We start from the raw sequence: 72,089 nt of genomic DNA on the forward strand, positions 1-72,089 counted from the left end.
CTGAGATCGGTACTGTCCGTTTTGTTCCGTCTCAATTTTCCGTTCTAAATTGGTTTTGTGATCTTTGTTTGGTCGGTCTAGTTCTTTTGTTGACAGCACGATTAATTTCTGATTTCATTTTGTTTGTTTAGCCCTGTTAGTTTAATTAGGATTATATGACAATTTAGTCCCTTAGCTTAGGTTTTAAGTTTTCTGAAAGTTGTTTTAGTCATTTTCCTGCTGTTTGCCATAGTCTGCTCAACATGGGTTCATTTCATTTGGGTTCTGAATTCATTTCATAAACCATTCTAAAGAAATTTGAATGGATTTCTTTCGAGCCCAGGTCTGATTTGATCATTAGATCAATTGACCCATGACCCATTTGAGGTCCCAAGGGTAATAAACAGGGTTGTTAAGGGTAATATGGGTAATATAGGTAGGAGAATCTTATATAACTCAACTAGGAAGCTTCCTAGAAGCTGGGGTGGGGGCTATTTTGAAATTTTGAGGTTTACACTAGGGATTTCTAAGCTAAAATGAAATTTTCAGAAGGTTTTAAGTGCAAATTTTGAACTCTTTGAGGCTGCCCTAGTAGCTTGCCTATAAAGGCATTGTTACTTGAGGCTCAATTCAGATTTTAAGGGGATAAAAAATACAAAAAATACAAACGACTGAGCTCTTTTTATTGCTTCATTGAACTTCTTCAGAAATCTTTGATTTGGTTCAATTTTTGAAATAACCTGGACTTATCTGAGTGTGGAATGGGAGGAATTTGGTCTTTGGAAGTTGGTTTTTGAAATTAGCCTTAGTGTTGTTCGATTAGGAGCTGTTTTGGACTACTTCATTCATTTTTGGTTAAACTGGGCTGTTGGTATTGATTCCTGCCATATTGTTGCTGCCATACTGATGCGCCAAAGGAAAAGAGTATATGTACGCGTAACTCAACTCTTTAACTATGAATATTCAAGTGATTTAAAAGCGGTAAAGGGTAAATGCGCATAGGATCCAAAATCAGTAATTAAATAATTTTAATAAGACAAGTATGATCAAAGCGACCGTGCTAGAACCACGAAACTCGGGAATGCCTAATACCTTCCACCGGGTTAACAGAATTCCTTACCCGGATTTCTGTGTTCGCAGGCTGTAGAACAGAGTCAACTTCCTCGATTCGGGATCCTAAACCGGTGACTTGGGCACCCTAAATTATCCCAAGTAGCGACTCTGATATTTAATAAATAAACGATCCCGTTTCGATTGTCCTTTAATTGAAAAAACTCCCTTGTATTTATGCTCTTTACGGGATGTAGTAAAAAGGAGGTGTGACAATTATATAGCCTATAGAATTTTAGATGTTCTTACTCACCTATAAAAATCCTTAAAAACATACCTCCCTGCCATTGTTCTCGTAGGGTTACTTCTAAACTCAATTTTTTTTGTATCCCCCTTGGCACTCTCTTTTATTTTCGTAAAATTTTATGGCAACTATAACTACCTCAACTCTTATCTGAATATTTTTCAAGGGTTACGATGTTGTATCTGCGAGACTAAATTCCCTATGCTGGGTTCACTATGTTTATCTTGCACGATATGCGGATTTATCTGTATCCTCTTGTCTAGCCATAACTTGGCTCTTCCTGAATCAACTACTAACTACTCGTTGGTCCATTCTCAAATTTATATTTCGCGTAATCTCTATTGGGTTGTTTCCTTTGTCTTAACTTACCTCTCATACTAGCTCCTTATGTATCAAGTGTTTATTCGCACTTATTTATGTAACGATCTGATCAGTTATTTTGAGCAATTGCACTTTGCTCTGTTTTTTGAGGGCATGAGTAGCTCCGAAGGAAGTATTATGACTTATGTGAATCGTCGGTTTTAGTTTTCAGGTTATTCAGAATTGATTTGGAAGAATGATTCTCAGCTAGAAGCTTTAAATTTGAAAGGTTTGACTAAGTTTAAACTTTTTAGAATTTGACCTCGGATTGGATTTCTGATGATTCTGTTAGCTCCGTTGGGTGATTTTGGACTTAGGAGTGTGTCTGTATTGTAATTTGGAGGTCCGTAGTAGAATTTGACTTGAAATAGCGAAAGTTGGAATTTTTGGAAAGTTTGACCGGTAGTGGACTTTTTAATATCGGGGTCAAATTCCGATTTCGGAAGTTGGAGCAGATCCATAATGTCAAATGTGACTTGTATGCAAAATTTAAGGTCAATCGGACATGGTTTGATAGGTTTCGGCATCGGTTGTGGAAGTTTGAAGTTTCAAGTTCATTGATTTCGAATTAAGGTGTGATTCGTCGTTTCAATGTTGTTATGTGTGTTTTGAGGACTCAAGTGGGTTCGTGTTATGATATGATACTTGTTGGTATGATTGAACAGGGTTCCGAGAGGCTCGAGTGAGTTTCGGATAGATTTGGGTTGTGTTGCGCTCGTTTTTTATGTTTCGACGTCGTTTTTCAAGCATAAATGGTACTACATTAAGCAAATGAGCTCTGATTTCTATTTTTATTGAATCATTAGATCCGTATCGTAATTACGGAGCCATAGCAAAAAGAATCGTCAAATTTGGACATCATATGAGGATTTTATGGTCATTTTACTAAGAACTGTGTTGCCATATTTTCAGATTAATTACGAAATTGCCATTGAAGTAGTATTTAAAAACCTGCACTATTTTCAAATATTGAAACCAAGATATCTCCTTCAATATAAGGTCAAATGGAGTGATTTAAGAGCCTAACTTGACTAAAATTTCACAACCAATCCATTGAAGGAATCAAAAGCCAGGTTCAGGATCTTTTAGCACGAGAATCGAGGCAAAATAGCTTGTAAAAATATATAAAACAAGGATTTATTTATTTGGTCATATTTTGAGTTGGGGAGCTTGGATTTGGGCGATTTTTGAGGCGATTTTCACCATATGTATTGGGATAAGTATTCTCTACTCTTTTTGATTATATTTCATGAATCCATCTTCATTTTTGCTATTTGATTGATGATTTCAAAGTGAAATTTGGGAGTTTTCGCCTAAAATTTCATGAAGTGAATTTTTAAGTTTTGAACATCGATTCGGAGTCAGAATTGGATGAAACTAGTATAGTTGGACTCATAATTGAATGGGTTATCTAATTTTATGAGTTTTGTTGGGTTCCGAGATGCGGGCCCGGGTTGGGCTTTTTGTTCAATTTTAGGCTTTTGATTAAAGATTCGACCTTTTTCGATTGGGATTGGTTTCTTTAGCATTGTTTGATGTATTTGAGTTGTTTTTGGTTAGTTTCGAGCCGTTCGGAGGTTGGAACGCACGGGATGACATTTTTGGAGCATCGCTTGGCTTGCTCGGTATTGTAATTGGCTTGTTTGAGGTAAGTAATGATTGTAAATCTTGTCTTGAGGGTATGAAACCCCGGATTTCATATTATTGTGAGGTGACGCACATGCTAGGTGACGAACGTGTTGGCGTGCACCGTTGGGGATTGTGACTTGGTCCGTCCCGTAGCAACTATTAAGTTTCGTATTTGACTGAAACTATATGATATTCCTGTGTTTTAGAAAGAATTCCTATAGATTTGGGTTGAATGTCATATTTGGGTCTCGTGCCAAAGCTGTTTGGACCCTTAGGGCCTTTTCTTATTATCCTCTCATTGTTTTGATTTAAAAATCTATACTCAGTCACGCTATATTTACTGATTTCATAACTCAGTCTTTGTTACTCCGTTTTGATGCATAAAAATGTTATTTTGGCTGAGTACCTTGTTTTACTGATAGCCCGAGTGGCTTGAGAGTTTTATGACTGAGTGAGCCGAGGGCCTATTTTTGTGAGGATATTTATGGGATCGGGCTGCACGCCGTAGTATGTTATTACTGATTCATGATTTTGTGAGGCCGAGTGCCTGGTTGATTTATGCTACGAGGTGGTTTGTTATGAGGCCGAGGGCCTGATTGATTTATGCCACGAGGTGACTTGTTATAGCGCTTGGGCTGTAGGAGCCCCTCCGAAGTCTGTACACGCCCAGTGAGTGCGGGTACCCTGAGTGAGTGATATGATGTTTTACCCGAGGGGCTATTCTTGATTCATGTTATGCACGAGGGGCTGTTTACGAGCGATTGTGAGGTAATGCCCGAGGGGCTGTATATGAGTGACTGTGAGGTTTAACCGAGGGGTTGTTTATGATTCATGTTTTCCCGAGGGGCTGTTCACGAATGTTCGCCGAGGGAGTGCTCTTGATTTATGTTGCCTGAGGGGCTGTATACAAGTGAGATTTGCCTGAGGGGTTGTTTATGTTTTCATCATTTTTACTTACTGTTTCATCACTTCGTTGAAAACTGTTGAAAGATGTTTTAAATGGTTTTACTAAAACTGGATTTAAATGAGCTGAGTTGATTCAAAACCCTATTTTTAAAAGCCTGTTGTATTTTAGTGAGATTTCATGATATGAACTGTATATGTTTTATTGCTCGTCACTACTGCTCAATATCTATTTACTTTTATTACTTACTAAGTTGGCATACTCACATTACTCCCTGCACCTTGTGTGCAGATCCAGGTATTTCTGAACCCGATAGCAGGTGTTGATTACTCAGTGGCAGGTCTATTGGAGTTAGTAAGGTAGTTGTCTGACGACCGTAGCCCTGTTTTTCTCCCTCCTTATCCTTTCTTAGTTGTATTTAGTTATTTAAAGGCTATGTTAGTCTTGATGTTGTCAGACAATTGTAGTAGATGCTCATGACTAGTGACACCTCGATGTCGGATTTTCTTTCCGCATTGTTGTTTTGATTTAAAATCCTTATACAGGTTTATTGTTAGATAGCTTTGGTTTTGTCTTAAAATGAAAATATTGATTGGTTTTGGTAGTGTGTCGGCTTGCCTAATACCACGTTAGGCGCCATCACGATAGGCACTACAACAAAAACGGGCTTTAAGGCCAATAAAAAAAGGGCATTAACGGCAATAACAATAGTCGCTATATCATTTACCGGCCATTGATGATTAGCTGCTGAAACCAGGGTCGGCAAAGCCTTTAGCGACGATTATCCCAAAAGCTGGTAAAAGGTATGACTTATTACCGCTAAATATCATTTGTTTTAACGACAATTGTTTGCGACAATTATAATGGCTGCTAAATCCAATCTAAAATGGCTACTAATGATCTTTTAGTGTCCATTTTTATAGCCGCTAAATTTAAACAGATTATCGGTAAAAGTGGATACCTTTAGCGGTAATTCTATTGTGGCAATTAAAATGGCTATAATATCCCTTCTGAAAAATAGTATTCCCTTTTAGCATCCATTTTAATGGCCAGTAAATTTAATTAAATTGCTGTTAAAAGTCATCTTTAACAACAATTATAATGGCTACAATATCCTCTATGGAAACATCATAATTTGCCCTTCTATCGTCCATTTTTATAAAAGGTAAATCCTGTTAAACGGCCGCTAGTTATAACGACAATTGTTTACTCATCAGTAATAATACTACATTCGTTAAAAAAATGATCCAAATAACTACACATATTTATATTAATTCATAAAAACATAATGTATCTCATTAAATCTTAACAAATAAAAGAAAGTACTAATACAAATATTAATATCACTGTAACTTAAAAATAAATTTATATTGTTTGAAGTAAATAGCTAATGTCATTATATGACTAATCCTATGTGACGATTCATCCCGTCATCTCATGAGTTACCGCTCCGTTTTCCCTATTTCTGCTTCGTTATGCTTTGTTTATCAGTGTTATGTGGTATCGGGTTGGTCGGATCGAGCTCGGAAAGGATTTGGTAAGGTTTGAGACACTTAGTCTCTTTAGAGTGAATTTAAGTTGGAAAAGTCAACTGGATATTAACTTATGTGTTAGAGGGCGCGGATGTGAGTTCTGATGGTTCAGTTAGCTGAAGGTGATTTGTGACTTAGGGGCATGAACGGAATGGGTTTTGGAGGTTTAGAGAAGATTCAGGCTTGAATTGGTGAAGTTGTTATTTTGGCGATTTCCGATTGGTAGGCGAGATTTTGATATAGGGGTCGGAATGGAATTCCTAGAGTTGTAGTAGTTCCGTTATGTCAATTGGGATGTGTGTGCAAAATTTCAGGTCATTCGGATGTGGTTTGGTTGGGTTTTTTATCAAAAGCGTAATTTTGAAGATTTTGGAATTCTTAGGCTTGAATCCGATGCAATTTGGTATTTTGATGTTGTTTTGAGCGTTCCGAAGGTTGGAACAAGTTTGAATGAGGTTTTAGGATATGTTGGTGCCTTTGGTTGAGGTCCCGGGGGCCTCGGGTGAGTTTCGGATGGTCAATCGGACCATTTTATGCCTTGGAGAAGTTGCAGAATTGCAGGTTCAGCTGTTGCAGAGATTCATTCTCTGCGATCACGTAAGGGTTCCTTCGATCGCATAGAAGCTTTAAAGGTGCATTCTAGTTGCTTCTTCGCGATCACGAAGGTTGGGTTGCGATCGCATAGAGGTGAGAAAGTTGTTAAACGCGTGGAGTGGGTCGCGTTCGCGAAGAGTTAATTGAACCTGAGGTCTGGGCTTGAACTTGTTCATTGCGAACGTGGTAGGCAGTCCGCGATCGCGTAGAGTTAGTTGCTTGAGCATCGCATTCGCAGGTGATTGTACGCGTTCGCATAGAGTAATTTTTGGGAGCTGAGAATTTGTGCTTCGTGATCGCAAAGGATTTCCCGAGATCGCGATGAAGGAAAATAGGCCTGGGCAGAAGGTTTAAAAAGTCGTCTTGTCCGCGAATGTGAGGCTTATTTCTTCCATTGTTGGTCATTTTTGGAGCTTTTTGAAGGAGATTAAAGAGGGATTCAAGGGGAATCACTTGGAAGTAAAATTCTTAGACTTAAAACTCGATTCTAACATGAATTCCACCTAAATAATCATGGAAATTAAGCCAAAAATTGAAGAACTAGGGTTTGAAATTAGAGACCTAAAATTTGGGAATTGAAGGGTCATTTGTGGATGGATTTTGATGTTTTTAATATGTATGAACTCGTGGGGAGATAAGTAATCCATTGATGTGAAAATTTTGGAATTCCGAGTCGTGGGCCTGGGGGTCGGGTTTTGGTAATTTTGAGATTTGTGTCATATATTGATTGTTTTTGCTTGGGCTTCGTTCCCTTAGCATATTTTGACGTCCTCGTTCTGATTTTGGATAGATTCAATGCGAGTAGAGGCCGATTCGAGGGGCAAAGACGTCGTGAGCTAGAGATTTGATCGGTTTGATATGAGTAATGATTGTAAATGATGTTTTGAGGGTTCGAAACCCCAGATTTGCACATCATAGTGCTATATTGAGGTGACACACACGCTTAATGACGAGCGTGGGTCGTGCACTGTTGGGGATTGTGACTTAGTCCGTCCCTATTGATGGTTTCACCGCGTATTTGATTGGAATCTATATGTTATCATCATTATTTGGGCTGAATGTCATATTTGGGCTGAATGCCAACTATTTGAACCCTTCGGAGATTTTTATTAATATTTCCTCACTGTTTTGACTTTATACTTGAACTCAGTCATGTTATTTTCCACTGTTTTCGTACTCAGCCATGTTTACTCAGTTTTAATACTTAAATGATATTTTTAAATGATGTTTGTGCTGAAAAATATTGTTTTATTATTACCCAAGTGGCTTGTGAGGATTTTTGACTGAGTCAGGCCGAGGGCCTATGTTGTGAGGAAACATTTGATACTGATTATGAGGTCGAGAGCCTGAGATATGCACGCCACGAGGTGGCTTGATTGATATGAGGACGAGGGCATAGTGATGATGCCACGAGGTGGCTTGATATTGCCTGAGATATGAGTACACCCCCAGTGAGCGTGAGTACCCATTGTGATGTAAGATTGAGCCCGAGGGGCAAGTCTTTATGTGTTTACTTTTCATAATTGACTGTCAATTACCTGTTTAATCATTGAAAAAGGCTTTTCATGAAACTACTTAAAGAATTTTACCTATCTCTCACTGATTTTACTGTTTTTAAATGGTTTTACTGCTTCATTATAGAATGTTTTGTGCCTTATGTGATTTCTTGCTTTCAGTCTTTATTTACATATGTTACTCACTGAGTTAGAGTACTCACTTTACTCCTTGTACCCCTGTGTGCAGATTCATGCGTTGCGGATCCTGCTAGTGCGAGTTGAGAGCTCCCGGTAGATATCAGAGTCCATGAAGTAGTTGCTTGACGTCCGCAGTCCTGTGTTTCTCCTCCGTTGTTATTTCTATCTCTTTTCAGACATTTGTACTAGCTTATATACTTAGAAGACTTGTATTATGACTTATAGATGTTCATGACTAGTGATACCTCGATTTCGGGCTGTGTTGGGTATTTTCTACGATTTATGCTATTAACCGCTTAAAGTTTGGTTTATTTATATTCATGTTTAGATTGTTTTCTTAATGCTTAACTGTTAATAATTGAAAATGGGAAGTGTCGGCTTGCCTTGTCTTCACGAGAAGTGTCATCACGACCGGGTCTGGATTTGGGTCGTGACAAATTGGTATCAGAGCCTAGGTTACACAGGTCTCACGAGTCATGAGTAGGTTTAGTAGAGTCTCTCGGATCGATATGGAGACGTCTGTATTTATCCTCGAGAGGTTGCGAAACCTTTAGGAAAAACTCCATATTCTTGAAATTATTGTCGTGCGAATTGGTTGATCCGAGTACTAAACTTCTTTTGTTCTATTTTCTCACAGATGGTGAGGACACGCGCTACCGGTCAGGATGGACGACCAGTAGTGCCACAAGCTGTGGCCACTAGAGGCCGATGATGCGGTCGTGGTCATGGTAGGGGCAGGGCAGCACCTGCAGATCCACCAGCTGCCCCAGTTCAGGATCAGGTCCCAGTTATGGACGCTCCTGCAGCACCAACTCAGACACCAGTTGTGCCCATTGTGATTCTGGGTCTTCAAGAGGCCTTGGCTCAGATCTTATCAATTTGCACTGGCCTAGCTTAGGCGGTTTCAGCCACTACAGCTGCAACTACTTCTCAAGCGGGGGGAGGCAATCAGATTCCCACCGTTCACACACCTGAGCAGGTCGTGAAGGGACTTCAGACACCGGGGCACATCCAGCCCAGCCAGTTGCAGCTGCTCAGGACTATGTAGTTCCTGCTATGTCGGAGGATAAGCAGCGTAGGTTAGAGAGGTTTGGTAGACTGCAGCCTCCGACCTTCAATAGTGCAGAGGGCGAGGATGCCCAGGGTTTCTTAGATAAGTGCCTGAGGATGCTTCGTATAGCGGGTATTCTGGAGACCAATGGGGTCGCTTTCACTACTTATGAGTTTTCTGGAGCTGCCTTCACTTGGTGGGAGGCTTTTGAAAGGCGTAGACCTGTTGGTGTAGCACCCCTTACCTGGCAGCAATTCTCCATTCTCTTTCTGGAGAAGTATGTGTCGTAATCCAGTAGAGAGGAGCTGCGTAGGGAGTTTGAGTGATTACGTAGGAAGAGATAACGGTGACGCAGTATGAGATGAGGTTATCCGAGTTAACTCGTCATGCTATTTGGATGGTTCCAACAGATAGAGAGAGGATTAGGAGGTTTGTTGATGGTCTCACTTATCAGCTTTGTATTCTCATGACTATGGACAGGGTGATTGGTGCTACTTTCGAGGAGGTTGTGGATATTGCCCGTGATATTGAGTCAGTTTCAGCACGACAGAGGTCGTCCATTCAGGCATGCTCAGCCAGCTCTCCCAAGTTATCATGGAGCGTCATCGGGTCATGGTTTTTACAGTTCTCATCAGGGCCAGTCATCACTTAGTGCCCTTCCAGCTCAAAGTTCATCTCGTGCTCCATCAGTTCAGGGCTCTTCTATGTCGAGCGCATCTGCTAGTCACCCCGATGCGAGGGTTTCCCTTTAGTCCCCTTCTCCAGCACTTGACAGTTGTTATGAGTGTGGTGAGATGGGTCATATATGGAGGTAGTGCCTTCGTCGTCTTGGGAGTTCATCTCAGCAGAGGGGTTAGTCATCGGTTTCAGCGCCAGTTACTTCACCACCACCTGCCCAGCCAGCTAGGGGTGGAGGTCAGTCAACTAGGGGTCTCCCCAGAGGGGGAGGTCGATCAGATGACAGTCAGGCCCGTTTCTATGCACTTCCAAGCAGACCCGATGTTATTGCTTCAAATGTTGTTATTACAGGTATTGTTTCAGTCTGCCACATAGATGCATCTGTATTATTTGATCAGGTTCCACCTTTTCTTATGTGTCATCATACTTTGCTCGTTATTTGGGTACGTCTCGTGAGTTTCTTGTTTCACCTGTTCATGTATCTACCCCGGTAGGCGATACTGTTGTTGTAGACCATGTGTATCGATCATGTGTGGTGAATATTGGGGGTCTGGAGACCCATGTGGATCTTTTATTATTGTGTATGGTGGATTTCGATGTCATTTTGGGCATGGATTGGCTATCTTTGTGTCGTGCTATTCTGGACTGTCATGCTAAGACAGTCATATTGGCTATACCGGTGTGTTACGGATCGAGTGGCGATGTGTGATTGATTATGTTCCCAGTAGAGTGATCTCATTCTTAAAAACTCAGCATATGGTTGGGAAGAGTTGTCTTTTGTATCTAGCCTTTGTGAGGGATGTCGGTACTGAGACTTGATTCTGTTCCAGTTGTAAGGGATTTTTCCGATATGTTTCCTGCAGACCTATGGGGCATGCCACTGGATAGGGATATTAATTTTGGTATTGACCCAATGCCGGGCACTCAGCCCATTTCTATTCTGCCGTATCGTATGGCACCAACAGAGTTGAAGGAATTAAAGAAGCAACTTTAAGAACTCCTTGATAAAGGGTTCATTCAGCCTGGTGTGTCACCTTAGGATGCGCCGGTTCTATTTGTGAAGAATAAGGATAGCACTATGAGAATGTGCATTGATTATAGGCAATTGAACAAAGTAACAATTAAGAACAAGTATCTTTTGCCTCGCATTGATGATTTATTCGACCAGCGTCAGGGAGCGAGAGTGTTCTCCCAGATTGATCTCCGTTCAGGTTATCACCAGTTGAAGATCAAGGACTCGAATATTCATAAGACAGTTTTCAGGACCCGATATGGTCATTATGAGTTCTTGGTGATATCTTTTGGGCTGACCAATGCCCGAGCAGCGTTCATGCATTTGATGAACAATGTTTTCTGGCCTTATCTTGACTCGTTTGTCATAGTCTTCATTGATGATATTCTGGTGTATTCGCGTAGTTATGAGGAGCACGCGAAACATTTGAGAGTTTTGTTGCAGAGATTGAGAGAGGAAAAGCTTTATGCAAAATTCTCCAAGTGTAATTTTTGGCTCAGTTCAGTGGCTTTCTTGGGGCACCTGGTGTCCAGCGAGGGTATTCAAGTTGATCCGAAGAAGATAGAGGCGGTTCAGAGTTGGCCCAGACCGTCCTCAGCCACAGAGATTCGCAGCTTTCTTGGTTTGGCGGGTTATTATCGCCGATTTGTTTAAGGATTCTCATCTATCGCATCGCCCTTGACCAAGTTGACTCAGAAGGGTATTTCATTTGTATGGTCGGACAAGTGTAAGGAGAGCTTTCGGAAGCTCAAGACAGCTTTGACCACAACTCCAGTGTTAGTTTTGCCATTAACTTCAGGTTCATATACCGTGTATTGTGATGCTTCGAGAGTTAGCATTGGTTGTGTATTGATGCAGGAGGGTAGAGTTATTGCTTATGCTTCTCGTCAGTTGAAGCCCCATAAGAAGAACTATCCCGTTCATGATTTGGAATTGGCTGCCATGGTTCACGCATTGAAAATTTGGAGGCATTACTTGTATGGTATGTCTTGTGAGGTGTTTACTTATCATCGTAGTCTTCAACACTTGTTCAAGCAGAAGGATCTCAATTTGAGGCAGCAGAGGTGGTTGGAGTTGCTTAAGGATTATGATATCACTATATTGTACCATCAGAGAAAGGCCAATGTGGTGGCCGATGCCTTGAGCCAAATGGCGGTGAGTATGGGGAGTTTGACATATATTCCAATTGGGGAGAGATCTCTTGTAGTTGATGTTCAGGCTTTGGCCAATCGATTTGTGAGATTAGATGTTTTAGAGCCCAATCGGGTATTGGCTTGTGTGATTTCTCGATCTTCCTTATATGATCTCATTAGAGAGCGCCAGTATGATGATCCGCATTTGCTTGTCGTCAAGGACAGAGTTCAGCATAATGATTCTAGAGATATGACCATTGGTGATGATGGTTTGTTGAGGATGCAGGGCCGGATTTGTGTGCCCAATGTGGATGGGCTTCGGGAGTTGATTCTGGAGGAGACCCATAGCTCGCGGTATTCCATTCATCTGGGTGCCACGAAGATGTATCAGGATCTGAGGCAGCACTATTGGTGGCAGAGAATGAAGAAAGACATTGTGGGATTGGTAGCTCGGTGTCTCAATTATCAGCAGGTGAAATACGAGCATCAAAGATCGGGTGGCTTGCTTCAGCGGATGGATATTCCCGAGTGGAAGTGGGAGAGGATCACTATGGACTTTGTAGTTGGACTTCCACGGACTTTGAGGAAGTTCGATGCTATTTAGGTGATTGTGGATCGGCTGACCAAGTCCGCACACTTCATTCCTTTGTGTACTACCTATTCTTCAGAGCGGTTGACAGAGATCTATATCCGGGAGATTGTTCGGTTGCATGGTGTCCCAGTTTCCATCATTTCAGATAGGGGCACTCAGTTTACTTCGTAGTTTTGGAGGTCTATGCAGTGAGAGCTGGGTACTCAGGTCGAGTTGAGCACAACTTTTCACCCTCAGACGGACGAGCAGTCCGAGCGCACTATTCAGATATTGGAGGACATGTTGCGTGCTTGTGTCATTGATTTCGGAGGGTCATAGGATCAGTTTCTACCATTTGCAAAGTTTGTTTATAACAATAGCTACCAGTCAAGTATTCAGATGGCTCCATATGAGGCTTTGTATGAGAGCCGATGTAGATCTCCAGTTGGTTGGTTCGAGCCCGGTGAGGGTAGGCTATTGGGGACGGATTTGGTGCAGGATGCTTTAGAAAAGGTGAAGGTATTCAGGAGAGGCTTTCGTACAGCGCAGTCGAGGCAAAAGAGTTATGCTGATAGGAAGGTTCTAGATGTGTCCTACATGGTTGGTAAGAAGGTTCTGTTGAAGGTTTCGCCCATGAAGGGTGTTATGAGATTTGGAAAGAAAGGTAAATTGAGTCCTCGGTTCATTGGGCCTTTTGAGGTAATTCGGAGGATTGGGGAGGTGGCTTACGAGCTTGCTTTGCCACCCAACTTGTCGAGTGTGCGTCCAGTATTTCGTTTTTCTATGCTCTGGAAGTATTTTGGGGATCCGTCTCATGTTTTGGATTTCAGCACGGTTCAATTGGATGATGATTTGACTTATGATGTGGAGCCAATAGCTATTTTGGGTTGTCAGGTTCGAAAGTTGAGGTCAAAGCATATAGCTTCAGTAAAAGTGCAATGGAGAGGTCGGCCCGTGGAGGAGGCTACCTAGGAGACCGAGCGGGAGATACGGAGCAGATATCCTCACATGTTTGAGGCTTCAGGTATGTTTCTTGATTCGTTCGCGGACGAATGTTTGTTTAAGTTGGGGAAGATGTGATGACCCGGCACGTCGTCTCATGAGTTACCACTCTGTTTTCCCTATTTCTGCTTTGTTATGGTTTGTTTATCCGTGTTAGGTGGTATCGGGTTGGTCAGATCGAGCTCGAAAAGGATTTGGTAAGGTTTGAGACACTTAGTCTCTTTAGAGTGAGTTTAAGTTAGAAAAGTCAACCGGATGTTAACTTATGTGTTAGAGGGCTCGGATGTGAGTTCCGATAGTTCGGTTAGCTTCGGGAGGTGATTTGTGACTTAGGAGCGTGATCGGAATGAGTTTTGGAGGTTTAGAGAAGATTTAGGCTTGAATTGACGAAGTTGTTATTTTGGCAATTTCCGGTTGGTAGGCGAGATTTTAATATTCGGGTCGGAATGGAATTTCGAGAGTTGCAGTAGTTCTGTTGTGTCATTTGGGATGTGTGCAAAATTTCAGGTCATTCGGACGTGGTTTGGTTGGGTTTTGATCAAAAGCGTAATTTTGAAGATTTTGGAATTCTTAGACTTGAATCTGATGCGATTTGGTGTTTTAATGTTGTTTTGAGCGTTCCGAAGGTTGGAACAAGTTTGAATGAGGTTTTAGAATATGTTGGTGCCTTTGGTTGAGGTCCTGGGGGTCTCGGGTGAGTTTCGGATGGTCAATCAGACCATTTTATGCCTTGGAGAAGTTGCAGAATTGCAGGTTCAGCTGTTGCAAAGATTCCTTCTCTGCGATCGCGTAAGGGTTCCTGCGATCGCATAGAAGCTTTTGAGGTGCAGTCCAGTTTGTTTTTCGCAATTGCAAAGGTTGGGTTGTGATCGCATAGAGGTAAGGAAGTTGTTGATCGCGAACGCGTGGAGTGGGTTGCGTTCGCGTAGAGTTAAGTGAACCTGGGGTCTGGGCTTGAATTTGTTCATTGCGAACGCGGTAGGCAGTCCGCGATCGCGTAGAGTTAGTTACCTGAGCATCGCGTTCGGAGGTGATTGTACGCATTCGCAAGTAATTTTTGGGAGTTGAGAATTTGTGTTTCGCGATCGCGATGAAGGAAATAGGCATGGGCAGAAGGTTTAAAAGGTTGTCTTATCTGCGAATATGTGGCTTATTTCTTCCATTGTTGGTCATTTTTGGAGCTTTTGAAGGAGATTGAAGAGGGATTCAAAGGAAATCACTTGGAGATAAGATTCTTTGACTTAAAACTCGATTCTAACGTGAATTCCACCTAAATAATCATGAAAATTAAGCTAAAAATTGAAGAACTAGGGCTTGAAATTGGAGACCTAAAATTTGGGATTTGAAGGGTCATTTGTGGATGGATTTTGATGTTTTTGATATGTATGAACTGGTGGGGAGATAAGGAATCCATTGATGTGAAAATTTTGGAATTCCGAGTCGTGGGCCTGGGGGTCGGGTTTTGGTAATTTCGGGATTTGTGTCATATATTGATTGTTTTCGCTTGGGCTTCGTTCCCTTAGCATATTTTGACGTCCTCGTTCTGATTTTGGATAGATTCGACGCAAGTGTAGGCAGATTCGAGGGGCAAAGGCGTCGCGAGCTAGAGATTTGACCGGTTCAAGGTGAGTAATGATTGTAAATGATGTTCTGAGGGTTCGAAACCCCGGATTTGCACATCCTAGTGCTATATTCAGGTGACGCACACACTTGATGACGAGCGTGGAGTAGTGCACTGTTGGGGATTGTGACTTAGTCCGTCCCAATTGATGGTTTCACCGCGTATTTGACTGGAATCTATTTGCTATCATCATTATTTGGGCTTCGTGCCAACTATTTGAACCCTTCGGAGATTTTTATTGATATTTCCTCACTGTTTTGATTTTATACTTGAACTCAGTCACGTTATTTTCCACTATTTTCGTACTCAGCCATGTTTACTCAGTTTTAATACTTAAATGATATTTTTAAATGATGTTTTGGCTAAGAAACACTGTTTTACTATTGCCCGAGTGGCTTGTGAGGATTTTTGACTGAGTGAGGCCGAGAGCCTATGTTGTGAGGAAACATTTGATACTGATTATGAGGTCGAGGGCCTAAGATATATACGTCATGAGGTGGCTTAATTGATATAAGGCCGAGGGCCTAGTGATGATGCCACGAGGTAGCTTGATATTGCACTTGGGCCATAAGGGGCCACTCTAGGAGTTTGTACACCCCCAGTGAACGCGCTTACCCATTGTGATGTGAGATTGAGTCCGAAGGGCGGATTTATTGATACTGTGCCCGAGGGGCGAGCCTTTATATGTTTACTTTTCATAATTTACTGTTAATTACCTGCTTAATCATTGAAAGACTTTTCGTGAAACTACATTTGAGTTAAAGAATTTTACCTCTCTCTCACTGATTTTATTGTTTTTAAATAGTTTTACTACTTCATTATAGAATGCTTTGTGCCTTACATGATTTCTTACTTTCAGTTTTTATTTACATTTGTTACTCACTGAGTTTGAGTACTCACTTTACTCCATGCACCCCTGTGTGCAGATTCAGGCATTGCGGATCCTGCTAGTGCAAGTTAAGAGCTCCCGGCAAATATCAGAGTCCACAAGGTAGTTGTTTGGCGTCCGCAATCCCATTTTTCTCCTCCTTTGTCATTTCTATCTCTTTTCAGACATTTGTACTAGCTTATAGGCTTAGCAAACTTGTATTATGACTTATAGATGCTCATGATTAGTGACACCCCGGTTCCGGGCTATATTGGGTATTTTCCGCAATTTATGCTATTAACCGCTTAAACTTTGGTTTATTTATCCATGTTTAGACTGTTTTCTTAATGCTTAACTATTAATAATTGGAAAATGGGAAGGGTTGGTTGGTCTTGTCTTCACGAGAGGCGCCATCACGACTGGGTCTGGGTTAGGGTCATAACATCCTAACAAATAATAGTCTTCAAATAATTTCTGTAAGTCTTCATCATATCAAAATCTTTGACCTGCTAAATTATCGATCATCAGGCTGTATGACCTGAAATTATAAAATAACTATGTCAATAGATAAAATATATGAGCACTGTGCATGTACACATAAGCAAGCAAATTTTTTTTTCTACTAGTTATCACTAAATATAAGAGGAATGCATGACAGAGATAATCAAACTAATGTAGACAACAAAAACATATAAACTTTATGCAAGATTTGGAGGGATTTCACTTAAGAAGTTGTAGTTCTGCACTAAATATTCTACTCATCTGAAGAGCTCCATCTACTCCAAATTAGATGAATTACCAATAGAAGTATGATGCTTATATTTCCTTCTACTTCCTAATAATTGTATATGGATTTACCAAATGAGTGCTTATATACCAACTGTGCACTTTCAGTGAACAATTAGATTTTCACTTCAAAATGTGGGCATATATACCAATTGTATATGGATTTACCAAATATGTGTGTATATACCAATTGTGCACATAGCAATCAAAATCATTTCAAAGTGGGATTCTTGTTCTTTTGACCCATATCCATATTAACAACTTGCACAAATCTTCTCCACTCGTGCTGGTATCCTATTTTCTATTTTCTACTTGTACATTTTGCTACAAAATGGACCAAACTGAGTGGCAGCCTTACCTATCTATATGGAACCAAATTCTAGTGATAACTATGCGAGTAATGGAGCAGCAGCAATGAGAACAACAACCAGTAGCAAAAAGCGGTTAAGGCAAAAGCATTTGGGTATATGGAACCAAATGCTAGTGATAAAATAAATTGGAGGGGGAAAATTCAAACAGTAAAAAACTCAAACAATGGCGCGCTAAAGGATAAAGATAAGTAGTACGGTGAGAAAGTGAAGTATTTTCGGCAACACTAGGTATCCTTGAAGTTTGTGGTACTCGTCCATGGCGGTTGTTGGTGTTAGGGACCTGATAAATATTAACACATTAGCTAACAATACTTTTATATGATTAAAATTTTATTAAGAAATATTTTCTCTCCCAAACATATCCAATTAACGATTTATGTGAGGCAGAAGATGGGGAACACAGATTTAAGTTTACCCATGCATCCAACTGCCACAAGAAAAACCCACAGAAAGTTTGGTGCAGAAAATGAGTCACTTAGATGGAGGATTCTCATTTCCCCTTCCTAGAGATGGACAGTTAGTTCAAACAAGCTCGGAGTAAATCTTTATGGTCAACCAAGTGCAACACTGTTGTCAGTGATGAAGTTGATGATTCTCTAATGGCAAATGTAGGGACATCACTGGAGGATGAGGAAGCTACTGCAGTGCAGGAGCAAGTGAGGCAGATCAAGGCACAAGAGGAGGAATTTGAAAAGGTTTTAATACTTTCTTAAGCAATATGCTGGTTTTACATCTATAAACTTAAGTTATAATAAGGCTGAGACTGTTAACTATAATACATTTGAAATAAGCACTGTGTCGCAAATTGAATTTCTACCAAGTAAACATTTTTATAACAGAAGAACAAAAAAGAACATCATATGTTGCTCTGAAGATGTAGCTTATATGCTTTAAAGATGTGCCTACTAAAATAGCTTCAATCACAATACAATTCTAAGAGCTCCAATTTGGAATGTGAAACAGCTTCAATCATAATACCTCAACACAGCCGCAACAACTTTTCTTTCCCCTCCCAGATACACTAAAATAAAGCAGTTTTGTGTTGAAAACATAATAAATATAAGCAAACAACAATTTCATTTTTGTTGCTAGTTACACTATATAAACTAGTTAGATAGCACAATAAAAATTACTTTTATTGCAGAAAAGCCCAGTTGCTAATTACACAATATAAACTAGTTAGATTGACCAAATTTTTCACACAATTAAGATCTGGAAAAAAATTCCAGAGAAAGGTGTGCCAGTTTCATCATCATTAGGTTGAACCTTAGTGCCGCCAGCAGAACTACACAATATAAACTAGTTAGATTGACCAAATTTTTCACACAATTAAGATCTGGAAAAAAATTCCAGAGAAAGGTGTGCCAGTTTCATCATCATTAGGTTGAACCTTAGTGCCGCCAGCAGAACTATTCAACTCATTAGATCAATCATCATGTGCTTGATCTTTAGAGTAGTTCTGATTATCCATCAACCGCTCAATATAAGGTAGGGTTGCAGAGTAGTTTTGACCATCCATCATTTCCTTAATATAAGGTTGCACATCTTCATCATCATCTTGTTCAATTATCAGTCAGTTAATTTGCATAGTTCCTTCTCCAAAATGAAGAAATTATCTAGTTGTATTAAGTTATACTAGTACCAATTAACTCCAACATATCAGCAAATCATATGCAAAATAGGACGAAGCATCATATAACTCTCAACATATCAGTCTTGCGACAAAGATTATTCTAGAGATAAGAGTTTTTTTTTGATAACCGTGGTGTCCGGGTCAGTTTGCGCGCACCTCGATTAATTCCACAGGATACCTGCCACCTCCCACCAGCAACAAGTACCAGGTAACTCTATCCACCAAGGCTTAGGATAGATGGGAAGAAATCACCTAGCGTTTTTTGTCTCCGCTGGGATTTGAACCTGAGACCTCATAGTTCTCACCCACTTCATTGACCACTAAGCCACACCCTTGGGTGCGAGATAAGAGTTATTAATGCTCTATAAAAAGTAATTATCCACTGATAATACCACCTTAGAATATCACCATTAAATTGATAAAGCAAAATATAAGTAAAAAAGTGCAACGAATTTACTCAAACATCGAATACAAATTTCTAAAGTAAAAAAATAACAAAACCTTAGAAGTTCTTAAATAACACTTACAATAAAATTATTCTATAACTTCCATCTGTTGGGCAGGTTGATTTCAACAGAAATATGGACTTTTGGCAGCCTGATAAGTGGAGGGGGTTCTTCCCAATGAAGTGGCACATTGTTAAAGATGTCCGTAACACACAGTTTAGGCACATTATACTAAAAAAATAATGATAATACACCTGTAACCTACAGCAGAGATACTCAGGAGATTGGGCTGAAGGAAAGTATGGAAATGCTTAACATATTTAAGAGCTACTCAGAGAAACATCTCTATTGGATGAATTCAATTTCTATGAAAAGCGTGAGAAATTGCTCAAGACTAAAAGAACTACAAACCAGCTTGTCAAGCTGATGCATTAAAGAAAATTGATTCTCTTAAGCAATTCAAAGGAGGAGATAAGGTACTTGAGGAGGAGCTGAAGGCCGACTCATCTGATCCTACTTGCCGATTTTCATATAATTAAGAATATGGTCAGCAGGAAAATTTTTTGCAGCAACTAAATGCTGAAAACAGAGGTGCTACAGCTATTTCAAAAACTTGTTGGCTTCAAAAGGTCTATTGAACTCAGACCAACTTATTACTAAGAATCAAGAATTATTAAACTTAGTGAAACAGTATGCAGAGAACAATGAGATTTTCTTTGAGAAATTTGCTAAGTCTATATTTAAGATGGGAAATATTTCACCTTTGACGGGTTCCAGGGGGGAATCAGGAAGAACTGCATGAATATCAACTCCTAAAATGCACAACTTACGTGGCAGCACGAGAAAACTAATAATATGGGGCAAGATGAAGCAGAAATAAGATTTAAGAGAATGTAGAATGATTCAATAAATTTTATCGTAAGTAAATTATTGTACAACAAAGAACAAAGTTCTAAATATACTCGTTTATCTCATTCTTCTCTTCTAGCTCTTCTCATTTATTGGATTTTCCAGAATTCACTTTGAATAGATTCTTTTATTGTTTAAATATTAATAAAAGATTATTCTGGTCCTTTCAAACAGGAGGACTGTGAATGATGATAAATCTCAATTTTCATACTTTAGAATAAGAGTTGTAGGAGGTTAGGAGGGGAGAAAGAAAGAAGCACGATGGACAGGAGGACTACTGGAAGCTACAGAATCGATCACCTTGATCAAATCCTTAGGGAGGAGGTCATGGGGATCGGGTTTTATACTAACTTTGTGTTCTTTTTTGCAGGGGAAGCTACTGTAGCCATGCCTTACTATTTGATACAAGCTCAATGGATGGTATTAGCACCTAGTGCTCATTCCTTTGAGAGTGTATCAGTGGCAAGCACAAGCATGGAATCAATTAGCTTGGAGATAGTTTTTCAAAAGGAATTTCTGCAAATGGACAGTTTCAATTTAGCTGTCATTTACATGAAACATTTGCTGAATATCCAATTTGTTATAGAGAAGTATTGTGGCATACAATCAACAGGTAGCTCAACTATAATATTGAGGTGGAAATGCATGACATGGCTGCCCAGATTTATGGAAAAGGAACCTTCAGATCATGTACTTTGGAACCAAATCATGGGATCGATAGATGTGTTACAGAGTATGATCTCAATACTCCTTATAAATTTAACATCCCTAATTTGCATATATGGAAAAGGTTTAGTGATCTATAGTTGGAGCTCACACGTAAATGCAACCAAAAAGTGCAACATCATCAGTTCACACAGAAGCTCGACAGTGAGTTTTCTTATATTTGCGAGGACTTATGGCATGTGCAAAAACATTACAGGTACACATAGGATATTGCAACAATGTATGAGCAGGTTTGGCCATTGGGAATTATTGGAACATTGGAGCAGGATGACAAGATTAACGATCAAAGGACAAATATGGACAATGGACATCAGCAGGGACAAGGACCTATATGAGTATATTCTGCATTGTCCCTTTGCAGAATTGACATCGATCTTAGGGTGCAACACTGGATAAGAATGCTCAGCTGCAAATCTTCTTGATTTCATCTTTTTATGGCTAGTTTATATAAGTAATTTTTTCATAGTCAAATGTGTAGTAGCATGGTTGAGTTCATTATTCAATGATGGTAATAGGTGTGATGTAATTACAAAGTCTAATACGCTACATTTTGTAAGACTTCATGGTATTTTGTTTTTTTTTTTGGATTTAGATATATATAAACTAGCCCTAGGCACTTGCCTAGTGAATTACTAAAAAAAAACCTTCATGCGGACAAACTAACCAGCTGCAAAATATTTCGCAAACTTTTTAGCCACTTAAACCATCAACTAACAATAGAATAAAAAAAGTATATATATCATACTCAGGCAAAAAGTTTGAACATGATTGAATTCATGTCTCGCCTAGTGTATTCAACTAAAACATCAATATGCATCAACGACACATAGAAAATTTCTGAACAATCACAAAAATTATAGTAGCCTTAAAAAATATACAGAGGAATCAATTCATAAAACAATAGAGGAACAAAGGAGAAATTAATTCAATCAATCGACTGCCAATCTAACAGTAGCCAGATATCACAAACGATTTAGAAAGCACAGAAAAATCTTTACTTTTCACAAATCCCAAAATGCCATAGTTGAATATCAAGAATCATAAATTGGTACCTGGTAAGCAAAAAAAAATTGCCGATAAAGACAAGAAAGTGAAGGACATGAATGATTTCTGCAGCAATTTTTAAACCTACACGAAAATAGAAATTGAAGATGGATGAGAGGAAGAAGATTGACAACAATGATTGAGCATAATCGAGCAGGAAAGTTCGCAAAATCAACTGTAAATTGATTGCTAGCAACCTGCTGGGTAAGAAAGGAAGTTATCTAGGGAAGAAGAAAAAGTTACCTGGGAATTGAGAAGAAGATAGCGGAGCAGAGGCAAATCGGAGACTATGCAGCCGCAACTTTGTATGTCCGAGAATAGGGTTTCCTTTTGTTTTTTCATTGGAGCGAACAATTAATTGTTGTCCAAAATAATTGGAGCGAAAGATTTGACGTATTGTTTTCTATGGAGGGAAAGTTAAAATAATAAAAACGCACAATAGCCTAAATGGCATATATATATACTGATACGCAACGACTTCCTGATGTTCTTTGGAAGGGCAACGTAAGGCTAAGCAATCGATGTCAGTGCGGTTGTTGTCCGTCAATGAGGTTCCCTCCGCACGCTAGACTAGATTGTCAGTGCCGTGCGGGAAAACCAATGTCACGAGCAATTGCGGAAGCTGAGAGAGAATTGGGTTTTGAATGATGATGATTTTATTGATAAGTGAAATGCTGATTACAAAAGATGCGGTGTCGAGGGGTAGAGACACCAGTACAGAAAATTGATTGCTGAAAATGTTTGATTGCTTGATCCCCCCTAATAATGCTTAAAAACAATAAACCAACATTACAGGACTAGTCCTAATAAAGCTGTAGAAGCACACTGAATGAAAATGATGCAAACTAGCCTATAATTACAATGAAAAGGACTTAGTTTATTACAAGGTAGAACTAAGTCCGATGGCAACAACTTTGTCTTGCGGGTCAGGGTATGCGCGCGCGTTGCTGTGGGCGCGCGCGACACTTGCTATGTTGGCCTGAGGCTGGGCGCTGATGCTTGGCATCAGGGTCTGCGCGCGAGGCGCTGCTGGAATGGGCCTGCAGCTGGGCGCTGGCGAGGCATCAAGATCTGCGCGCGTGGCATTGTTAGGGCGCGCGGCGCTGTTGTCATTGGCCAGCCACTGGGCGCTGGCGAGAGGCATCGGTGGGGCGACAGAGGCGCATGCGCGCTTGTCACTTGGCGCAGCCAAGACCACGGGGCCGACCATGGCGCTAGGCATTGTGAGGCTTGCTAGGCCGCCATGGGGCGCGGCCAAGGGGTCATGGGGCGTGTCTGGAAAATAGCCCATGACATTCTCCCCCACCTGAGTTGGCACCATCCTCAGAGCCTTATGATGATGATGATGATGCTTCTGGTGGTTGTTGGATGGGAGGTCTGCGCCCCTCTGTTTTGTGAGCTTGCTGTTGTAGCGACGCAATGATTTCATGCTGCTGACATGGAAGACTGGATGGATCTTCCACCAGGATGGAGTTTTCACCTGGTGTGTGGACTTCCCAATGCGTTTTTCGATGGGCAGGGGCCCGATGTATTTTTGTTGCAGGCGAGGGTCATGGGTCCTCTCTGCAAACAAGTATCACTTTGGGATGCATAGCATTACTCTGTCCTCTGTTTGATGTTGGGCAAAGCAAAGATTTTATTCGGTGAATCTTTTGCCCGCTCTTGGGCTTTGACGATTCGCTCGAGAAGTTGGCAGCTCGAGGAGATTTCGGCATGGTTGATGCATTCACCATTTGCGGGAGAAGCGGTTGTTGTCCAGTAACAATTTCAAAAGGGCTTTTGTTTGTATAATGGCTCTTTTGAGAATTGAAACACAGTTGAGCAGCATCCAGGAGCTTCACCCAATGCTTCTGTGATCCGGTTGCAAAGTTGCGGAGATATTCCTCCAGCATGTCATCGAACCGGTCTGTCTGGCCATCCGATGGTGGATGGATGTCTGAGTTGTGACTCAATGTTGACCCAAAGCACCTGAAGAGATGGGTCCAAAAGTTGCTAGTGAAGCGTGAGTCGCACCTACTAACAATGTCTTTGGGCAGGCCCCAATGTTTGACAATGTGCGAGAAGAAGAGTCGAGATGTATCTTCTGCTGAGATGTTATGCGGGGCTGCTATGAAGGTTGCATAGTTTGAAAACTGATCTATGACAACCATGATGGATGCAAGATTACCGACTTGGGGCAATCCCGTGATGAATATGAGGGAAACACTTTCCCATGGTCTCTGTGGGACATGTAATGGCTGCAAGGGTCCCGTCTGTGATGAGTGATCCGACTTGTCCTTGTGGCATGGCTGACAAGTCTTCACACACTGAGGAGCGCCACCAGTCTTTTGAGGTCGATGACATGATGGCTGATTGTTGCAGCGAAGGGTAGCCGGAACCAGGGGTTCATGTCTGTTGACTACCTTCTCCAACTGCATAGCCGAGATATTTTCAGCGGTCATCTTTATGGGAAAGCATGGTATGGTGCAGGGCTTGGCCCCATTTCCTCCCATTATCAGGAGCATGTTAGCATATGGTACCGGTATGGTGTTGGTTTGCCTCATGAACTCCAAACCCACTATGATGTCGAAGTCATCTATGATTGCGATGCGCAGGTCGATGCTTCTTTGTATGGGCCAAGTTTCACTGGGACATTTGTAGTTGTTCCACCCAATGTCTGGGGTGGTAAGTTGATAGCCTTGATGCGGCCTTTGCTCTTTTGCACAACAAGACCCAGGCGCTCTACTTGAGTTGACGACAAGTAGTTGTGGGTGGCACCCGTGTCTATCAATGCGTGAAGGGGCTTGCAGTTCACTTTCAATTCGATGAACATTAGGGTCCTCGCTTGTTTAGGAGGTCTCTCGTCCATCTTTTCCTTCCCTTTCTTGGTGATTGGGACTGAGATTTTCTTAGGAGGACATGCACCGGTCCCCGCTAAGGCATGCGGGATAGAGCCAACAATTGCATTGAAGGCGCCTACCTGGTCTTCTTCTGATGTGTCTGATGCGTCTGACTCATCCTCGACAGTCTGATGAGCATTGAACTTTATGTTTGGGCATTCATTGTTCCAATGTGCCCCGCCGTAATGATGGCATTCTGAGGGAGGCTTTCTCCCATGATTGTTGTTGATGGATGCAGCACTGTTGCTGATGGAGGGAGGAGTCTTAGTTTTGGATGCACTCCGATCTCCCCCACTTTTGCTTGGGCCACCATTGCTGGGATGGTTCCCGTTGAATCCCCCTCGGACAGACGGCTGGGGCCTGTCGTTCTGAGTTCCCAAATGATAATCGCCAAGGCATTCTGCAGCTTGAATGGCCTTGGGCAGGGTGTCTACCCGTTGTCTCTGTAGTTCCATACGGGCATGAGGTTTCAAACCTTCTATGAATGCGAAGAGTTTGTCTTTGTCCCCCATGTCGCGTATGTTTAGCATGAGTGCGGAGAATTCGCGCACGTACTCCCGTACTGATTTGGTGTGGCGGAGTTCCCGTAGCTTTCTCCTTGCATTGTATTCCACATTTTCGAGGAAGAACTGCAAGCGTATGGCTACCTTCAATTCATCCCATGCCTGGAGAGTATCTTCACCGGCCTTGATGGCTTCGTATTTGACCCGCCACCAAAGTTTGGCATCGCCCTGAAGATACATGGCAGCAGTCACTACCTTTTTGGATTCTTTCAAATGGCCCACGGCATCGAAGTATTGTTCGATGTCGAAGATGAAGTTTTCCACTTCTTTAGTATCCCGGGATCCGTCGTATGGCTTTAGCTCTGGTATCTTAAGCTTTTGTGGAATGGGGGTGAGGTTTGTTGCACCCCTGATGTGGTTGTCGTCTCCTCGAAGTAGGCTCTGTAGGGCAGCATTGACAACATTGAGCTTGCCTGTCAAGTCGTCTATGGTTTACTGCATGGTAGCTAGTCTGTCTGCCTCTTGTTGCCGATGGGCTAAATCGTCGGCACGCTCCTGTTGGAGGTCCTCAAATTTGCCATTAATATTGACAGTTTCGATGGCTGTCGTTTGTCGGTCATCGTCAGAGTCACGACTGATGTTTGCAATGTCATTTTCTGCCTGCCTCATTCGGCGGTCCAGGTCGTCCAACCTTTGCACTAGGTTGTTGTTTTGATCAGGCACCGTATCTACGATGGGTCGTAATCGGTCAACCATCTCTTCTAGGGATGTTAGACGCTCCCCATGATTCACCATGGTCAGAAATGGTGATGATGGCAAATGTGTTCCCTCGTACGATGTCGAGCCTAGGCTTTGATACCAACTATTACGCAACGCCTTCCTGATATTTTTTGGAAGGGCAACGTAAGTCTAAGCAACCGATGTCAGTGCGGTTGTTGTCCGCCAATGAGGTCCCCTCCGCACGCTAGACTAGATTGTCAGTGCCGTGCGGTAAAACCAATGTCACGAGCAATTGCGGAAGTTGAGAGAGAATTGGGTTTTGAATAATGATGATTTTATTGATAAGTGAAATGTTGATTACAAAAGATGCGGTGTCGAGGGGGAGAGACACCAGTACAGAAAATTGATTGCTGAAAATGTTTGATTGCTTGATCCCCCTAATAATGCTTAAAAAAAATAAACCAACATTACATGACTAGTCCTAATAAAGCTGTAGAAGCACACTGAATGAAAATGATGCAAACTAGCCTATAATTACAATGAAAAGGACTTAGTTTATTACAAGGTAGAACTAAGTCCGATGACAACAACTTTGTCTTGCGGGTCATGGTCTGCGCACGCGTTGCTGTGGGCACGCGCGACACTTGCTGTGTTGGCCTGAGGCTGGGCGCTGGTGTTTGGCATCAGGGTCTGTGCGTGAGGCGCTGCTGGAATGGGCCTGCAGCTGGGCGCTGGCGAGGCATCAGGATCTGCGCGTGCGGCATTGTCAGGGCGCGCGGCGCTGTTGTCATTGGCCAGCCCTTGGGCGCTGGCGAGAGGCATCGGTGGGGCGACAGAGGCGCATGCGCGCTTGTCACTTGGCGCAACCAAGACCACGGGGCCGACCATGGCGCTAGGCATTGTGAGGTTTGCTAGGCCGCCGTGGGGCGCGGCCAAGGGGTCATGGGGCGTGTCTGGAAAGCAGCCCATGACAATACTTGTGTCACTTTGTCATGTCGGTTCCAAACTTAATTTATCAGTTGAACACTTACACTCCTTCAAATCGTATATAATAAATATTTATGACAAGAGGTTGCAGTGCGTGTTATACAATCTCTTCCACGTTAGCTGCCATGTCAAAAATAACAATGTGTAGATTCCATGTCACATGGTAGATTAAAAATAATTAAAATCAAAAAATAAAAATAAAATTCAAACATTAATCCCCTAACCCCCTCCCTCGTTGATTTCTCTCTCTCCCCTCATGTTCTTCCTCCTGCCCATCTCATTCTCTCTTGTTCGACCTTTTATCCCCTTCCAATTCTTCCCTTGTTATATTATAGAAATAAAATTAAAATGTATAAGGAAAAAAAAACGAGGTAAACTTAATTTTTTTCCTAGATCGAAAAGTGGGAGAAGAAGTTCGGTGGTCCATTTCCATGGCTGAAGGTGTTAGATGGCAGAGAAGAAGTTCGGTTGACCATTTTTCGTCCAGCTCGAAAATTAATACCCGATGTCCCTTTAGTATATTGATACCCGCGGTCCTTTTTAGTATATTTTTGACTTGTTCATGATACCATGGGTAAACAGAGATGGTTAAGGGAACTTCAGGGATCGAGTTATTTTTCTTTTTTTGAAGGGGGAGGGGGAGAGTGGGGAAGAAGAAGAAGAAGAAGAAGAAGAAGCAGTATAAAAGAAAAAGAAAACGAAAAGGGAATAGGCAGGGGTGGTTGGGGGGATGGGGAAGAAGAAGCGTACATTGAGAAAAAAGAGAGGGGTGGGGGGTTTGCTGAAGAAGAAGCGTACGAGTTTTTTTTTTCATTTTTGACTTATTTTATGTTTATCTTTTTAATTTATTTTTCATTTTTATTTTAATAATTTTTTTCTTCTTATTTTAATTATTTCTTATTCAAAATATCATATTCACGCTCATTGTCCGCGTGAACTACACTCGTATTGTCCAGCTCAACTATTTTTTTGCCACATGTGCTTGGTCAATGGTCAGAAGGGTTTAAAATATAAGTTTTAATCAAGTTAAAGTGTTTGGATGAAACTTTGTAGATTATAGGGACCGGGATGACAAAGTGACACAAGTACAAGTGTCCAAGAGGCTATTCTGCCTAATAAAAATTTGATTTCAATTAGTGATTTTGAGTTTCAATTTTTTTTATTGTTGCTAAATAATATCTTTTACTGGCTAATGCTCATGTGTTGCTAATATTTCAACTTAAATAAGCCATTAGAAACAATTGCCTTATTGCCGCTAAATAATTGCCGCCAAAGGCCTTTTTTGTACTAGTGAAGGTTAGTTTTGGGTCGTGACAATTTATCAATAACATCTTGGGAGGGAACCCTTACTGCATCTCCCGACCATCGTGTTTATATAATGTTCTGGAGTTATAACATATATGTAGGATCTGAATAAATGCAATCTCACCCCATTCTCCTTTTTAGCGCATTCTTCATTTACTAGTCCATAGTTACCTTTTCATCTTTGGCATCTTTTCACATCTTCACTGACTCATACTCACCTTACGGTAACCCTTCTATACCAGGGATAACTGAATTTCTTACTGATAACTAGGGATTATGGTTCATTATACACTCCTTCTTACTTGAGTTTTGATTAAAAATTTGTACAAAATAGTCTCAAAGGCTTACAAGTTGTACTTGTTTGCAAGGTTTTGTCAAAAAGGTGACAACTAGTCAAAACCAGCTCAAAAAGGAGTGAAACATGTACAAGTACCAAGAACAAGTCCAAGCACAGTGCAACAGGTCCACTGCGGCCGCACTCCATTTAGTGCGGTCCGCAGTGAGGAGATTTAGAGAGGTGCTTATTTCAGAAACTCAAGCAATACGGCCACAAAGCAATTTGTGCGGACCGCAATGGACTCACCGCGGCCGCACTCGATATTGTGCGGTCTGCAAAGACGGAGTTCAGAGAGTTGCCACTTTGGAAAATCAATGCCAATGCGGTCCGTGGTTCTTTTGTGCGGACTGCAATAGAAGCCACCGCGGCCGCTGTGCATTTTATGCACCCCGCGGTGGCCAAGTTCAGAGAGCAAACATTTGAAGCCAAAAGCCTCACCGCGGCCGCACTCGATTTTGTGCGGACCACACTACCCCCGCAGGGGTATTTTTGTCCAGAAAATTCGGCCTAGTATAAATAGTTTCTTTTCCTATTTTTAGGTCATCTGTTGTATTCTAACGTTGAGATGTGCTCGTGAACGGTGTTTCTTACCCATTTTGAATAATTTTAGAGTAGTTTTATCATTGAATCTTCAAGTATTAGCTTGTAATTAAATGTTATGGGTTTTTCTTCATCTATTTATCAGTTTTTTTCTATTATCATGAGTAGCTAGACCCATTAGCTAGAGTTGTGGCTCAACCCTAGTGTGGGTAGTTGATGAGTTTTGAGTTTTAAGGCTTGAATGTCTATGGGTGTTTGACATTTTGGATTAATTTGTGTTTTTCATGTTGAATTAGTGGTTGCAAACACTAATTTGTGCCTATTTGACTTGGGTTCTTCTTAAGAAAGAGAACTTGAGTCTAGGAAAATAAGTCCAACAAGGAATTGGGGCGTATTCAAGAGATTGATAGCCCCAATTAAAGGGTTAAACCTAGAGATAGTAATACCCGAGTTGAACCTAAATTGCTTGCACAAATTATCATACCCAATTGATTTTGAGAAAGTCAATTAGGGTAAAATCACTCAAACTACTGAGAGGTATAGAGTGAGAAGTTTAGTGCATTGATTATATCGTAATACCCAACATGACAACCTTGCCTTAGACTCAAGAACCTGTCAAGTATCCACCTAGGAGAAAGTCACTTCCCTAGTGCCTTCGTAACTATTTAGACAACCTTTCAAGTATCTTACTCTTAGCTTAATTTAGCATCTTATTAGCATAAAATTAGAAGTAATATCAAAACCAATGATGTTTGGAAGAGTAATTAAGAGCAATTACATATCTCTAATTTAGATAGGAACCCAATTCCCATTTCTGGCTCCCTGTGAAAATTGATCCCGACCATCTCGGGTAAAAGCTGTTGCGACCACTCTCACGAGGCTGGCACCTAGTGTAACTAGCACACTTAATCCCTTAAGCATAACTCTGCTCACATTGCTTGCTTTAGGGAAGTGTCTTCCTGAATGACCTTTAAAGGTTATTCTTCAATTGTCCATTCTATCACTTCCGGAACACGATTTATGAAATTCTTATGATGCCGACTATTATCGAATCCTTCGGTCCCTAAATCATGTTTGAATTTATTTTTATTCTTTACTAGCCTATGTTGATTTCTACTACTCCAGGGGGTCTAAATTAGCCTTCTGGTAATTACATTAGAGTTTCCAACTTATTTTCTCGAAATAAGGATATGACTTTATGGCTTATACTCTCTTATAGTCTCAAGTCCTGTCACCTCTTGTCTTTTCCTTTACTTGACTATAGACTATGTCATCCTATCATATTATGATATACCATTATCACTCTTTTATCACATCTTACTCATAATGCTTCATTTACTGTCATCTTATTCTCCTGCTAATATCTATGTCTATTACCTCATTCTGAAAACTTCAACAAAACAACCTTTCACTTTTATCTCCCCTTGCTCCATCTCACTGGCTCTTCTGGTCGCCTAGAATTCTCTTTTTACTAGGGGCGGGAGTTATACTAAGGTAAATATTTATCCCTTCTAGGATTTCACTCCATTCCTTCTAATATTTCTGTATGTTCTAATATTCATATATGACTGTACTATTCTAGAGTGCACCATCTGGTATGCACGATCTAATAAGGCCTCAAACAAGGCCACATCGTCAATAATTCTCTCTGTAATAATGCTCTTACATGCTACTGAATTAGCCCTCTGGCTAGCTGTAATTTCTCTAATTGCAAAAATCTCTGTACCATTAGAAAGATAAGTCCTCACTCAGACTCTTATGACTCGCTCTATAACACGATCTGGATTTGAAAGATGGGTAACAGACTCCTAAATGCTCTGTAGCTTCCTGTTTATAAGTGTGGTGCATAACACGAAATAATATACTGAGTATGTAAGGCAAAAAATTTACTAAAAGCTAAAACTGAACTGATAATATGATAATTGAAAGTACCTGGGCGTCAAATATAATTTGAATATATGCTTACCTATTGATACTGATTCATCTCTCTCAATATAGTAAGTAAAATAGTTGTCTGGCCATATAAGGCTCGGTATGTGTAACTGCTCTACCGTAGTAGGCTCGCTCCTAGGCGCTTGGTCATACTAGGCTCTGTATCTCGGCCATCTGGGCTCACTCATAGGTGCTCGACCACAGTAGGCTCGGTATATAACTTACCATCTGATCGGAGGTTGCCCAATAGGGGCCTGCTCATCGATTATAGCTCGATGATGGTGAAAATACTGTAGTACTATATATACTGAAAAGTTACATATAGACTCTCTACTCTCTTGATTTAAATAAGACAAAACTAAACTGAATATGAAGTCCCGATAAGGGAGAATGCTGTAACTTAGAAGACTAGGACAATGCACATAAATTAAGGAATATGAACTTCTTTTTATGTCTCGTTATCAAACACATGTAGTTACTAGATCGTGCCAAAATGAATAGCCTTAACATACCTTAACTCCGTTGAGTCCTTAATACCTTTTAAGCAATTCTTCAAACAACTCAACTCAATCTACCACAACATAAGGAGATTCAAAATTAGTGCTGAGTAAAGGCTAAGCTCGCAACTTAAACTAGTAGCTCATTTACATAAATTTGGGAAGCATCTCCCCTGTAACAAGGCCCTTCTCCAATACTATATACCAACAACAACAATAACACAACAATAACAACATGTATGCATCATTTTCTGACTTTATCTCCATCACAATATACCATAAAATAGCCCACACACCCTAATCACTTCATATACAAAACGACAACCAAAGTAGTGTCAAACAACCTAAAAATGTAACGATGAATGATCAGCCTAGCATTCCATCATTATGTGGTGTTTCTACATACTTTTTCTCCTCCAAAACTCCATAAAATATCAGCACAAGAGGCCAACACGAGTGGACTACAAAACAATCCACTAAAATGAAATAAATCGAACTCACGGCTATCGATCACCGTCTCGTGAGTTCTAACTATTAGGAAATGAATTTATCAACATTAGTTGACATTTAAAATCTTAAATATAGAAATTAGGCATTTTATTAACTATTAATTACCTTTAAAAACTCAAACCACAAAGAAAAAAGAGAGGCGATATAGCGATATTTACATCGTAGGGATCGTTCTAATGTTGTTGCTTCTTGATTTCGTACTCGAGATGTTAATCTTCTTGGAAACCCTTGTAGAGAGCTTAAGGTTAAGTTTATGGGGGGTTCTCTGGTCGTGTTCTATGAAAAAAAATAAAGAGAAAGACGATTTAAAACCTATATATATCAAATTTTGAAAAGTCAAAGAGGTGCTAGCTTGGCACCCTAGCATTGGCCCTTCTTCCGACGCTTATATCTTTTTATCCGAATGTCGTATGAACAAAAAGTTAAGAGCATTAGAAAATACATTCCAATAACTTATTTGGTATATAATATGTCCCAAAATACCTGATATAACACAAGAAATGTATTGCTCAAAAAGTTTTAGTGACACAACTACTTGTCACCTATGCAGTCTGTGCAGTCTCGCAAAACTATAAATATCTCTCTACTCTGATATCATATCGAAAAACGGTTTAATGAGTTACAAACTAGACTCATAGATCTTCAATTTAGTAGGTATATCATCCTATAATTCCAAGTATATTAGGAGAAAATCTATGCTACCTTTAACCTAAAGTTCAACACATTTATGAATGTAACTTGTGATGACCTTTTCCAACTTTTGTTCCACAACTTGCTTGACTTCAAAACATAACACACAACTATCATACGACTAAAATAACTTATAACATAATTTTATTATAATGTTAATCACCCTAGTCTCACACCAAAAGTACATCTTATAACATCCAGCTTGTCAACTTTCGGCAAAACTTATTTTTTTGATTCGTTTAGCTTCTAAGCTTTCCAACACACTTGGTACTTGATATTGGTGATCTTAAATATTTTTAATCTCCATGGTAACATGATTAACGTACTTTATGTACTTTCAAAGATGATTTCATTTTTGAGCTTACATCAGTTGACTTACGACGTACTCTCACGTACGAAAACATGGGGTGTAACACCACCCCTCCTCCATTTCTTTTCTCTTTCTCCCCTTATTCCTTTCTCGTTATTCCCCTTCCCATTTTCACAAACCTTCAGTCAAAATTTGAGAAAAAAATATTAAATCTTTTCTGAAGAGCAATCACCATTAATGTTTTTGAGATGAATTAGATCTATGTCCATTACATTGTTGAATTTGGTTTGGGTAACAATTATTTCAGGACTAATAGATTCTCAGGTGGTGGAGCGGATATTTAATGCTAAACTTTTATTTGATGAGAGAAGCTAAAAATTTATTTTTTTGGTCAGTTTATGGTGAGGTGCTGGAGATGCAGAGGTTTTGGAGGGTGAAGAGTGGTTGATGAAGGTCTTTGTGAAATTATATGGGATGTACAATATAAAATTGTGTGGACACATGGGAATATTGAGGAATTTTAGTGGTGGTATATTGGCATTAATGGAGGAAAGGAATTCAAGGTGATTTACACGGTGGATTTGAAGTAGTGGGCAGCAGCATTTGACAAAAATCTCTAAAAGGGCGATGGACGATGGAAAGTTGGAAATGGTGGGGTTTAGTTGTCCACGACGGTGCTAGCGCCAGTAAAGGCGGAAAGTCTGTAATGTTATTTCTGCTGTAAAAAAATAGAGATAGGTGGCCAAGGGTGGGGTAGGAATGGAGTGAGAAAAGAAAAAAAAAATCTTTGAAATTAAAGTAAAAAAAAAAGTATGACGTGTCATTAAAAATCTGATGTGGACTATGATATGTCATCCACATCGTGTTTTGAAGAAAATTCGAGGCTAGAGAGGTTTAAAGTAATGTGTTTTAAAAACTACGAGTGTCTGGATGAAACTTCGTAGAGTATCGGGACCGGAATGACAAAACGGGACAAGTAGAACTATTTATTAGGCTATTCTACCATAGAAAAATAATAATAATACTGACAAGAAGAAGAGAGAACATATAAGGTGCTCTAAACTTGCACCATACTCTCTCATATAGAAAGAGATAAATCGCCCGACTACCTACCAACATTATATCTTAATCCTCGACCTCCATGATTTCCTATTTAGGATTATGTCCTCAGTGAGCTGAAGTTGTACCCTGTCCTGTCTAATCACCTCTCCCCAACTCTTCTCTAATATTCATCTATCTCTCTTTATACCTCTCACTTCTAACCTCTCGCACCTCCTCACTTGGGTGGCACCTGTGCTCCCCCTCTTCATATGCCCAAATCATCTCAGCTTTGCTTTTCGCATCTTGTCCACCATGGGAGTCACTCCCACCTTTCCCTGTATATTTTTGTTCCTAATTTTACCTCTCTGTGATGCATCATGCATGTAATGTTGATGAATTAACCAAATAGCGGCCCACTCAACCACTATATAGTCAAAATTTTGTTTGGTCTATTTGAAAACATCTTGTTACATTAGAGAAGGAGAAAAGGAAAACTTCATTTGGGTTTCATCTTTCAATAAGAGAGAATTGGGGTCTACATATTGTCTTGTTACATTAAAGAATTACCCAATGGGTCTTTCTAGAAACATATGCCCATATTCATATGATGGGCTCACTAGTGCTAACTAATGGAAGCTGGCAAAATACAAGAATGGGCTAAAAGTGAAGATGGTCTAAAAATACAGAGTGGCCCAAATGCAAAAAGAAACTAATTAAATAAACTCTACAACTATCAGTGTTTATGTTTTGGCTTAGATACCAAATAAGCCATCAGCTCAACACCCCCCTCAAGTTGGAGGGGGAAACCACCTTCAACTTGCCCAGAAGATTATGACGAAGAGCACCGGGAAGAGGCTTGGTGAGAACATCTACCAATTGCTGAGTCGTAGTGACATGAGATAGAGAGATCAGACCATCAGAAAGCTTAGTCCGGATAAAGTGAAAGTCAACTTCAATATGCTTGGTCCTTTCATAGAAAACTAGATTCTTGGCTATATGTAAGGCTGCCTGATTGTCACAAAAGACAGAAAAAGGAAGAGATACAGAGATACCCAAATCAGTGTGCAACCTAGAAAACCAAGTCAATTCAGTAACCACCTTACTAAGAGCCCTATATTCAACCTCAATAGAGGACAATGACACAACATGCTGCTTTTTGGACTTCCAGCTAATGAGATACCCCCCAAAATAACACAGAAACCAGTAATAGATCTGCGAGTATCAAGGCAGGCAGCCCAGTCATTGTGTGAGAAGGCATGAATGGAGAAATCAGGTGAATCTAAATAAAAGAGGCCCAAATCCACAGTCCCCTTCTGATATCTAAGGACATGAAGAGTAGCAGACATATGGGGAATGATAAGTAGGGATTTTAACAAGTTTCATGTTCCTTCTTGCCTATGCTTTTATTATAAATTGTTACAAAATAGTCCCAAAAGGCTCATAAGTTGTGCTTGATTGTAGGTTTGATCGAAAAAGTGACGAAATGTCAAAGATCAGCTCAAAAGGAGTCAAACCTGCTCAAGTATCAAAGACAAAGTAAACTGAGGGCAAACAAGCCTAGTGCGGACCGCACAAAGTCGAATGCAGCCGCACTAGGTGATTCAGAAAGATGGAAAAACTAGGCTTCAGGCAACGGGGCCGCAGTTCACCTTGCGTGGTCCGCGGTGAAGGTTCCGCGATCGCACTGCCTTTTTGTGCAGTCCGCAGAAAAGAGATTCAGAGAGATGGAAAACGCCAAAGTTCAAGCCATGTGGTCAACGGTCATGATTGTGCGGACTGCGCCAGCTACCTCTGCGGCCGTGGTCCATTCTACGCAGTCCGCGGAGCCCAAGTTCAGAGAGCCTAGAATTGAAGTCCAAGAGCCTAGTGTGACAGCGGTCCATTTTATGCGGCCCGCACTTACCCCGTGGGGGTATTTTTGTCCAATGTTTCTAGCCTAGTATAAATAGAATATTTTACCATTTTTAGATCATCAAATATATCTAGAACAGAGCTGCGCTCGTGGGAACATCATCTGTAGCCATTTTTGGCATCTTAACTTCAAATTAATGATAGATTCTTGTATTTTAATTTAGCATTTAATTAATATGCCTTGTTCTTCATCTATTTCTTTATTTTCTCCTTCAAGCATGAGTAGCTAAACCCATTAGCTAGGGTTGTGGCTCAACCCTAGTGTGGGTAATTGATGAGTGTTGCCATCTATTGTTAGATTGGCTATGAGTGTTTGTTATTTGGGTCAATTCTATGGTTTAATCTATGAATTGGTGGTTGCAAACACTGGCTAAGTTGACCTGTCTATTCTTGAGAAAGAGAGCCTAAGTCTCCAAAATTAACCCAACAAGGAATTGGGATGGACTCAAGAGAATTGATAGTCCCAAATCAAAGGGTTAAACCTCGAGAGAGTAATTACCCACTTGAACCCTAGTTGCTTGAGCTAATTTGCCTACCCATTTGGTCTCGAGAGTGTCAAATGGGCAAAATCACTCTCTCTACTGAGAGGTGTGAGAGTGGGTAAAATTGTGCAACGGTTATATCATAAGCCTCAATTATGTCAATCGAACCTTAGTAACATCTACCCGTCAATTAGCCACCTAGGTAATGTCACGACTCTAGTGCTTTTCTTCCTATTAGATTCAACTCTAGCAGTTTTCTTATTAGCATAATTCAGTTCTAATTAGTAATTGATAATATTAGTTTGTTAAAGAAAATTCGAAAGATGTATGGAAGTGACATTTGGAACAATTACACAACTCTAGTCTAGATAGATACTCGACTCCATTCCTAGCTCCCTGTGAAAATCGATCCCGACCCTCATATCGGGTAAAAGCTATTGCGACCCTCTCTTCCTACTTTTTAGTAGTGTGCAGTTGGTAGTGATCACTTTTTGGCGCCGTTGCCGGGGAGCTTAGTGGGGTGAGGACCGCCTCGAAAGTTCTTAGTTGTGGATTCTAATGGCCCACCTTGTTTAAAGATGCGGGCGAGTTTGTGAAGAGGTGTGATGATTGCCAAAGAGCGGGCGAAATTTCAAAAAGGGATGAGATGCCTTTCAATACGATTCTAGAAGTGGATATCTTTGATGTTTGGAGCATTGATTTCATGGGTCCATTTGTTAGCTCTTGTGGGAATACTTACATTCTCGTGGCGGTTGATTATGTCTCGAAATGGGTTGAAGTCGTGGCTTTGCCTAACAATGAAGCCCAGAGCGTTGTGGCATTTCTTAAAAAGAGCATCTTCACAAGGTTTGGCACTCCTCGTGCGCTTATCAGGGATAAGGGGTCTCACTTTTGCAACAAGGATTTCGACACGTTGCTTTCCAAGTACGGTGTCAATCATAAGGTTTTTGCCCCCCATCATCCTCAAGATAGTGGTCAAGTGGAAGTTTCCAATAGAGAAATTAAAAGCATCTTCTTAAAAACTGTCAATGCTAATAGGACCGATTGGTCGAAAAAGTTGGATGACGCTCTATGAGCTTATCATATGGCTTACACAACTCCAATTGAAATGTCTCTATATCGGTTGGTGTTTGAAGAAGCTTGTCACCTTCCAGTTGAGTTAGAGCACAAGGCCATGTGGGCTTTGAGGAAGTTGAATTTGGAATGGGATGTTGCTGCAAATCTTCATGTTGAACAACTCAATGAGCTCAATGAGTTTAGATTCCATGCCTACTCATGTTCATCCTTGTATAAGGACAAAATGAAGTACCTTCACGACAAATATGCTCGGGGTAAGGATTTCAAGGTTGGAGATATGGTTTTCTTGTTCAATTTCCGGTTACGTCTGTTTCCGGGTAAGCTCAAGTCAAATTGGAGTAGGTCATTTGAAGTTGTGTTCGTGACAAAAATGGTGAAGTTTTCAGAGTTAATGGGCACCGGGTCAAGCATTATCTTGGAAAATTTGATGACAGCTACGTGGTGGCACTTCTTTATCTAAAGTGATGTGATGGTCACATGCGTCGTGCCGCGACGTTAAATCAGGCGCTTCTTAGGAGACAACCCATGTCTTTTTCTTCTTGTTTTCTTTGTAGTTTAGGTTTGATTTTTGGACTAATTGGTTGTGAGATGTTGCAGGGATTGTGTTTATGCAGTGAAAAACATGAGGAAAAAATTGAACAGTCTCTGAAGTTGCCAGTGCAGCCGCATTGCACTTTGTGTAGTCCGCACTGATGAAGGCCAAGTGAGGTACACTCTGAAGTTTACCACCGCGACCGCATTCCATTTAGTACGGACCGCGGTGGACCTCCGCGGCCGCAGTCTGTTTTGTACGGACCGCGGAGGTTGCCTTCTCAGACTTCTTCTGAACAAACCCAGCGCGGTCCGCGGTTTGTTTTGTGCAGCCGCGTTGGTAGGTATGACTGAGTCCCACATGTTTTTCTATAAATAGACCATAGGGGTCACCGGTTACCCTTTTCGAAAAATTGACTCTCAGAGACCTAAAAGTACTGTTCATCTTCCCTATTGGTTGTGATTCTTGTTTAGAGTGATTATTTGCATTTCGTATCCACATCTGGTAACATTTCAAAAATTTCTTTGTGCTTAATTTTATTATTTCATTTTTATTTCACTACCATTAGCCTATAACTTCTTCTTCTTCCCGTATTTCTCTATTTGTTAGCGTAGGTTAGCCTAAATGTAGTTTTTTGTGTGCCTGAGAGGTATAATGAACTGGGTAAACTGAGTAGGGACCCTAACTAGGTTTGAATTGAACTAAAATGGAAGACCAAGGACCCTAACTCAGTGCCTTGACCAAGCACCCACCGCGGACTACGGCCATTTTTGTGTGGTTCGCGGTGCTTTGACGCGGTCCGCAGTACCACTTTGTGCGGACCACAGTGAGGATTTTTCAGGAAACTAACTTGTTGCCCAATGCGGACCGCGATTGCTTTTGTGTGGTCTGCGGTGCCCCCAGTGCGGCCACACTCCTTTTTGTGCGGGATGCGGTGCATTGTGTCTGCAACATTTTCTGCAACTTTTGGGCTTCTGTTCTACAATTCATTTTCCACAACTGATTCACTGCCTGTGCTGATACTAACAAAGCTAGATGCTTGTGCTTGCAGACAATGGTCAAACAAAGAGGTAGAGGCGCAAAACAACCCGACCGAGGTGAGTGCTGCCGGGGAGGGAAGCAAAGGATGGTAAAACTTACTCCCCATGCTAGACAAAACATAAAGAACATGAGAAAAGCAATCAAAGCAGTTGACAGAGCCATTGACAACTCAGGGAGTGAGTACGAGCCCTCCTGAGAGATCTCTTCGGATTCAGTCCCACTATACATCCCGTATCCGGAGAGGGCCATACATAGAGACACTCCTCCCTCTTCCCCCGATGTTCAAGCTTCAGTCAACATTTCTTCTGGGTCGTTTGAGGGCTCAGCAGCAGGTAGTGGGAATGAATACTCTACCTCTCCCACAACTTCAATATCTAGAGAGGGTGCTAGAGGTGATGAGGGAGATGGGGAGTTACCTGGGGGTGGTGTGCCTCGGGTTGGGGGTGTTGACCAGACAAGAAATCCTGTTGTTTGGGAAGATAGATTTGTTAGCCAGGTGGTGTTCCACAAGTTTAAGGAATGGTGGCCGTCACGAAAGTTGATTCTTGAGAGGAGCTTCATTGACAGAGACCTTCTACACCGACACCCCAATGTACATAGACAGTTTCGAGCTCGAGTGGGTTGAGAGCACTTTAAAGATAATTGTGTGAAGGCGAATGAGCACATGGTCAAGGAGTTTTATAGCAGTACGGCCCACATCTTGAAGGGAACTAAAGTGACAAAAGTGCGAAACAAAAATATGGTATTTACCAGGAAGGCACTAAATGAATACCTGGGGTTCAATGAAGAAAATAAGTCCCTTTACAATGAAAAGTTGGCAATGGGTGAGGAGGTTCGTCCGTGGTTAGCTTCATACCTAGAAATCCTGAGTATCGTTCTAGAGTGGTTGCAACCAGGGGTCAAAATACTTCGGAGGACCTTTAACTTTGAGGCTAGGGGTGGTTGACTTTTGTGTGCAGTCGGTTTGACCCCACTACCCATGATCAGACTATTCCACTTGCCCGGGCTGTTCTTGTTGCATCTATTATGGCGAGATACCTTATCAACGTGAGAAATGTGATGTCCCATGTCATTTCTACAGTGGGGGTTGAGCATGACCGGAACTACCCTTTTCCCAACACCCTCACTATGTATTTCCGGGACCTGGAGGTGGAGAAGAGACCTTTTGACATCAAGATCAAACCTGTGGCTCCGTTTTTGTGTATAGTTTGAAGGGATCATACAACCCCAAGGACAAGAATTACAAGCCACCTGCTTCTGCCCCAACTGGCCAGTCTGAAGAGTCGGTTGCGGTAGAGCCCTCCACTGAGCCTGCCTCCATAGTTACTGACATGCCTCTCGGACCTTCCACTACTGCTGGTCCCTCTACTTCAGTTGGCCCGAGGATTCCATCTTCCCGGGCCCATCCTATCACTTACCACCAGCTGAGCCAGACACTTCATAGCTTGAACAATTGAATGGCGACTGCTTTGTCCAAGTTGTCTACATTGACCTCTACCATTGCGGCTCAGTCGGCACCACAACCAGTGCAGGTGCCCTAGTCTATCGAGGATTCACTTAAGGAGATTCTTGCCAACCAGCAGAAGATCCTTGATTCTCAGGCTACCTTAGCTAAGGCAGTAGATTCACATGGCAAGGCCCTGAAGGAGCTTGCCAGGGAGCACAAGAAGTTGCGCAAAACACGGGCTTCCAAAGAGTCTGTGAAGGCGCTGAGGGCGGATGTGGACAAACTGAAGGCAGACCAACTACCTTTAGATTTGCTATTTGAGGATCCAGCTCCAGCAGCAGTACCAGCAGCAGAGCCACAGCAGGAGCAGACATAGAGGCTTCCAAAGAAGAAGAGGAAGCTCCCTAGTGCAGATGAGGCAATCATACAGTTGACGGACCCACCGGAGGCCTCCTCCAGTCAGCCACAAGATGTACATGATATACAACCTGCCCAGGTCCAGGCCCCAATCCCAGCAGCTGAGCAGCAGGACACCGGGAACCATTCTGAGGTTCCCGCGCATATAGAGGACCCAGGGACCACTAATGATCCTATGCAGACGGACACGGTTTAGGGAGTCCTCATATCCTTTCCTTATATTTTTTGGTGCTTATTTGTTTAGTTGGCATTGGGGACAATGCCAGCTTTTATTTGAAGGGGTGCGCCCTACATTTTTGGATGACTGTATATATTGTTACATTTTATGCCTTTTTGATTTTCTATTGGTCTGTATATAACTTTACATTTAGCTACTTTTATCGCATTTTTTAATATTCCCTTTGGTATGTATATAAAGTTACATTATTGTGTATATTCATCCCCTGTTGTATATTCAAATCCCCTATTGTACATATTCATTCTATTTTCTATTTTCGTAAAAAAAATTCGTTTTTAGCTTCTTAGATAGGCTCGTAGCATTTTGTTTCGTTTTTGGCACTTTTAATAAGCCTTTGGTTTTCTTAATGCCACGGTTCTTTCCAAAGGTGAAGTATTGTGTGAACCGGGTGGCTCTCTCCGATAATGGATGGCGTGACAACCTTCTTAAGGGTTTGAGTCTGTTTTTATTTTTATTTTTGGTAGCTTGTAGTTAAGGGTACCTCAAGCAAAGCTTCACTTGGGCTTAAGACATTTGCCTTTGATCCCATGGTCAAAGACAAGTTGTTGTGTTTAGGATGGTGAAAGTCGTGACCTTGAGACTCTTGTGTTGACCAAACAATCATCATGTGGTCTTTTAGGACTATTGTGTGCTCAATCATGTCTAAGGTTGTTGTGGGCCCCCGATTCTATGTCTTTAGCAATTCTTGAGCTTATATGGTGAGAAATCGAACTGTGAGTACAAGTCCCGAGCCAATGGTCTAGAACTTGCCCTGAATGTCTATTGAGGCGAAATCTTAAGTGAAATTTGACTTGAGAAGTGATTATAGGCTCTCCTTGATCCAAATGATAGTTGAATAATTCCATAGCCTACCAATGATATAATCCCTAGTTAACCCTTTTGAGCCTTAAACCTTTTTCTTCCAAGAACCAATGATATAAGCTTATACCCGTTAAAAAATATACCCTCTCTTGGCACCCGATTTTTCCTTGAGCAATGTCAAAGTGTAAGTTTGGGGGGAGAGACGAGAAAGGGAAAAAAGTGGTAAAAGGTACAAAAGTGAAGAAAAGGAAGGCAATAAAAAAAAGCCCAATGTGAAAAAGAATAAAAAGGGATTCAAGAAAAATAAAAGAGAAAAAGGTGTGGAAAAAGTTGAAAAAGGAGAAACGCTTTGAAGTGCATAAGAAAGAGTGACATTATGTCTCTCTAACCCCTTAAAAAGAAGTGAGATACTCAAAGAGTCAAGAGAATTGTGCCAAATGAATTAAAAGAAGTGCTTAAGAGAAGATGAAACCCATTTAGACAAAAAACGTTTCCTATCCTAAACCAAAAGCCTTCACATTGACTCCTCAAAAGCCCTATATGATCTTGAGTTGAATGATGCTTACATTAGTGGAAACTTACATGAGGGGCAAGTATATGGTACTTAGAGCCCGGCTTGTGGCCTTTCCTTGAGAGAGATGAGTGAATTCCCATTAACCTCGGTTTGTGTGCTAATACTCTAAAAGGTGAGGATTGCTTAGGGAGAGTTGAGGATGTGTGAGTTTGGGTTCCACAATGACCAAAGTAATTGAGAGAGTTCTTTGATGTAATAAGTCAACTCTTGATGCTCTTGTGTCGTACTTGATCCATAGTTTTTCAAAGTTTAAATGCTGTTAATGATTCATTCGTATTGAGGGCAATTGTTAGTCCCAATTGATGCTTGTTGAGGTTACTTTAGGATAGTTGGAAATACTTGGATTTTTATCTTAAAGGGTGGGTCTTATTTTGTTTGCTCGAGGACAAGCAAAGGCTTAAGTTTGGGGGAATTGATAAGTAGGGATTTTAACGAGTTTCATGCTCCTTCTTGCCTATGCTTTGATTATAAATTGTTACAAAATAGTCCCAAAAGGCTCATAAGTTGTGCTTGATTTCAGGATTGATCGACAAAGTGACAAAATGTCAAAGATCTGCTCAAAAGGAGTGAAACCTGCTCAAGTATCAAAGACAAAGTAAACTGAGGGCAAACAAGCCTAGTGCGGACCGTACAAAGTCGAATACGACCGCACTAGGTGATTCAGAGAGATGGAAAAACCAGGCTTCAGGCAACGCGGCCGCAGTTCACATTGCGCGGTCTGCGGTGAAGGTTCTGCGGCCGCACTGCCTTTTTGTGCGGTCCGCGGAAGAGAGATTCATAGAGATGGAAAATACCAAAGTTCAAGCCATGCGGTCTGCGATCATGATTATGCGGACTGCACCAGCACCTCCGCGGCCGTGGTCCATTCTATGCGGTCCACGGAGCCCAAGTTCAGAGAGACCAGAATTGAAGTCCAAGAGCCTAGTGCAACCGCGATCCATTTTATGCGGCCCGCACTTACCCCGCAGGGGCATTTTTGTCCAGTTTTTCCAGCCTAATTTAAATAAAATATTTTACCATTTTTAGGTCATCAGATATATCTAGAACTGATCTGCGCTCGTGGGAACATCATCTGTATCCATTTTTGGCATCTTAGCTTCAAATTAATGATAGATTCTTGTATTTTTAATTAGCATTTAATTAATATGCTTTGTTCTTCATTTATTTCTTTATTTTCTCCTTCAAGCATGAGTAGCTAAACTCATTAGCTAGTGTTGTGGCTCAACCCTAGTGTGAGTAATTGATGGGTGTTGCCATCTATTATTAGATTGACTATGAGTGTTTGTTATTTGGGTCAATTTTATGGTTTAATCTATGAATTGGTGGTTGCAAACACTGGTTTGTGCTAAGTTGACTTGGTTCTTCTTGAGAAAGAGAGCCTAAGTCTCCAAAATTAACCCAACAAGGAATTGGGATGGACTCAAGAGAATTGATAGTCCCAAATTAAAGGGTTAAAACTCGAGAGAGTAATTACCCAACTTGAACCCTAGTTGCTTGAGCTAATTTGCCTACCCATTTGGTCCCGAGAGAGTCAAATGGGCAAAATCATTTTCTCTACCGAGAGGTGTGAAAGTGGGTAAAATTGTGCAACAGTATAGCATAAGCCCCAATTATGTCAATCGAACCTTAGTAACATCTACCTGTCAATTAGCCACCTAGGTAATGTCACGACCCTAGTGCCTTTCTTCCCATTAGATTCAACTCTAGCAATCTTTTTGTTAGCATAATTTAGTTCTAATTAGCAATTGATAATATTAGTTTGTTAAAGAAAATTCGAAAGATGTATGGAATGACATTTGGAATAATTACACAACTCTAGTCTAGATAGATACTCGACTCCATTCCTAGCTCCCTGTGGAAATCGATCCCGACCCTCATATCGGGTAAAAGCTATTGCGACCCTCTCTTCCTACTTTTTAGTTTTTGGCGCCGTTACCGGGGAGCTAACAGTTTTGGCTATCTATTTAGTTAGTTTTGTGTATTGTTCTTCTTTCCTTCTTTGTTACTTACTTGTTTGTGTCATTACTCAGGTACCAACATGGCTTTAAACAACGCTAATGATCCTCTTCGAAATGTGATAGCAGGGGAGGAGGTAGATGATCTTGAGCAAGATGAGGTACCTCTTGCACCTCAAGGTCAACGGAGAGGTCGGAATGCCAATGCTAATCCAAATGACAATATTCCAGACCCTCCCATGGTTCCTCCAAGAGTGGCTCCCAGAGTATTACCGAACTAGGGCTATGCAAGTGCTGTTGTCCCACCCCAAATCCGGGAGGGTAACTTTTAGATAACCAATGTGATGTTGACCTTACTTGAGCAGCGTAGGTACTTCACGGGCGCTGCAAATAAAAATGCCTACAAACATCTTAAGCGGTTCATAGATACATGTTGGGGGAGCAAATAGATGAATGTATCCGAGGATGCGCTGAGATTGAGACTTTTCCCGTTCTCACTTCGGGGAAAGGCATTGGATTGGCTCGAGAGACTCCCCAACCATTCCATCACAACTTGGGATGAGTTGGCGGATAAGTTTATTGCCAAATTCTTCTCTCCTAGTCATATGGAGGCACTTCGAGATAAAATATTAGCCTTCAAGTAAGAGCCAACAGAACCTTTGTATGAGATTTGGGAGCAGTATAGAACGATGGTGAAAGAGTGCCCAAATAATGATTTGACCGAAGCCATGATCCAACAAACCTTCTACCGGGGCATAAATACTACAAATCAATGCATTGTTAACCAATTGGCCGGGGGCAATTTTATGAAGCTTTCTTATGAGGAGGCATGTGATGTACTTGATGAAATGGCGGGCACTTCTTCATCATGGCAAAGTAGAGCAAATGTGCCTCAAGGTGACCCCTACGGTTATCCATTTGCACAAGAAATTACATGATCACAGGCAAGCGATAGCTGAGCTTACCACTACGATGAATCAATTAGCTAAGGCACAGTTGCAACAAGTTCAGAATCCTCGCCAAGTGAATGCCATGGAGGGTATTAGTATGCTTGTCAACAAGATAAGGCAAAGGAGGAAACAAAATCAAAGAAATTCTGAGCAATTTGTTGATGAATATGATGGGTGTCAAAATGATAGTTATGATGACCAAAGTGAAGAGGTACAATATGTCAACAACTATCAAGGCAATAAAGGCAACTCTTCAAACCAACAATGGAGACTCCAAGGAAATTGGGGCAATCAACAACAAAGTGGTAGCAATTGGAACAACAACAAAAACAACAATTGGGGTAATCAGAACAACAACCAAGGCAATTGGAATGGAAATAACAACAACTGGGGCAACAACAACAATCAAGGCGGGTGGAACAACAATACCAAGGCAACCGGGGGCAAGGCTTTCAAAGGCCCCCAATGTACCAACAACCGAACAATCCACTCCCTTTCCCTTCTCAAGGTCCTAGTTCTTCTGGTAATGATATGGGGAGAATTGAAATAATGTTCGAGCAGATGATGAAGAGTAATGCGGATTCGTATGCACAGTTAGCTTCTCACAACACCTCTATCCGAAACTTGGAGGTGCAATTAGTCCAAATCTCTGAGTCATTTAATACTCGCTCGGAGGGTGCTCTACCAAGTGATACGGTAGTGAAACCGAATGGTGGGAATAACAATCATGTGATGGCGGTTATAACAAAAAGTGGGAGAGGCAGTAATGTGAATGCGTCAAAGCAAAAACGAGTTGTGGATGAAGAAGTTAAGTTGTGGGATTATGATGTACCTTTGCTTGTTGAAGATGTGGTTGAAGAGAATGTGAACAATGATGTGAGGATTGATATTGATGAGGCCGAGGTAGAAACCCAAGATGCCATGAACCTGTCTAGGGAACACATAATTGACATGCCGGAGCCGGTTATGCCAAAAGCCAAGGCTACTTTGCCAAGACCACCTCCACCTTATCCTCAAAGGCTCGCGAAACAGAAGAATGATAATCGGTTTAAAAAGTTCATTGACATGATGAAGAGCTTATCTATTAATGTACCTCTGGTGAAGGCACTTGAACAGATGTCAGGTTATGCAAAATTCATGAAAGACTTCGTTACAAAGAAGCGTTCGATGGATTGTGAAACTATAAAGATGACTCACCAAGTTAGCGCTATAGTGCATTCAATGGCTCCGAAGCTTGAAGATCCCGGTGTTTTTGCCATTCCTTGCACCATTGGGAGTGCGGATTTTGCCAAAGCTCTTTGTGACTTGGGAGCTAGTATCAATTTGATGCCCTACTCGGTTTTCAAAACTTTGGGTATCGGGCAACCTAGGCTAACTTCAATGAGACTTCAAATGGCGGATCGATCGATGAAGCGACCTTTGGGCATTATTGATGAGGTGCTTGTCCGGGTGGACAAATTCATATTGCCGGTCGACTTTGTGATTTTGGATTGTGAGGTGAACTATAAGGTTCCTATTATCTTGGGCAGACCTTTCCTTGCAACGGGGAAGGCATTGGTTGATGTTGAAGCGGGTGAGCTCACTTTCCGAGTGGGAGATGAAAAGGTCATTTTCCACGTTTGCAAATCTATGAAGCAACCCAACAACACCGAGGTGTGCTCATTTGTAGACCTTGTCACAACAGTGATTGTGGATGATACCGGTGCTATGATGAACGTGGAAGATCCTCTTGAAGCAGTGCTCTTGAACATGGATGTCAATGATGATGCTAGTAGAGTGGAATGTGTCAATGCCCTACATGGGATGAGCTCTTATTCTTATGAGCCGAGGAAGCTATCTTTGGATCTTGAAAATCGGAAAACTCCACCAACAAAGCCACCAATTGAGGAGCCACCGGTGTTAAAGTTGAAGCCACTTCCTCCATACCTCAGGTATGATTCTTGGGTTCAAATTCTACTTTACCAGTTATTCTTTCTTCTTGCCTTACTAACATGCAGTTTGAGGCCACTTTGGCGGTGCTTTAAAAGCGGAAAAGGGCAATTGGATGGACTCTATCTGACATTCGAGGAATAAGCCCCGCATTTTTCATGAACAAAATCATCTTGGAGGAGGATGCAAAGCCTTCCTTGGAGCATCAAAGAAGATTAAATGAGGCGATGCAAGAAGTGGTGAAGAAAGAGGTTATTAAGTGGTTAGACGCCGGTGTGGTTTATCCTATTTCTTACAGTTCTTGGACTTCTCCGGTGCATTGTGTGCCGAAGAAGGGTGGTAAGACCGTGGTGACCAATGACAACAATGAACTCATTCCTACTCGCACAGTCACTGGGTGGAGAGTATGTATGGATTACCGGAAGCTAAACAAGGTGACCCGAAAAGATCATTTCCCATTGCCCTTCCTTGACTAAATGCTAGATTGTCTTGCGGGACGTGCTATCTATTGCTTTTTGGATGGTTACTCGGGGTACAATCAAATTTTAATTGCCCCGGATAACCAAGAGAAGACAACTTTTACATGTCCGTATGGCACATTCGCTTTCTCTCGAATGCTAAATTGATCATCCAAAAACTGTTTGAGTGCATAAATTTCATCAGTATAGTCCCCAGTTACTATAATATCATCCACATAGACTGCCAAGAGAACTAAACTCCCAGGTCCACCCTTAATAAACAAGGAGTAGTCATTAAGGGAATATGTGTAACCTCTAGAGTATAGGGCTTGAGACAACTTAGGATACCACTGCCTTGAAGTTTGCCTCAACCCATAAAGAAACTTTTTCAATCTATATACAAGGGGAACAGAATCAGAGGGGGCAGGAACACTAGAAATACTCAAACCTTGGGGAAACTTCATATATACGTCCTCATCTAGGTCACCATGGAGGAAGGCATTATTGTAAGCACGTAATTTTTGACTCGTGCATTTTTAAAGTTAGTTTAGTATTCCTACTATTTTTAAAGTATTTATTCGAATTATTTTAATGGGATTATGGTCCACTCTTACTTTTAATTTTAGACACAAAAAATAATTTCATTATATATTTTCTCATTTTATCTTAAGGCCATTAATATTTTATGGCAATATATTTTTATTTTTTTTACTAGGATTTCTACTTTTATTTTGAATATAATAATTTATATAATATATATATATATATATATATATATATATATATATATGATATAGTTCACTTTAATTAATTAGAATTGATATTTTAAGAAAAACAAAGTTCATGTTTCTAATTATAGGACTTAAAAGAGTTAGAACCCACTAAATTTGAGCCCAATTGCCCCAAAATTACCCCCAAATCCTCCCAAGTAGCCCAACCCAGCCGACCCAACCCCACAACCCCACAAGCCCATAACCCGTCTGACCCACCCCATCCCATTTTTAAATCCTAGCCATTCATTCCATCTAATCCGATGGCCCCTATTCTCCAACCCCATCATATATAAACATAATTTCCCACAAACCCTAATCCTATTAACCCTAGAACACCCTACCAAACGGTGCCCCCCATCTCTGTTTCTGCCCGCCTCCAACTCGCCGGAATCGGGCGAGTCCGCTCACCTGAGCCCCATGGTCCCCCCTCTCTCATCTTCTCCTTCCTCCACGTAGCAATGATAATAAACTCAGAATATTCTCTAATGATTTCACCCAAATCGAATCCACCTTCTCCCTCACGCGCTTTGATTTTCTTGAACAAATCTAGGATAAATGGGAGCGGTTGGATATGATGAAAGCCCATCCACGCCTTCCATTTTTTCGATTTTTTGTTTTATGAAATTTTCGGGAGTTTCCAGTTTTTGGAAGTTATTGTGGGAGATTTCTTGGAGGAGAAGAATAGAACCTTCGAGAGTTCATATAAATACTCCCATTTGGATGATTTTCAGCCAGGGAAAAAGAGGAGGAAAATTAGGAGGTCTTTAGAGGATTTTTAGTTTTAGATAGAAAGAATAGAGAAAAAAAGAGTTTAGGAAAATTGGAGTTTCACAAAAAGAATTCTGCTTCTCATTCTTCATTTTTGATTCTTCTTGATTTTCAGTTTCGTTCCTCCATTCTAGAATCCAGAAAAAAATCATAAAATAATATTTTCTGTTTTGGTTTAATTAAGAGTCCAGTTTTCGCAAAAAATTCAGTTTCTTCTTTTGATTTTGGTGTCAAAGATGGAGTTGGATCGAAAACGTATTTGAGTTGAAGTTCCTTCTCCGTTCGAGTTCCTCGCTATGCCAGATTGCCATTCGAGTTTTTGTTGAGTTGAAGCTCATTTTCCAGTCGAGTTCGCCGTTCAAGGTTGAGTCCGTGATTCCTGTTCCAGCCTAGTCGTTCTGTTCGCATAATACCGAGTTGTCATTGGACTTCTGTCATTGTATATTCGCGTCGGTGTTTAATTGAAGTCTCTCATTCAGGTTCACACATTATCTTGCTATATTTATCTATTAATCTATATTTATGTGTTAAATATAGCAAGATAATGTGTGAACATGAATGAGAGACTTCAATTAAACACCGACACGAATATACAATGACAGAAGTCCAATGACAACTCGGTATTGTGCGAACAGAACGACTAGGATGGAACAGGAATCACGGACTCAACCTTGAACGGCGAACTCGACTGGAAAATGAGATTCAACTCAACAAAAACTCGAATGGCAATCTGTCATAGCGAGGAACTCGAATGGAGAAGGAACTTTAACTCAAATACGTTTTCGATCCAACTCCATCTTTGACACCAAAATCAAAAGAAGAAACTGAATTTTTTGCGAAAACTGGACTCTTAATTAAACCAAAACAGAAAACATTTTTTTATGATTTTTTTCTGGATTCTAGAATGGAGGAAAGAAACTGAAAATCAAGAAGAATCAAAAATGAAGAATGAGAAGCAGAATTCTTTTTGTGAAACTCCAATTTTCCTAAACTCTTTTTTTCTCTATTCTTTCTGTCTAAAACTAAAAATCCTCTAAAGGCCTCCTAATTTTCCTCCTCTTTTTCCCTGGCCGAAAATCCTCCAAATAGGAGTATTTATATGAACTCTCGAAGGTTCTATTCTTCTCCTCCAAGAAATCTCCCACAATAACTTTCAAAAACTGGAAACTCCCGAAAATTTCATAAAACAAAAAATCAAAAAAATGGAAGGCATGGATGGGTTTTCACTCATATCCAACCACTCCTATTTATCCGAGATTTGTTCAAGAAAACCAAAGCGCGTGAGGGAGAAGGCGGATTCAATTTGGGTGAAATCATTAGAGAATATTCTAAGTTTATTATCATTGCTACGTGGAGGAAGGAGAAGATGAGAGAGGGGGGGCCATGGGGCTCAGGTGAGCGGACTCGCCCGATTCCGGCGAGTTGGAGGCAGGCAGAAATGAAGATGGGGGGGGACGTTTGGTAGGGTGTTCTAGGGTTAATAGGATTAGGGTTTGTGGGAAATTATATTTAGATATGATGGAAGAAAGAGACAAACTTATTAGTTTGTGAATAGAAATTAAGTTGTGTTGGAAGAAAGGGACAAACAACACATTATGGAGAGTGATGAAGGGAGTTAAAGAAAAAGATCAAGTGGAAGTTACTTTTACTTTGTACCCATTAGGAAGAGTTACAAGGTAAAGTATAGCTAGAGGTGTAATGTTAAAAAGTAAGTTTTTAAGGTCATGTGGTTAGAAACACCTGAATCTATTATCCAGGTGATAGAGTTATTTTGTGTAAACATGCAAAGTTTGGAACCAGAAATAGGACTCTCAGTTAGTAAAGTACCATGAAAATTAGTAGAACACATGAGATTAGGAGGCTGAGCATTGGAAGAATCTCCCAAGTGAGTCTGTTGCAGTAGAGTCATCAGTTGATCATACTGTTATCTGCTCAAACCTGGAATCACAGACCCTTGAATATCAATACTTGGAATAGACTAAAGATTCTCAATGAAATTCCCAACAAGATCAGCTGCACTGGCCTCAGAAGAAGTAAGCTAAGCACCAGTAGTGGCATGGGCAACAACTTTCTTTCCTTTGTTGAACTTAAGACTTTGTGGGCATCCATGAAGCTTATAGCACTTATCAACCAAGTGCCCAGACGTCTTGCAGTATTTACAAAACAAAGATGTCCTATTCTGGTCAAAATTAACCCTTTGTGTATGGTGCCTGGGAGGAGGATTGAAGGGTGTATTTTGGTTGACCCCAAAATTCTAATTGGCCCCAAAAGCAAGCCCATGTTTATTAGTTGCACTAATATTAAAGGACATAGAGTCAGGGCTAAACTAGGAAGTAGATTGGACTTGTCATTGTTTTTGATCATTAAGGAGGATATTATAGGCACTGTCAAGGCTAGGGGGGTTGCATCATAAGCAAGTTGCTCCTCACCCCATATATGTTTCATTCAGCTCCATGAGGAATTGAAATAACCTATTTTCCTCATCCTCTTGTAGAATCCTATTGATACCCAATTTTTCCCTCATATATTTTAAATATGCATATATATCTTCAAAGTAGTTCACATATATTATTATTAGATTTACAAACATGCCCAAGTATTTTATAATTTTTCTATAATTATTTAGGCTTTAAATCAATTTATTTCTGCATTTTTGTTATATAAATATTCAATAATTATCCCTCATATTATTTTTATGATGATTTAATCATTTAAACTCATCATTTATGCCCATATAGTGCTTAAATATTTTAATTGCATTTTTACAATTACATTTACATTTTTAGGGCTAGAATTGCACATTTTGTAATAATAGCCCATATATATGCATAATTATAGTATTTATACAAAAAATGACTTTTTATATTTTTATAATATTAATTGATTATTTTAAATTATTTTCATGCATAAATGACATTTTTATCATTTATCAATTATTTTAGTAATTTAAATGGGTATTTAAAACATAGCCCCTTTTCTAAATTAATTTTTGGACCAACCCAACTACCCAACACCCATTAACCAGCCCAATACCCGTTCAACCCATACCCATACCTATTTTAAAACACCCGACCCAAGCCCTTATAAAATCCCGGCTATTGATCTCAAAGATCAACGACTCCCAATCACCCGTGCCCTTTTAATTAACCAACACCCTAACCCTAATACATTATTTCCCAAACCCGCCACCTCTGTATTCTCTCATTTCCTCCCCTTCTCTCTTCGTCAAACCGTAGCGCCGTAATCCTGTCTTCCCCTTCGATTCCAACTCAGAGATGATGATTTCCTTTACCTTATTGGTCGTCTCCTATTACTGGTTAACCGATTATGGTATTGCACAATCACTTGCCTAACATGGCAAATGGATCTCTCTTGCTTTGAACCAGATCTGGTTCGAACATTCACTTCTTTCCATCTATATTCATTATTCGTCTCTTTATGGTATGAATCTCTGAGATTCTTTTGATTCTGTAATTACCTTAAAATTAGGGTCCAAAACTTTTAAGTCCCGTTTAATTTTTGTTCTTATTTTTGTTAAAATCTCACCGCATGTCTATTTTCTTTGCGATTTTTCGTTAAAAAGTTTTGTCTAATTTATTTTTCCTAAAACTAGGGCTCAGATCTATTCTAGTTCCATTTATGGATAAATATCTTCTTTAACGGTCTGTATGTCTATCTATGTGCATGCTGTTGTGATTTTACTCGCCCAGAATTAGGGCCCAGATCTTTCCAAATCTATTAGGGTTCCTGAATTCTGAGTATTTTTCTTTAATGTTTCCGTATATCTATTCTATGCATCTTTACTATAGCTTTCCTTTGGTTGCTTACGCTGATTTTACTTACCCTAAAATCTAGGTTTTTTTGATTCTTCAAAATCGAACAAAATCTGGTTCAAACTCTGTCTTTTAAACATTTTTCTTCGTCTATACTTTGCTATGTTATTTATGGGTCTGTTGATTTTTACCGATTATATGATTTACTTAAATCTAGAATTTCAAACCCTTTCTTTTACTTAAATTAAAACTGATTCGATTATGAGTTTCCTTTAATAAACTCTTATATATGTTTATTTGGTACGAATCTGTGCTATTCTCTTTTATTTTGGTTAATTTGGTATTTTACCTAAAACTAGGGTTTCAGATCTTTCTAGATCTAATTTGGTTTTCAATGTCTCAACTACTTTTCTTTAATATTGCCATTTATGTGTCTCTATGCATTCTATTACACCTCTTTGTTACTGTTGCTTCTTACTTGCCCTAAATTTGGGGTATTGATTCTTTAGAATCAAAACATGTCCGTTCGATTCTGGTTTTCCTTTTGAATTCCCCTATCTACATTATGTACCTTATTTTACGACTGATTTTTGGTTTATTGAAGTTTGAAATCTTTTACTGATACTTTTCCTTACTCATATGTGATTCATATTTTCCTTAACTTGAATAGTACTAGCCTAATTTTATGTTATTATGTCCTGTTAATTGATTGAAGCCAATCTAATTGATTTTGAAGTTATTCGCATGCCTTATTTGTGTAGGACTGATTCATTACCTTATTTGTCTACCTTATTGAGCACTATTTAAACCCTTCTCCCTTTTCCCCCTAACTCAAACTCTCGAACTCTCGAACTCTCCTATTCTCACTAAAAATACTTAAGCTCTCTCTCTTCTTACTCCTGTTCTGATTTCTGCACTAAGTGGCTATTATTTGGCCGGCTGAAAGCCGAGGACAAATTACTCTGGAACTTAACTGTTACCGCATCTTTACTTTCTTTCTTCTCAACTGGTATGCCCTAACCTTTACAATATCCTTCTCTATGCTTTGTTCGATTAACCTATTTCAATTCCTAGCATGATTCTGTCTTTTATCTGGTAATTTGATAATTAGAGTCAACTTAAGACTAAGGTATTTAGGATAATAGGAATCCTCTCATAAGTTAGTTTAAGGTTTGATTTGTTTATCAGCTTTATACCTGTTCTGAACTATGAACATATAATCAAGTATGTTTGTGCCTAATTCATATGTCCTATCTGTTCAATTCAAATGTTTCTGCCTAATCTCTTCTGTGACTAAGACATGACTGCTTCAAATACTATCATAAGCACTTATCTTACTTTACCATGTTTGAACTTTATGCTGAACTTGAACCCTGTTTGTTTCTTGGAGTAGTTCTGCCTGCAACTCTGTATTCTGAACTTTTCTCTTCTGAAAATTGAACTATTTCAAAACTTGCCCCTTACCCTTTATGCACTGGTTTTCCAAACTCCTACCCTTAGTCATATAGGTTCTCACCACCCCAGTGTGAGCACTGCCTAGGGTCCTTGAGACTCATTTGAACTCTGACACATCGGGGCTAGTTTTCGAATCTTTTATAAACTCTGTGCTGAATATGTGGTTCTAGTGCGAGCATTGCCCAGGGTGGTCCCTGAGGCTCTTTAGGAACTTTGACACACTGGAAGCCTAGTTTAATGTGTTGTGAATAGATCACTGCTATGCTTCAGAGCTGTTGTATTTGAATGCATGGTTCCTAGGTTTAGATTGGGCTTGTGAAGGCTCCCTATAGTATAATCGTTACTATTATGTAATTCATTCATTCTAGGCTATAATAATCTTTATAATAACAGATTTAGGCTTAACTAGTAAAAGTTGGGGGGTCTATTCTTATATCTTTTTGTTAAAGTTTGGTAGAAATCCTACCTATAGGACTTAATAGTGCTGATTGAATTATGTGGATACTATATTGTGTTTAGAGATCTTGCCTATAGGATTTTTCATGATCATTTTTATTCTGTGTTGCACATCTGCATGCTAGAAATCATGCTTATAGGATTTAAAACTAATAGATATCATGCATATAAGGTGAAATCAGTTCTGAAACATAGAAATCCTGCCTCTGGGAGTTTAAATCAATTCAACAATTAGAAAGCATGCCTATAGGATCTAATACGTATAAAACTATCTTTATGAGTTAAAATTAGTGCTACACTTAGAAATCATACCTATAGGTCTTCCATTGACAAACTCGTAGAAGTCATGCCTATATGATCCTGTTAATTCTGAATTCAAGCGCCCTTATAAGTCACCTAGGCAACGTATCCGCAGGACTCACCAATGATTCTGGATTTAAAACTATGACATACTACTGCCTGAAAGCCTAGCTCCATGCTGAATAAAATGAGTAGGCAAACAAATAAGTCTTAATGCTTGCCTTAACAAAGCTATTTCTGAACCCTGTTTTCTCGCATAGATATCCTGCCTATAGTATCTTAAATTAATAAGTTTGCTGGTTCAAATGCATGCTTTTGTTGTTTATGTGTGGAGGTTAATATGAGCCTATACTTGCTCTTTATTTGAAAGTCCTATTTGCCTTTTGTGTGTCGCCTAGATTTCACATTTTTAAGTAACATAGTTTGGTCTAAACTATCCCAAATAGAGGTCCTAATACCTCTAGGACCATAGGTAAGGGACGGGTAGTGCACATATTGGGTGCGGTTTAGAATCAATTAGTGCGCTTAAGTAACAACTTGAAGATAGTAATTGGGTATAAAAGGAAATGATAGCCCATGCACTAATGCTATGAGTAAAACCCCGACTTGAGGGAGTTGCAAAGCATTGCATGGAATGATCCTATAGGCTAAAAAACTTAGGACCACCCCTATACTCATGTTTAAAATAAGTTGTATTGCAAATTATTTTTCTTCCCCTTTAAGACTAATTCTCTTAATTTAAGTTCGCCCGGGACCCACCGTTGTGGACCTCGAGGGGTGCTTAACACCTTCCCCTTAAGGTAATTTCGAGCCCTTACCCGATCTCTGGTGATGCAAATTGGTTATATGAGTTAATTGCTCTCGGTTCCCTAACGCACCTTAATCCGTTAGGTGGAAACTCTTCTAATTCCAATTCCCTACACTCCTGGAAAGGAGTTGTCCCAGAAATGTCGAAACCCAATTTCGTGAGAAAAAGGGGGCGCGACAGCATGACGACTCTGCTGGGGATACCCTTAGGCTCTTACCGTAACAAACTTGTATGTGAATTAGTCTTTAAGCATATCTTTAATACTTGCACACCCCTTCCCACTCTATGTGAATTTATTTTCCTATCCTTATTCGTTTATGATCTCCCTCCCCTGCTTTATCACTTTTACTTTGAAAACTGACTTGTCTCCTTGTTTTTCTTTTCTTAAATGTCTTTAAAATTATTAAATAACGCATTTTACCATGCAAATACTTGGCAACACGTTATTTTCTTTTACATAAGTCCATGCTTAACTTAATATTACACTCATGCGTACTAATACCATAGCTTCACTTGATGAGTGTCAGCACTCTTCCTAAAATCACCTTTTAAATTCAGAAAGACTTATTTGTTGTAAAACTAGTCGATCAGCGGTGTATTCGACGGTTCCGTGCCTTTTACCCTCAAGTTGTCCGCTTGAGGGTACCAGTCTAGACTTCTATAGAAATCTTGCTTTGATAATAACAGTACATGCATCATGGTCAAACCTAGTTGGGGTTAATATATTGTCCGAATAATAACCCTCTAAGAAAGCCTTTTCCAAAGTCCACCAGGATTTCCATAATCCCAATGGACGCAACATGATATGTGCATTTGGAGAGATAAATGTCGACATGCTAATTATTAATGTGTAAGTAGTCGAATCTGGAGGGTGCAATGGTCTAACTCTATTTATTTTGTAGAAAATGTGGCATGAACTTCCCAGGTTCGGCATGGTCCAAAGTATACCGCCGTTGTTGTTAGACTGGTGGGAAAATCTTTCGCCAAGCGATAAAAATCACGTGAAAAGGGTTCTTGGAAATTTACCTTCCTTATTGGACATCCAACCAAACAACATGCTGATCGAAGCTGCTATTATGTCCTGGGACGGAGAAATAGCTATATTCCACTTTGGTGACATAGAAATAAGTCATCTCTTGGAGGAAATCGGAGGATTCGCTAGATTACCATGGGATAGTCCCGATTTACTAGTACCAGAAAACCGCAATACTAGGGGGTTTATGAAAATGATGGGTCTGAGAAAGAATGAGGACTTGGAGTGCTTGAAGAAGTCTTACATACCCTTTGACTTCCTCTATGAACGATACAGACATAGCAAATCTTACTGTATCTTTCATGACGAATTCTCCATCACTTCCCTAGGTTGGACTCCTCGTAGGGTTTTGGTATTCATTGTCTAATTTCTAGGTATGATAGTGTTCCCAAGCTAAGGGGACAAAATTCACACCAGGTTGGCCATGGTAACCAAAGCTTTAATGGAGGGAATTAAGGGCCAAACCTATACCATTGTCCCAATGATTGTAGCAGACATACCGGGATCTGGATCGTTGCAGGAAGGGGTTCAAACACTTTGAGGGTTGTAACTTGCTACCACAGATTTGGTTGTTAGAACATCTTCAGAGGAGTCAATACTGCCAAGAGTTCCCCACGAAGACTATGGAACGATCACATCGCTTTCCACCATCCTAAAAGAATAACCTTTATCCTAGACAGATTTGCACAGCCAGAGAATGCTACAGAATAGGCACAGTTTTTCAACAATTTGACCGAGGACCAGGTTCACTGGATGTTCGAGTGGTTCCCTACCGTGAATTCATCATCAGATCCAGGGATGTTCTGCATTTGGTGTTGATTGGGTTAAGTGGAATACATCCCTATGTTCCTATCAGGGTCATGGGACAAACTGGTAGAAAACAAGTCATACCACGAGTCTCCAAAATGAGTCATTATAGGGCCGATTTTCATGGTGACGCCATTCCATACAAATGTGAAGCCCAGCACATGTGGCACTTGAAGATTATCGTGGAAAAGGATACCATCGAGCCAGATCGATATCATGCCGGTCATGTGTACTTTTACCCATCATGGTTAGAAGATAACATAGCAAGAATATTTGAACCAAGGGTTGGTCAAGGAAACAGGGTCATAGATGAAGTTGCTGAAGCACAAGTGAAGTATGAGAGGCTATGCAAGAGGGTCCTTGAATCCGAAGCCAAGCATCTGGCGCAACACAAGTTCGATATGGAATCAATTAACGACTGGAAGTAAATGGCTACAAAATCGACAGAAAGGCTGGAGTATTTGGAGTAGGGTCTAATGGAACTAGAGGGGAAGATGAGGAAAAAGGTCGTAAATTGTCAGAATGCAGAAGGCAACGAAGGAGGACACCTAGCAAGGGCATACCTGTTGCTGGACATGCACGACCTGGGGAATCTTATTGATGGATCCAAGAGGGCCAAATATGGGGAATGTCCATCCGGGACCAAGTAGATTAGGTTTATTTGTTTTGGGTCATTTTGGAATTTGAATGTAATAAGGCAGATGCCATTAGCAACTCATTTATTTATCGTTTTAGGTTCGGCTTATTTATTACATTAATCAAATGAGGAATTTATCAACATTAAATCTCTCCAAATCTACTTGTCACTAGGCCTACCTTAGGCACAACGAGGTTCTTAAATTAGGACGCGAATTTACATTCCCGCAATACGTGTTTAAATAATGCAACTGCTTTTCAGAATCCTTACTGACTTGTCTACCTTTTGTTTTTCTTTATTTGATTATTCCCATCCCCTAAGGTTGATTCGTACATACTGGAATCATCAACATATCACACTAGATCTAGAGGCCCTCCACCTCCTCTTCCTCCGAGTATCTGAAAAGCAAGGGAAAGGCTAGGATAGATGATATAAATGGTATCCAGAAAGAAAATACTGACAATATTGAAACTTCAGACGGCCGAAGTACTCCAGCCCAGAATGATTTGGTCCTATGATTGGAACAAAAAATACTGGAGTTGCAAGGAAAACTTGAGCATGTCCGTGATCGAGTCCAACCCTACACCACTACAGAGTGGAAACAACGGTCGATGCAACTTTTACCCGAGAAGGCTGGGATCGAATCCACAGGGAGCTAATATAATGTTTGGAGTTGGATTCCTATCTAATCTAGTAGTGTGTAGTGCTCTTGATTACACTTCCAATCATTCTTGTTTGTTTGTTACTTCTAATTTTTATACTAATGATGCATGAAATTAAGCTAAGTAGATATTTTTGTAGGTTTTTCTAAATGGGTAAAGAGGCACTAGGGAAGTGACTTACTCCTAGGTGAGTATCTAACGGGATCTAGAACTTAGGGTAGTAATGTTATAGTTGGGATCATGATATAGCCATGATATATGCTTTCTTGTTGGCATGAATTTCCTAGACTTAAGCTCTCTTTCTCAAGAAGAGCCTAAGTCAAAAAGGTAAAAATTAGTATTTGCAACCACTAATTCAACATAGAAAGCATAAATCAGGGCAAATATGAACCACCCATAAACATCTAAGCCCTATAATAAGAGACCCATTAAATACCTACACTAGGGTTGAGCCACAATCCTAGCTAATGGGTTTAACTACTCATAATTGAAGAAGAAATTATAGATTGAGATGAAGAATAATCCATAAATTGTAATTACAAGATAAGAGTCTAAAATTAATTGCTAAGTAAGCTATAAAATTACTCAAAATAGACAAAAACGGCGTTCACGTGCTCAGATAACGTAAGATGATCTAAAAATCTGAAAAAGTAGTATTTATACACAACTAAATTTTTTGGACAAAAATGCCCGTGACGGAGGTACCGCTGACAGCGGAAAATAGACCGCTGCAGCGGTGAGGTTACCGTGGCCGCGTAAAATCAACCATGGTAGCTTGCAATCCCAGAAAATGCATCTCTCTGAACCTTGCCACCACAGGCCGCGATTAAAGAACCGCGGTTGTGGTGGGCCTTCTGCGTCTGTGGTGGATTTTCTGCTGTAGCGCTGCTTTGACTTGGCTTTTGAACTTGTGCTGGTTTCACTCCTTTTTGAGCTGGTTATGACATCCTTGTCTCTTCTTGACCAAACACTGCAAACAAGCACAACAAGTTAGCTTTTGGGAATACTTGTACACATTTTTAATCCAAAACTCAAGCAAAAAGGAGCATAAAATAGACTAGAATCCCTAGTTATCAACTCCCTCAAACTTAAGATTTTGCTTGTCCTCAAGCAAACAAAGTAATTCCACCTCCTCAAGATAAAAGAAAGGAAAATTCAGCCGTCCTAAAGTAACCTTATCAAGAATCAATTGGGACTAACAATTACCCTTAGGTCAAATGCATTATCAATAATACACAACCTTTTAGCACCATGGTTATAGTGCGACACTAAAGCACCAAGAGTTGACTCAACTCATCAAGGAAACTCTATCTGTTACATTGGTCGCTGTGGAACCCAAACTCATACTTCTCAACTCTCCATAAGAAAATCTCACTTTTAGATTGTAGCACTTAGAACGAGGATTGTGGAAAACACACTCATCTCTCTCAAAGGAAGACCACCAGTCCGGCTCTAAGTACCATAAGCTTTCCCCTTATGTGAGTCACCACTAATGTAAACTCACTCAACTCAAGATCATATAGGGCTTTTGTAGGAATAAAGGCTTTTAGTTCAGGGTATGATATATTGGCCTAAGAAGGTTTCATCTTCCCTTAAGCACTTTATTTGCTTCATTTTGGCACACATTTTCTTGACTCTTTGAGTCATTTACTTCTTCTTTAGGGGCTAGAGAGATACACTGTCACTCTTTGTTGTTCATTTCAATATTTTTTCTCCTTTATAAGCTTTCCATGCTTTTCATCTTTTGCTTTTATTGAATCGTTTCATTTCCTCTACATTGTTCACTTTCTTTTTGACTTTTTTGGCTTTTCTTTCTTTTTCTTTTTGCCTTTCCTTTTCTTCATTTTGTACATTTTATCACTTTTGCATTCCTCGTCTCTCCCCCCAAACTTATGCTTTTGCCTTGTGCTAAGGAAAGATAGGGTGCCAAGAGAGGCTCATTTCAGAACGGATAAAGGCTTGTATCATGGTTATTGAAAGAATAAGGGTTATGGCTCAACGGAGTTGACTAGAGATATCATCATTGGTAGGCTTCAAGCCTCAATTAGGATCAAGGAGAGTCTATAATCACTTCTCAAGTCGAGCTTCACTTAGGATTTCGCCTAGACAAACATTCAGGGCAAGTTCTAGACTCATTGGCACGGGACTTGGACTTGTAAAGCAATACCTCACCACACAAGCTATAGTATTGCTAAAGAAATAGAGTCGGGGGCCCACAACAACCTTAGCTAAGATTTGAGCAACACAAATGGTTCCGAGAAACTACTCGATGATTATTTAGCCAACACAAGAGTCTTAAGGTCACAACTATCACCATCCTATACACACGAATTTGTTTTTAACCATAAAGACAAAGGTAAATATGTTAGGCCCAAGGGAAGCTTTGACTGAGGCACCATTGCTCACTAACTAATATTTACACAAAAACGAAAAGAAAAGTAGACTCAAACCATTAAGAAGGTTGTCATTCCATCCATCATCGAGAAGAGCCACCCGGTTCACACAAACACCACCTTTGGAAAGAACAGTGGCATTAAAAAAATCAAAGGCTTATTGATCACACAAAATTGTAAAATAAGAAGCTACAAACCGAAAAAGAAGCTATTAAATGAAATAAGAAGCTATACTATTAAGGGAAATTGCAAAGGAAACTATAAAATAAAATGCAGAAAGTAAACTGATTATGTACAAAAGGGGGTTTAGATGAATATACATAAGAGGGAATGAATATATACATGAGAGAGTAACTTTATATACAGACCAAGATAGAAAAATAACGAAAAGTAAATTAAAGGGTAAATTTATATACATACCAAAAGTGAACAAAATAAGTATAAAGAAAGAAAATAGTGTCATATTTACAAACCAACTACGAAATCAAAGTAGGGACACCCCCTCAAATGAAAGCTAGCATTGTCCTCAATTCTAACTAACTAAAAATAAGCTCAAAAATAAAGATAGAGAGTGAAGAAAACTCCCTATGGATCCTCCGCCTGCATGAGGTCCTATGGTAGTATGAGGTCCTGTGATTGGGTGGGGTCCTATGGCTAGGCACCTGGGTCATCTGTCTTGGGGGCCTGTGGCTGGCCAGAAGTAACACCCTCTATCTCCTCAAGCTTAATCTCTACATCATCCACCTAGGGAATCATTCTCCTCCTCTTTGGAGTTCTCTTAATCCCCTGCTCCGTAACCTGCTCTGTCTGAGCTACTGGAGGCTGATCATACAATAGTAGCTCCAAAGGCAAGTGGTCAACTACCTTCATCTTTTCCACTTCTCCCCTCAATTCCTTAACCGACTCCTTTGAGGCCCACGTCTTCTTCAGCTTCTTTGTGTACTTGTTCAACTCCTTAAGTGTTTTCCCTTGATCAACAAGAGCATCCATTATCATCTTTTGGTTATCAAGGAGTTTTTTTTGGTTCTTCAGAAGCTCCTTGAGATTCTCCTCTACCGAAGCTGGCACCTGTGGCTATGGGGGCATTGACTGGGTTACCACTGAACTAGTAGCATAAATAGCTTAGAAGTTGTTGCCTGCATCCAGCTGTTGATACTGGAGAGTGTATGGCTCAATCTGTGGGTAGTCATTGGGTATGCTGAGGAGGATGGAATATCTGGAGGAGTGGAAGTAGATGGTCCAGGGGCAGGCTCTGGTATGGTAGTGGGAGGCTGAGAAGAAGTGACTACTATTATTGGCTCTTCAGACTGACCAATAGAAGTAGTGGCTTTGCCCTTGGATTCCTTCGCTTTGGGGTTGTCCGGAGCCTTGAGGCTGTACCATGAAAAGGGAATCTTGGGTTTCACCTTCACGTCAAAGTTTCTTTTCTCCACCTCCTGATCTTCCAAATACATTGTAAGGAAGTTTGGGAAGGGGTATGATCTATCGCCCTCATTTACCACCCTGGTGATCACCCTAGACATAACATTCCCGACATTGATCGGGAACCCCGCCATAATAGCAGCCACTAATATCGCCCGGGAGATCGACATGGTGTTTTTATGGGTAGTGGGGTCCAGCCTGCTACATACAAAAGTCTCCCACCCCTTTGCCTCAAAGTTTAGGGTTTTCCTCAAGATAGGAACCCCTGTTGTCAACCATGCTGGGGTGGTGTCCGGGATAGCCAGGTGTGATGCCAACCATGGGCAGGCTGCCTCATTAAGCGCCACCTTCTCCAAGTATAATGTTTCATCTTCCTCATTAAAGCCTAGGTATTCATTTATTGTCTTCCCATTAAACTTCACTTTCAAGTTTCGCACTTTAGTCACTTTTGTATCCTTCTTGATGTGGGAGGCATTGGTGTAGAACTCCTTGACTAAGTGCTCATTTGCATCTGACACCCTGCTAGTGAAATAATCCCACCCTACTCGTGCATTGAATTGCTGCTTCACATTGGGGTTATAAGGTAGAAGGTCCCGCTCTATGAACTGGCGCTCATGAATAAGTGACCTTAGAGGCCAACACTCCCAGAACTTATGATAAGCCAGCTCACTAACAAACCGCGTTTGTCGTACCTTGGGGTTTCTAGTTCTTTCCACACCCCCAGTTTGGGTCACAACCCCTCCCTCTTCATCCGGTACCCCAGTATATACATCCTGTCCAGGTGACGAAGGTGTAGGTGAGGTTGAATCTGAACTATCACTGCTCTTTAATTAGCCCTCAAATGACTCAGAAGAAATATGAACTGAAGCACGAGCAGTAAGAGAGTCTGGAAGTGTAGGTTCATCTTTCAATTTATGCATCTCTGGGAAGTCGGGTACATAGGCTGGCACATAATCAGACTCTGGGGCCTCCCAAGAGGGCAATTACTCACTTCTCTCAGAATATGAAGTAGCTCTATTTGCAGCTCTAATGATTTTTCTGGTTTCCTCAATTACTTTCCAAACCGTTGGGGTCAATTTAATCTGTCCTCGTTCCCTACCCCGGGAGGACTCTACTCTACCCTTTTGTTTGTCACCACCTCCTCTAGATTTAACCATTGTCTGCAAGTGTAATCAGTTGAAAATTGTTAGTGCAAATACTAGAAGAAGCAGTGCAGAATATTAGTTGACAATGCAAGAACAACATAACAGACCACGGAAAATGTATCGCGGCCGCGAAGGCTACACCGCGAACCGCTGAAAATGCATCGCGGCCGCGGAGGTGTGGGACTCAGACTACCCACTCTATGATTCAATAACACCGCGAACCGTGGAAAAAGAAGCGCGACCGTGTTAAGTGCACCGCGGTTCGCGGAAAATCAACCGCGACCGCAGACCCTCAAATGTACCTCTCTGAACTTTGTCATCGCGGCCGCGGAGAGGCACTATTGTCAGCGGAAAATGACACCGCTAACCGCAATTATCAGGAGTTAAAAATCTCATAAAACACAGATGACCACGGACCGTAGAAGTCAAATTAGGGATCAACACCTAAGGTTTCTATTTTCATGCATTTTCGCATTAACAACACATTCTCAATCCCACTAGGTAGTTAATAACCATTTCTAACTAATTGAAACCTAATCTAATTAACACTATGGAACCCTAAGTCAAAAATAAAAAGAAAAATGAAGAAGAAGAAGTAAGAACTATCAATTTAAAAGAAAATAAGACCAAAATTAAAGACTAAGGATTGATTGGAATTACCAGATGTGAAATGTGAGACAAATGAAGTTCATTTGTTGTGTTTGTGCAAGTTAAGACATGTATGAATAGTGTTATATGGTTGTTTGAGAGTAAAATGATCGAAAAGTGCAAAAGTCTCTAGGACCGCCTATTTATAGAAAAGACCCAGGCCCCACACAGTCTTACCTACCGCGGCCGCGGTAAATCACCACAGACCGCGGTTGTGAAGTTCAGAAGGGATGTTGTTTTGAGACCTCTGCGGACCGCGAAATAAGCTCCGCGACAGCGGTAAGCCACCACTAACCGCGAAAAATGCACTGTGGAAGCGGTTGAAACTTCAGAGAACCTCCATTTTGGACCTTTTAGCACCACTGACCATGATCAATTTATGCCTCCGCGGTAAGGCCATCGCGACCGCAAAAAGTGGAGAACGACAACAGTCTAAACTTCAGAGAGTGCCAATTTTTCCAGATTAGTCTTGCATTGTATTCAACATCCCTATACACGTCTCAAAACCCATTAGTCCAAAAACAAATCCTACACTAAGAAGAAAATCAAAGAAAAACTAGAAGAAAAACACATGGGTTGCCTCCCAAGAAGCGCCTGATTTAACGTCGCGGCACGACGTAGGTTACCATCAATCACTTAAGATGGATCATTTCCACCACGTGGTTGTCATCAAACTTGCCAAGATAGTGCTTGACTCTGTGCCCATTAACTCTGAAGATCTCACCATTTTTGTTTTTCAAATCAAGAGCACCAAACGGAGTCACAAGCACCACCTCAAAAGATCCACTCCATTTTGATTTAAACTTTCCCGGAAACAATCGTAACCGGGAATTGAACAAGAGAACCAAATAACCCACTTTGAACTCCTTGCCACGAGCATACTTTTCATGAAGGTACTTCATCTTATCCTTATACAAGGACGAACTGGAGTAGGCATGAAACTGGAACTCATTAAGCTGCTCCACCCAAAGATTTGCTGCCACATCACATTCAAGATTTAACTTCCTCAAAGCCCATATGACTTTGTGCTCTAACTCAACTAGTAAATGGCACGCTTTCCCAAACACCAACCGGTACGGAGACATACCAATCAGAGTCTTATAAGCAGTCCTGTAGGCCCACAAAGTATCATTTAATTTCTTTGACCAATCGATCCTATTCGCATTGACGTCTTTGACTATATGCTCTTGATCTCCCTGTTGGAAATCTCAACTTGACCACTAGCTTGAGGATGGTAAGGGGTAGAAACCTTGTGATTGACACCATACTTTGTAAGCAAAGTGTCAAATGCCTTATTGCAAAAATGAGACCCTCCATCACTAATGATTGCTCTAGGAGTGTCAAACCGAGTAAAGATACTCTTCTTGAGAAAAGCCAAAACACTCCGGGCCTCATTGTTGGGTAAAGCCACGGCCTCAACCCACTTTGAAACATAATCAACAACCACAAGAATGTACGTGTTGCCATAAGAACTTACAAACGGACCCATGAAATCAATGCCCCACACATCAAATATGTCAACCTCAAGAATAGTGGTGAGAGGCATCTTATCCATCTTTGAAATTCCACCTGCTCTTTGACACTCATCACATTTCTTCACAAGTTCACTTGCATCCTTGTACAATGTAGGCCAATAAAAGCCACAACTAAGCACCTTTGAAGTTGTCCTCGCCTCACCATGATGACTACCGTAGAGAGAGGAATGACAAGCATCCAGAATACTCATTTGCTCCTCCTTCGGAACACATCTCCGGATCACACCATCATTGCAGATTTTGAACAAGTAAGGTTCATCCCAGTAGTAGTCCAAGCTATCCCGTTTAAGCTTCTTCCTTTGGTTGGAAGAGAGCTTATACGGAACAATACTGGTCACAAGAAAGTTGGCAACATCCACAAACCAAGGCATGCTATTCACAGATACAGAGAGGAGTTGCTCATCAGGGAATGAATCATTAATTTTGAGGCCATCAAGGGGCCTCCCCTCCTCCTCCAAGCAGGACAAGTGGTCCGCCACTTGGTTTTCACACCTTTTTCGGTCCACAATCTCAAGATCAAACCCTTGAAGAAATAAGACCCACCTCATCAACCGAGCTTTTAAATTCTTCTTCATCAACAAGTAGTGGAGTGCTTCATGGTCGGTATGAACTATCACCTTAGCACCCATGAGATAAGGCCTAAACTTCTCCATTGTGAACACAATTTTCAACAACTCTTTTTCCGTCATCGTGTAATTCACTTGAGCATCATTCATTGTTTTTCTTGCATAATACACTAGGTGAAACATCTTATTCACTCTTTGACCCAAGACCGCTCCTACCGCAATATCGCTTGCGTCACACATGAGCTCAAAAGGTAAGCTCCAATTGGGTGCGGTAATAATGGGAGTGGTTGTCAATTTGTACTTTAGGAGTTCAAAAGCTTTCATACATTCTTCATTGAACACGAACTTGGTATCCTTTTCCAATAACTTGCACAAGGGATTCACTACCTTAGAAAAGTCTGATGAATCTTCGGTAGAACCCCGCATGCCCAAGAAAACTCCTAACCCTTTTACCTGAAGTAGGAGGAGGAAGCTTTGAGATCACTTCAATTTTAGCCTTGTCCACCACTATTCCGTGCTTTGAGATCTTATGGCCAAGGACAATGCCTTCCTCGACCATAAAGTGGAATTTTTCCTAGTTAAGCACAAGATTGGTTTCTTCACACCGAGGCAACACCTTGTCAAGATTCTTCAAACATTCATCAAATGAGTCACCCACAACACTGAAGTCATCCATGAACACATCCAAAATGTCCTCCACCATGTCGGTAAATATGGCCATCATACACCGGTGGATTGTAGCCAGTGCATTACACAACCCAAATGACATCCTAAAAAAGGCAAATGTGCCATACAGACACCTGGAAGTTGTTTTCTCCTGATCTTCCAGAGCAGTCAAAATCTGGTTGTACCCGGAATACCCATCCAAGAAACAGTAGAAGGCACACCCAGCAAGTCTATCTAGCATCTGGTCAATAAAGGGAAATGGAAAGTGATCCTTGCGGGTCGCTTTATTCAGCTTGCGGTAGTCCATGCACACTCTCCATCCGGTGACAGTCATGGTGGGAATCAACTCATTTTGTGCATTGGTAACCACTGTCATACCACCCTTCTTTGGCACACATTGCACCGGCGAAGTCCAAGAACTATCCGAGATGGGGTACACAACCCCTGCATCCAACCATTTGATCACCTCCTTTTTGACAACCTCTTGCACAGCCTTATTCAACCTCCTTTGATGTTCCACAGAGGGCTTGGCATCATCTTCAAGAATAATCTTGTGCATACAAAAGGCGGGCTTATTCCCCGAATATCCGCAATAGTCCATCCAATTGCCTTCTTTCTCCTTTGGAGCACCGCCAATGTGCCATCTACCTGCATGTTAGTAAGACAAGAGGAAAGAATAATGTCACGACCCAAACCGATGGGCCACAACGGGCATACGATACCTTACTCAACCGAGTACCAACATATAGTATCTTTCATATCATTATATCATAGGTAAATGAACTGGAGTAAAGCATGAGAGAATAAAAACTTATACATATGCAGTACGAGCCTATAAGACCAAAATGATCACTCGTATACTAAACATAGGCTGACAAGGCCATTCAATCTTTTACGTACATGACATATGTCTACAAGCCACTAAGAATACATAATTTTCATAAAGGTCGAGACAGAGTCCCGCCATACCAAAAAATACACATCTAACTCATACTAACCAAACAAGCAACTCCGAAGCAAATGGAGCGCACCAACATCTTCCGCTGAGCTGATAGCCTACTTGGAGGGATATCGACCTGTCTATCGGGACCTGCGGGCGTGAAATGCAGCGTTCTCAGGCAAAAGGGATGTCAGTACGAATAATGTACCGAGTATGTAAGACACATAAATAAGTACATAAGAGACATGGAAGAAATATAGAGTACATGACTCAACCTATAAGTCTGAATAACTTTGTAAATCATGAAATAATTATGGTTTCATGCATATGAGTATGAATGTCATGTTGTGCATAGGTACATTTTTCATAACATCATTAGCCTCTGAGGGTATCCCATCATATCATCTTGGCCATGTGGGCAAAATCATCAACATATACCAGCTGATCAGGTGGTGGTGCGTATATAATGCCATAACCTTTACCATATCCCATATACATATATATATATATATATATATATATATATATATATATATATATATATATATATATATACATACATACATACATACGCGTATATAATTCCATCTAGTCATGGGTCAATGTACATGAATGCAATGCATGAAAAGTACGTTAATAAAATCTTTCGAAATATCATAAGACCATTTTGACTTTGAGTAATATCATAAAGTAAACTCTTTTCAACTTTCGTATTTTTTTTCCTGAGACCCATGAACAAATGATAGAATATTATGACACATGAAAATTCAAGAATATAGACATCTCTAATACTTCTATGAATAGAGTTATTTATGAAATTTGTGCATTTGCTCATTTCGTTTGTGTTGTATAGATCATGCCAAAAGAGAGAAGGGGCAGCCTTAACATACCTGTTGATTCTCTTGACAATCCTCTAACACCCGTTAATTGCGATAAAATGCGGAGCAAGATGTATGAAAGGTTGAAGCAATAACATTTCTTATGCAAAGACCAACTGGGTAGAACTTTTCCTTAAGTAACTATAACATTAAAACGTATCCTTAACTATTAAAAAAGTTAGGAAAGTCTTGGTGAATTTTGAAGAGCTTATTCTTAACAGAAACGTTAGAAATGATTTACTAGAGTTATGGAAGCTTTTGTTAAAAGTCTTAGAATTCAAAGTGTTGTTGAGAAATGAAAATGTTAAGCATGAGATGTCTTGTAACCAACATACTAGGTTGCCACATACTCTATAATGACTAAGAGTCATTTATTTGGAAAGTGGCATGGCTGCCACGCTTTTTTGGGGGGGGGGGGAATTTATAAATTTGTATCCACTTTTTAGTTAATTGGGTAATGTCCCGTTATCTGGTAATTAGCCAATTACCCGTATGATTAAGAATTATTTTCACTTACTTAAAATATTACTCACTTTTCACATACCTTACTATTATGGCCATGTGGTACCTTGTATGGTACTAGTCCATAATTATCGGGTATTTTAGCTCGGGCTGTATTTTACCCCAAAATGTCCAACTTTGACGAAAATTCATTTTCTTTGAGTTGCTTCCTCTTTCACCTTCACGAATTTACTCATCACTTATGAAATAACATAATCCTTATAATCTCCAAATAATATTTTACTTGGTCTGATGTCAATTACCTTACGATAAATTCAACGTACAATACTACAGGGTGCAACATCGTCGTAACTTAATACTGCAAAGCGTAACATCATTGTAATGTAATATTGCAGAGTGCAACATTGTCGTAACTTAATACTGCTAAGCGTAACATCATCTAAATGTAATACTGCAAGGCATACATCATCATAATATAATACTACTGGACGTAACATCATCGTAATATTACGGGGTGTAACATCATTCCCCCCCTTTCGAACATTCATCCTCGAATGTTGACTGATGCTCTTATCATTTTCATAACTTATAGCTCTTCCGAATACCTTAATACTCTCCTTGCTATTTAAGCAGTTGCTCTGTGAATAAATCCAAAGTTTAGGGTATTCCCCCTTTAGTCTTTTTGCTCATATCATGACTTATGGTCGAAATCTTTCTAATCTCGCAACTGCTGCTACCTTATGTCATGTAGCATGTATGACCCTGGCTTTGTAAGTGCCCTTATGCGATTCATCTTTCCTTTTTCCTTTTAGCTTTTAGTCAATCTCTAGGCCTTACTTTGTAAACATATACAAGGCTTAATAGGATGCCTCTCTAGGCATCTATAGGTGTATGAAGTTCTTCGCTCGATATTTTGTAGAACTTGCGAATATGGCCATATCTTGTTTTATAGATCTGGTTATCCACGACCCGAGCTAAAATACCCGATATTTATGGACTAGTACCATACAAGGTACCACATGACCATAATAGTAAGGTATGTAAAAAGTGAGCAATATTTTAAGTAAGTGGAAATAATTCTTAATTATACGGGTAATTGGCTAATTACCGGGTAACAGAACATTACCCAATTAACTAAAGAGTGGATAAAAATTTATAAATTTCCAACCCAAAATAATGTGGCAGCCATGCTACTTTCCAAATAAATGACTCTTAGTCATTTTAGAGTATGTGGCAACCTAGTATGTTGGTTACAAGACATCTCATGCCTAACATTTTCATTTCACAACAACACTTTAAATTCTAAGACTTTTAACAAAAGCTTCCATAACTCTAGTAAATCATTTCTAATATTTCTGTTAAGAATAAGCTCTTCAAATTTCACCAAGACTTTCCTAACTCTTTTCATAGTTACTGATAGATTTAATTGTTATAGTTACTTAAAGAAAAATTCTGCCCAGATGGTCTTTGCATAAGAAACATTATTTCTTCAAGCTTTCATACATTTTGTTTCGTGTTTTGTCATAATTAACGGGTATTAGAGGATTGTAAAGATAATCGAAAGGTATGTTAAGGCTATCCCTTCTTTCTTTTGGCATGATTTATACAATACAAACAAAACGAGCAAATGCACAAATTCCATAAATGACTCTATTCATGGAAGTATTAGAGATATCTATGTTCTTGAATTTCCATGTGTCATAATATTCTATCATCTGTTCATGTGACTCAGGAAAAAATATATGAAAGTTGAAAAGAGTTTACTTTATGATATTACTCAAAGGCAAAATGGTCTTATGGTATTCCGAAAGATTTTATTAACGTACTTTTCATGAATTGCATTCATGTACATTGAACCATGACCAGATGACATTATATACGCGTATATATGTATGTATATACGTGTATATGGGATATGGGAAATGTTATGGCGTTATATACGCACCACCACCTGATCAGTTGGTATAAGTTGTTGATTTTTCCCACAGTGGCCAAGATGATA

The 72,089-nt window shown here is 40.3% G+C and overlaps 1 protein-coding gene across 1 annotated transcript; it reads right to left on the bottom strand.

The window, feature by feature from the left end:
* Window positions 1-15,954: 15,954 nt before the first annotated feature.
* Window positions 15,955-24,338, bottom strand: LOC104227016 (uncharacterized). The gene is made up of 5 exons (XM_070147204.1): window positions 24,069-24,338; window positions 22,141-22,300; window positions 21,906-21,981; window positions 17,335-17,419; window positions 15,955-16,520 (listed from the first exon to the last, which is right to left on the bottom strand). Exons 1-5 carry the CDS (start codon window positions 24,336-24,338, stop codon window positions 16,497-16,499), a joined length of 615 nt encoding a protein of 204 aa, XP_070003305.1. The 3' UTR covers window positions 15,955-16,496.
* Between the last annotated feature and the right edge of the window lie 47,751 nt (window positions 24,339-72,089).

Source organism: Nicotiana sylvestris, chromosome 5 (assembly GCF_000393655.2).
Source record: "Nicotiana sylvestris chromosome 5, ASM39365v2, whole genome shotgun sequence".
Taxonomy (NCBI): domain Eukaryota; kingdom Viridiplantae; phylum Streptophyta; class Magnoliopsida; order Solanales; family Solanaceae; genus Nicotiana; species Nicotiana sylvestris.

Bases quoted from the DNA above. Each gene is read 5' to 3' on its own strand.
- LOC104227016 (XM_070147204.1), bottom strand. From the start codon at position 24,338: ATGACCGCTGAAAATATCTCGGCTATGCAGTTGGAGAAGGTAGTCAAC. The intron at 21,982-22,140 runs GTAACTTTTTCT...ATTTTCGTGTAG, and splicing joins ATCTTCTTCTCAATTCCCAG to GTTTAAAAATTGCTGCAGAA. The intron at 16,521-17,334 runs GTACTACTTATC...TTATAATTTCAG, and splicing joins AAATACTTCACTTTCTCACC to GTCATACAGCCTGATGATCG.